General features: G+C 38.6%; 2 protein-coding genes and 1 long non-coding RNA gene across 6 annotated transcripts; 2 read left to right on the plus strand and 1 right to left on the minus strand.

Annotated features, from left to right (window-relative positions):
- The first annotated feature begins 16175 nt into the window (after positions 1–16175).
- tcea3 (transcription elongation factor A (SII), 3) lies at positions 16176–26750 on the plus strand. 4 transcript variants are annotated; one of them, XM_032519108.1, is made up of 22 exons: positions 16223–16446; positions 16650–16735; positions 17128–17190; positions 17321–17426; positions 17546–17636; positions 18821–19354; positions 19434–19547; positions 19798–19890; positions 19986–20054; positions 20165–20269; positions 20411–20479; positions 20913–20972; positions 21133–21204; positions 21307–21375; positions 21458–21520; positions 21594–21668; positions 22478–22638; positions 22833–22889; positions 23021–23175; positions 23287–23433; positions 25981–26052; positions 26377–26750. In XM_032519108.1, the coding sequence occupies exons 3-22, from the start codon at positions 17137–17139 to the stop codon at positions 26383–26385; spliced, it is 2175 nt and encodes a 724-aa protein (XP_032374999.1). In that variant the 5' UTR covers positions 16223–16446; positions 16650–16735; positions 17128–17136; the 3' UTR covers positions 26386–26750. The 4 variants fall into 4 exon arrangements, with proteins under 4 accessions (XP_032374998.1, XP_032375000.1, XP_032375001.1 ...); XM_032519107.1 differs by lacking the exon at positions 16650–16735 and having other exon boundaries at positions 16176–16446; XM_032519109.1 differs by lacking the exons at positions 16650–16735; positions 18821–19354; positions 19434–19547 and having other exon boundaries at positions 16176–16446.
- A 2948-nt stretch (positions 26751–29698) lies between these two features.
- LOC116691469 (uncharacterized) lies at positions 29699–31034 on the minus strand. Its single transcript, XR_004332482.1, has 4 exons — positions 30897–31034; positions 30585–30693; positions 30132–30219; positions 29699–29729 (listed from the first exon to the last, which is right to left on the minus strand). It is a non-coding gene; the product is annotated as an uncharacterized LOC116691469 (long non-coding RNA).
- An 18631-nt stretch (positions 31035–49665) lies between these two features.
- On the plus strand, positions 49666–52779 carry oprd1b (opioid receptor, delta 1b). The gene is made up of 3 exons (XM_032519116.1): positions 49666–50040; positions 51342–51697; positions 51917–52779. Exons 1-3 carry the CDS (start codon positions 49802–49804, stop codon positions 52444–52446), a joined length of 1125 nt encoding a protein of 374 aa, XP_032375007.1. The 5' UTR covers positions 49666–49801; the 3' UTR covers positions 52447–52779.
- Positions 52780–61791: the final 9012 nt, after the last annotated feature.

The raw sequence follows: 61791 nt of genomic DNA on the forward strand, positions 1-61791 counted from the left end.
AAAAACATTTTTGCCAAATGTGACTTGACTAAAACAATCCTGTGCTGCTGTACATCTGATTGAGCCGACGCATACATTTTTTCTCACTTGTATTCTCTTGCAAAACATCTGTAAGATTGCTGGTCATTTCTGAGATGTCGTAGTATTAAAGTCTTTATTAAGCTTTATATACAGTATGTCAAAAATACATTTTTATGGAAACAAACATTGAAAGTTGTGTTACTTTCATACTCTATTTTTTTTCTTTTAATACATACTGGACCAAAGATGTATTTGTTGTTCATAAAGGGAATGTTGTTATGATTCCAAGTGCCTAAAATGAACCATAAAAAACATCTGTAAAATGAGAACTGTGCATTCAGTGTTTTCTAGATTACTCTGTCTCTCTTTTCAGGAACAGAAGCATTCATTTTTGTGAGATTAAAAAAAGGAAAAACTACTTTTTTTTTTGTATGGTGGTTATTTTAACTGTTGCCTACAATGATTGGTGATATTTTAATCTTCAGTTCTAAGGGCTGCAGTTAGTTTAAATCAGTAATTATTGGAACTGTTTCCCCATTCACACAGTCAACTTGTATATTCACAAACGGCAGGTTTTTTTGTAGCTTTGACTCAAACTTTTGTCCTATCTTGCTATGGATGAGAGGTAGTATATCCTACCCTTGATAAGCTGACGACAACAAGGCCATTGAAATGCATGTACTGACGACTGGAGTGAGTTGCATTTGTTAAACTGGGGCTGAGGATCCATTACAATCTGAGGACATGAACCATAAGGAGGCTTTTCTAAAGCACAATGGCTTCTCTCTCTTCTGTGATACTAAAGCTTTTTAACAAAGACTGGCCTGTTCTCCCACCCATGTTACCACTGGAAACCCAGCCCTGTTTGCTTGACAGATTCCATATCCATGTTATTTTGTCTTGAGTCAAAATCAAAAATCTTTAGAAGCATAGCTAGAATGGTAAAGTTTGTTAAAAGCCCGGGATGGTTGAAACGACACAGTTCAGATTATTAGCAGCCCTCGGATCTTCACAAGCCTCGCAAGTCACATTTGGGCCAATATTTACATCCGCTGTACAATTCGAGAATAAATAAAAAAATCCTCTTCCACATTGAACTCTTTACCAGCTATTTAAGTTAGGTGTGACAGACAGTATTAGAAATGCGGTGTAATTGAAGCCTTCATATAAACTGCGTTATCTTTTGTATAAATCTATTAAATACAGAGTTAGTGGGAACAGTTAGTGCTGCAGCCAATATAATGTAATACTAGTAGTACTTTTTTTAAACTTTTTTTTTAGTGTTATATTATCTTGCACACATGGCCAGAATAACCCAATATCCCATCTAATGCCCTTGTTGCAGTGTCTGTATCTTACAAGTTACCATCAAGTCTGGTGCAACCAGTGCAGCTATGGAATAATACTTTTTTTGTGGTAATGTGATTAAACAAAGCTTTACTTGGAATATGCATAATGTGAATACATGTTCAGCCTTTTTGTATTAGTCTCTCTCTCTCTCTCTCTCTCTCTCTCTCTCTCTCTCTCTCTGCACACCTGCAGGTCATCAAGCCATTACCTCCTCCATACAAGAACATTCACTGGATCGTTGTGCCATTCACGGTTTGTCTGTGTGCCCTGTTTCCAACTCAACTCAGTCACTTTGCTTGCCTGTCTAGTTATAGTTGAGTTTGTCTTGCTTGTTTGCCTGCCTAACACCTGTTCTCCTCACCTCCAGGATTACCGGCCTGCTTGGCTGCCTCACAAGTCCGCCAAACCCGCCAGCCACCTCGGCATTCCTTCTCCAAGCCTACTCCCGGATTACTTCCCCGCTGCTAGCCAACATCTCACCTGCTTAACACACTAAAAGACTTGTTTTTTCCCTTACCTGCTTGTCCAGTGTCTGCATTTAGGTTTAGCCTAGATTTGTGAAGAATTAAAGGGGCACTCCACCAATTGTTACATACATCTGCGGTTATACCTGAACATTATTACTTCCACTATATGGAATAAGAGGATGTTGCTTCAACAAATAGTACAAACGTTTTGGAGAACACTGAAATGTCAAGTGAACTATGGGCCACAATTCAGCAGTAACCATACTAGAAATGATTTCTTGCTGGTTTGAGGCCATCATTTTAAATCCCAAATCCTGGTAATCTGTCACCATCCATCTATGGCTCTGCTTGTTTTGGAGCAATAGCCAACTGCTACGTGCCCTTGTTCCTTTTGCGCTTTGTGTATTTTTCAAGTGTTTAGCATCTCAGGGTGTTCTTGTATAGCCTCCTTATGATGAATACACATAAATTGAGCTGGAATATATTTAAAAACACCAGTAAGAATGAAGAAATGTTGCACTTCACTGATAATAGATTTAACGGAAAAACAAGTAAGTGGAAGAGATACAGTTGATTAAAGCAATTATCATCTACTACCATGTCTGGAGGACAGGTAGGAATTGTATCCCTCGGATGATAGTGTAAGATTCCTCAGACATCTAATTTGGGCTTTCATTTGGAGAGTATGTGTGTGGGCTGAGGTTCTGTGCACACGTCTGTGTGAAAACAGGGTGATGACAGGACAGAAACGCAGTAATGACAGAGATTTCAAAATTTCTTGCCACAACACAAATCAAACTCACCCCGGCCTGGTATCTGTGCCATTACCTCTCTTGAAAAAGGGTTTATTCACCGAAGGGAGCGATTATAATGTCCCACTTACCCATTATTCATGGGGAGCTTGTCACTTTGCCCCTTTGTTTGGTGGATACTTTCTATCTAGGTTTGCTCCTAGGGGTGCACGATTCAGAAAATGTCACGATTTTATTCAGTATTGATTTTTAGGCTCCAGATTTGATTCAAAAAGGATTTTCAATTAAAAAAAGGTTCAATGTATGTAAATGTAGTTACTTCTCCCATCTGATAGTATGTACGCCAATACAAAATGAAAAAAAAAATCAACATAAAATCGATTAATGAATGTGAATTTATTTTTTTGCACACCCCTATTGTCTCCCCTGATGCAAGACCAACTTTTAAGACTCAATTCACATCACACTGTTCTGAGTCAGGAAATGGAGATGTCTTAAATTAAGCTGTACTTGGGGAGCACATGACTTTGTGGATGTGACATCATCCTGAGGGTGCAAAGGGAAAACACATGTGTTAGCTGGACTAAATGATTGGAGCAAGCTGACATTGCAGCTACAGCTGGAGGCAATGTGTGTGTCGTCGTCTGTGTGTTCCTGTGTTGCCAGGGTACGGCACTGAGAAATGTCCACACGTTCTTCATGAGGGAAAAGAGTCCAAACAACTGTGGCATTGCTATCTCCTGGTGTGTGGTATATAGAGGAAACTCACACTTATGAGCCATGAAGCCTGAAGCCATGAGGGCTATAAATCACAAGTTGCTGTTGTCAGGTAAAAACCTTCTCCGAAATGTAAACTTTTTGGCTTTTTTAACATAATTTAAAAGGGTTTGAAAGGGTTGTGAGCATACGAGCTTGGATAGATTTCTAATCTCACAGAGAGGCAAGGTTTTCCCATGAGAGTATTGAAACCATGACAGCAACAAAGTAATACATGTTTTTTGGCCTGGCTACACTAAAGCTTTCTTCCATTAAGTAAGAGGTCATACAGTCCATGGAAGGGCTCTTGGTTGGATAAAAAAACAATGTACAGTAGCCTACATTTACCAGTGGTGGAATGTAACAGCAACAAAAAAAAAATACAATCATTCTGGCTTTTTAGACCTCAAATCTGGGAGTTGGGTGCAGCTATGCTGAGTTTTAAATGATGTTGTGTCACCAAGCTCTGAGCTTGATGATGATGGTGATGAATAATTTTGAAAACGGTAAGTATCACGCTGCAGGTACAATAAAACAGCTGAGAAAGAAAAGTCAATCAAGTGCATTTTGTGCACACAAACATGCACAGAGACATGTACACACAGATAGAGGAACAAATACATAAAGACTATGTGCAAGCATGCACACACACACACACACGAACACACCAATTTAATTAGTAATAATAATAATAATAATTATAATAACAGTAAGGATGATTTGTTATGACCTCTTTTAAACAGAACAGCATAACCAGGGACCGTCTTATCTATAAATTATACAGTATGTTCAACTTATAGTTGTTATAATTTTTATTGGTATTTTGTTGATTTTGTTGTCTTTATACTGTCTTTTTATCTATTTTTTATTTCTTTGTTCTTGCTAAAAACTGCTGCTGGAACTTTCAATTTCCTGCGGGAGTCATCCCAAAGGATCAATAAAGAGAAGTCTAAGTCTAAGTCTAACTGCCAACCCACTATTTAATTTTTTGAGAGTAAATCGCATTTTAATGAGCAATACATTTCTTAAGATGAAACATCATTTCAACCCCAAACAGCAGACTTGAGTTGAGCAGAGAGTTAAGCAGAACAGAGGACACTAGTTGACTCAAGCTGTGAATCACCAGACCAATGAGTGTGTGTGTGTGTGTGTTGTTTGTTTGTTCACATCCATGTGTCTGCTCATTTAGAAAGTGATGTCATGATGGCCGAATGGAACATGCTAGAAAATGCCAGCGCAAAGTATGGACAGGACTATCTCTACTGGGGCAGTGGAGGCAACGGGTGGGGTAATTTGAGGTGGTGGATGGGTATGTGTGTATTTTTGTGTGTGTGTGCGTTTCTGTCTGTGTGTGTGTATGTGTGTGTGTGTGTCTGTGTGTGTGTGTTTGTGTCGGGATACCAAAATAGCCTGTAGGAGAGAAATAGAATCTGTTATTTTACTTCAGGGAGCGTGGGGGTGTTACCACAGATCCAAACTGCTGCTGGAGAGGCAACATAAAGTGTGAGAGACACACACGCGCACGTGCACACGTACCACAACACACCACCACACACACACACACACACACACACACACAAACACACAGGGGGAGCCAGCACTGAGCATTCCTGGCATTACAGCCCCCTGACAAACAATCCTAACTTTATCCAGTCAGCCTTGCCAACTGAATGGCTGCAGTGTGTAGAGTTTATCCACTGAGGGGGGAGTGCCCAGCCCGATCCTCCACTCTGTCCCCATCCAAACACTGTACTGTCTGAGGTGCAACTGTCAACTCAGTGTCTGCAATCCTACATTCTTTAGTGTTTGCAAGTACAAAAGTGGCCTAATTATTTTTGTACTTTTCCTTTGATAGTTATTCTTATTATTAAAGTACCAGATGGCCTTTTCATGGTCCTTAGATTTACACATCAAAACATGTTCATAAATTCTACCAGATACATACGCACACATGTCTGCTTTTATAAAGGAAAAATGTTCAGTCAGCTGGGATTAGAAAGATTCAAAAGCAGAAAATAACATCCGCCTTGTTCGACTATAAAGATTTTATGGGAAAACTACAGCTCAACACCCTCCACTCTGTGGCAACTATGGTTACTAACTAACTAACTATTGCCTGTTTTTTACTATTACACAATTACACACTCACACACACACACACACACACACACACACGCATGTTTAAACTTTGCATTAGGCTACAGCCATGCCACAAAATTAAAAAAGTAATATTTATTATTACTAACATCATTATTACTTGTATATCTTATTTATTAAACCACTAGGGCAAAAGTGTTTAAATTAATTGTAGATGGCCCTGACACACTCCTTGCAGTATCAACACAGGAACTAAACACAGCTGAATTAGCTCAACTTTCATGCATTTCTGTCACATCTACAGCAGTCAGATTCACTGTGTTCCCTCGGAAGGAATCACTTCACATGGGTAGGCACTTTAATGGCATTTTGAACATGTTTATAGGCTAAAAACACTTTTAAAACGTGCCCTGTTCAAGCCTGTGGGGTGCTAACTCTAGCAGGAGAATAACACGGTGTAGGCAGCACTGATGACAGCACTCCAAATTTACAAACAACAGATCTACATGTTGAAATTGCCCGGAATTCTCCTTTAAACAGTATGTTTATGTTTAATGCAAGCTGCAATCATTAGCGTGTTCAACTAACTAGCTTACTGCACCACAGTAGTAACAATGCATTTTTTCCTATGTCAAGGAGCGTGTTATTAGCTAACTTGATAATTTTGTGGGATTACAGGTGATGTGAGAAGCCAAGACGCTAGTATTTCAGAGTTTGGAGCAAGGGCGTGACTTTGGGTTCAACATCAGGGGAGTTGAGATCTCCACTTACAACCAAATTTTCATTTTGAGCATATCAAAGACTTCATTGTGCCTTAATTGTAAAGGAAATTATAATAGGGTTGTTGTTTTTTGGGGGTTTACTGGCCAGTTTCAATTATTGAGGGGGTTATAACCCCCCCATCTCTCTGTTAATTACACCTATGGTTTGGAGTAATGAAAGCGGCCCTCATTCTCAAATTATTTTCTGTTGTTAATAGGAAAGTCATACTATCTGAAAGTACAAACATTGACTCATACATCTAATCACTGGGTATTGTCAGTGAAGGCTGAAAATTAAAAGATTGCTTTTCTTTACTTCTGTGTGAAATTTAAGATCCATTGTTTAAAAAATCCTTTGAATTTGGCATTGTACATCTGCCACTGTTATGATTGTAAACTGTATTGTTTGCTGTGCCAGATGAGAAAGAACGACAGTGATGACTAAGAGGGTTTATGTAGAACAGGTTAGCTTTTTCTGAGCTTTATAAGGACTTCTTGTTTGTGTTGACTTAAAAGCAGAGATTAGTGGATTCTTGATTCTCTGTTTTCAAGACCAAGAATTATTCACATGACAATTTCATCTTTTACATGCCAATAAATAGACCTGGTGACAATGATTTTGTCAATAATTTTTCTGAGGCGCACTTAAGTTATGGATGTCATGTGAAATCCTCCTCTGGATCCTTTCTCACCAATGTGGATCACATCACCAAGGCCCTTTTCACTGACTGCCCCCTTCCTGCATTCCTGGAGCTAGTCAGGAAGTGTAATGTTGAGAGAAGAGCTTAATTGTGCTCTTCATCAACACTGCTGAGAGGATTGTTGAAGATCTCCATTTGGGGTTTTAAAGAGATGGGTGATGGCGTTGAGTCAAGTTTGAGGACTTAGATCCAATCTGATGTGGGTTTATTTACTCAGGGCCCAGTAAAAATCTTTGTTCCACATTTTGAGCTTTTCACGTTTTAGAGCTGCTCTTCACCCCCGCCCCTGCTGCTGTCAGCTGGCCCCCACAATCACCTCCTGCTGTGAGTGACTGGGGTTGTTGGCTACCAACTCACTGAACTAGCTGAATCTGGTTATAAGAACTCTATGGCTTTGTGTTGATATTAATCCTAGCTAAATCATTAAACCCTCTATGTCTTGATGTTGCTCCAAGGTAATTGGAGCACTTTTGAGAATGGCAATTTCCCCACTCAAAACCAACAACTTCTGTCAAACTGCATTTTTTCTCCATCTGCAACTGAGATCAGATGGAAAATGAGGCCTCATCAACACACATAAATCAATGATTTGTTTTGCCAGTGTAAATTTCACTTTCAGCTATCAGAGAACTGTCAAAAAGATCATGGCATCCTCTACAAATAATTTGTGACTTTTTCCCCTCCATTTCAGATGTAAACAAAAGATCAGTGCTGTTATGAAATTCAAAGTCACACAGCCCTCCCTGCTAACAGATTTTGACACATTATTGTATACACTGCTGTCAAACTATCTTTTGCGTTGGAATTCAGCAGCATTTTTTAAATTAGAATATACAAATACATCCATGTTCACTTCAGGCCAAACATTTTACAAATGAGTGAACTTCAAGAGAATAATTGATTCCAGGTGCTTTTTAACAATCATATAATTCACTTGAAGCACAGTTAAAACAAACAACAATATAAGTGAACCAAACCAAATGTTTAACCTGGGTAAAATATATACTGAATGGCATACAATAATCCAACTCCCAAGATAAAAACCTTTCTGGTCCCTAGCATGAACACAATGGGTTTTCCTATTATTTACTTGAATGCATTTCAAAGCATTACACCATGCTTGTTAAACAGACAGAGGGATGGAAATACAAGCATTTGTTCCAGCTGTTTTGTGGATCATTTTTATTCTTGTAGAGTCAGTCAGCTTTTATGATAAGATATGAAACTGAGCAGCTTCCTTTTCTCATGAAATATTTGTTTCCTTCTACCAAAAAATTTAAAGTTTATTGTTAATAGATGTGGCGTAGGCAGTATGACCCCAGGAATAATATTCAAAAGAACTATTTTCCTTCATGTGATAGGCCCCGTAACTTATGATTAACTTTTTTTTGAAATACCCAGCTGGGGCGGTATTTTCTTAATAATAAAACAATTATATATTTCATATCTTCAGCGTGGCGTGTTTCCTTTGGTCAGTCTGCTGTATGCTTTAGGCTCTATATTTTCCAGTCATTGGTTTTATCCTGACCGGCTGGAAGTGTAGCACCAGAATGTGCGGATTTGGAACAACCAGCTTGGGTCAACACTTGTGTCAACCGCAACATCAAAGATTTCCTTTCCTTTCCCTGAGAATAAAAATTGTCAAATTTGGGCATCTTACAGTAAGACACAGAGCACTTGAGGCTTTAATGTGTTTCAGTCTAGTCAGCCTGTTTCCACTGAGCTTTCTAATTATATAAAGAATTAGTATTACATTTTTAAGTTTTATCTGTCAGTTGCTCTCAAAGAGAAGTGATCTCGCTAATAGTATCTACCTGCTACTGTATCCTGTGGTGTTCCCCAAGTACCCATCTTAGGCCCCATTTTGCTTGGACAATTTGCTTCCACTGGCCTATTTGAATTTTAGTTTTTTAGAAAATACAACATTCCTTACTGTACAATGACAACACATGGCTGAACTTGACCTTCATTCTGTTTTCAGTTTTGTTGAGGTTGTTAAAATACATCCTCTCTGTGACAAAACAACAAAAAGGTTGAGCCAGTGGAGAAGAAAAGGGAGCTTTGGGGCAACTGTGGCTCAATGGTAGAGCAGTCGCCTGCAAATTGGAAGGTTGGCGGTTTGATACGTGGCCCTGCAGTCCCATGTCGAAGTGTCCTTGGGCAAGACACTGAATGTCAAGTTGCCCCAATTGCTACGCATCGGAGTGTAAATGTGTACGTGTGTGAACCTTGTACGGCAGCCTCGGCCACAGTGTGTGAAGGGTGAATGGTTCCTGCACTACTACTAAAAGTTCTTTGAGTAGTTGTTAAGACTACTGCTATATACTGTAAATACAGTCCAGATTCAGCACCTTTTCCTCAAGACTGAATAACGCATCAGCAGTCAAAGATAAAATAAAATGAGATACATAGAACATTACTTTGATGTCGTAATGTCGCACAAATGGAAAATGCGACGTATACATTGTTATCATGTGATCTGCTGGCTGTAAGTCAGCACAGATGAATGAAGGCATCCTGTCCTCAACTGAGACAGCTCCTCTGCTCTGAGACTTTTAACTTCCTGGACCCCACATAGACAGAGAGTATCTGTGTGCTGACAGTCAAATGAACCAGAAACAAATACACACAGCATCCTTTTCCCATCTCCTCCACAAGGCACATTAAACACACCCACAACATGCACAATGCATTAGTATACTTATATCCTGACATCATCACTGGAGCCCTCTTGGTGATGACATCACCCATGAATTAACAAGTCTGCTTGTCTTGACCTTGGTGCGACCTCCAAGGCCATCAGGAGGCCTTTTTTTCAATGCAGCTCTTGGACAGAATTCCCCGTTTCCTTTGGGCTGTTGCAGTCTCATGTGGTAGTAATAAATTCTCCACAAACTTAAAACGGACTCTGCAGAAAGATGTTTGGATAGATGTTTGAAGACTTCTTTTTATTTTTAGTTTCCCATAAGCTGTGCTTTCTCTTTTGGATGTTTATTTTTTGTTTTTGTGCTCGATCTCACATTTGTTTCAGACACTCCCATGGATCCAGTCAGGGAAAGAAATGTACAGTACATCAGTAAATGGACAATGTAGAGAAAATATACCTTGATTTTTCTTTTTTTGGCCAGAGCCCAAAGCTATAAAGACAAATAGTAAAATGCTACCCAAATTGTTTTATTCACCACTGTTGTGCAACATTTCAATCAAATAAACCTTCATCAGGCACACAAAACAACAAAAATGAAATCTGCAACAGGTGACCAGACATACAGTTAAGGCCATTATCTGCAGCTCAAGGAAACCATGTATGCTTATTCAGTAAAAGTAAATTATCAGTCAGGTGACAACATCTGGAGCACAAAGCAATATGTGAGTCAGACAAACTCTCAAGAGAGATGAAAGATCAATAACTGGAGCTACACATAAGCTGTCTAGTCTTCAGCATATTGCACATAAACACTTAAGCCCAAAGCTACATCTGAAGGCAGAATCCCAGAGCTTCAATTACATCTAGTAACTTTTTTTTCATATTCTGCTACAGAAAACATGGTTTAGTTATTCTCAGAGGCCGGCATTGGTTTCTATGTTTAATCAGATTAATCAAAAAATATGTATGCTGTTGTCCTCTTTAATATATGGCTTTTTAAAATGCATTATTTGTAATGAAATACATTTTTAAAACCTCTCAAAATACATGTTTAGTCCTTTTAAGCAGTTCACATCTTGTTTGGTTGGTAGACTAAGCAGCAGAGCATTTGAATAGTGCTAAAATATTGGCCAGTGGGATTAAGGCCTTAGACCCGTGAGAGCTGACCCTGATGACAGCACTAGGGTTATTTACCCAGACTTAAGAAAGCTCCCTGTGAGCAACAAAAGACATTATACAGCTGTTTTGAGTATAAGTACGCATGCTCCGTAAAATGATTTTAAAGAAAAATAACAAAAAAGGCACATATGCATTTATTGACACAACCCAATAAGTCATAAAGTCATATGGATTACACCAAACCTTTAATAGAGCTAATGAACAAGACATGAGACATCATATTTTCTTTTCACAGGTCTGTTAACTTACTATTACTTTAGACTGTCAGTTTAACATAAAAGGTCAGAGGAATTGTTATGGTCCCAACAGCAGTGAATTCTCCCAGGTTATTGCTGAGGAACGTCAGATTTTTGTCCAGCCATGTGGATCAGGTGGGAAAGCTGTATACTCTCACAAGACATATGTGAATATGCTGCTTTATGGATGTTCGAAACCTGTAAAAGTGCATCTGTGCATGCCAGAAAAGGGTACTATAAATCAAATTTTCCATGTACTGGTGTGTTGTTGTCCTTAAATTGCAGATAAAACATACTGGTGACTGATATTTCAGAGCTCACTAGTATTGAGGGACACACATTTCCAACAGAGCCCAAACAAAGTTAATTTAATCTAAAACTAAGCTTACAAGTGTGGTACTTCTGTGGATTTAGATTCAGCTTTTTGCAAAATGTCTATAACTAACTGAGTCATTTAGCATTGAGTGCAATTCCTACTTCTCTTAAAACACTCTAGTCCCTGTACATAAACATCTCACCTGTGCAGAATCAAATTCAACAGAAAGCAGTACAAAAGCTGCTATTACAGACAGGAAAGGTAGATGTTGCGGGTTTTGAGCTCTAATTGGATTGCTGGGCAGTTGAAACGGAAATGAGAGTAAGAGGGGATTTACACACTAACACTAACTGGGCTGCTGGCATTGGAACTTGTCTTTATCAATAAGCACAGCTTGATCTAAAGACCTTGTGCAATGTGATGTTTGTAAACAGCTAGATTTATATGGCAATGAGTACAATTGTTGAATTCTATTTATTTTTTCAGTTGTCAGTTATTTTTTCAGTTGTCAGTTATTTATCAGTTGTCTGGCTCTATCAAAGAACAAAACAGTCTCATTCAGATCTTCTTTTTAAAGGATTTTTTGTCCTTTTCAGTCTCAAGCCAAAAGTGTTATGCGCTTGTTTGTCAGCATAAAGCTGAAGCTCAAGCACAAACGAAGAGAGCTCAAAGATCAAATCGCAGCTTTGGGAAGAACCACAGGATCTTTCTGCAGACGTACTACACAAATGACTCAGTGCCTGTCCAGAGTGCCAATGTGCAATTGTGGATAAGTTATAATACATATTTTACATATCACTTTCCAGCTATATTCTGCCTTTACATGCATTGATGTGCTATTCACTGTAAAGCTATAGGGTGAATAATTTTCCTCGTAAACTGCAGTTCAGCTGACTAGACACTAAATGTACCTTTTGTAGTCAGGAATGGGGTTAAACATCTCTTGCTCAAGGCATAATTCAGATTTAGTTTGGTTAGTCATTTAGTTATTTTGGTTAGATTATGTCTAACGGTGGCACCACCAGTTATTTTGGTCAAAGGTAGCCTAAAATAGTGGCACCACCAAAACAGTTTTGGATATGGCAAATTTAGTGTGTGTATGTGTGGCAGTAAATAAAGACTTACAGTAGAGACAGCTGAAGACACAAGGATGTTCTTAAAGTCTTTGGGTGGTCCAACCTCTCTGGGAGATTCACCCTACTTTTTGCGAGTGCCAACACCAAACAGTGGTCATTATTAGCACACAAACCAACCCCACCAGGCTGGGATTACCTTGCAGCCAACTGCAGATGTGAACGTCTAAACAATTCTCCCACTCTGTTTTGACATGCTCTATTACAGGCTCTGCATTCTGCACCGGATCCAGGAAAAAAGATTGACAGCAAAATGAAATCATTCATTTTCTGGTCTGATGTCTTCCAAAATTTGCCATAATTGCCCAGGCCTGGCGTCTCTGGTCTGTGACTGGCAGGGACACCAGTGCTGGGCGAGGTGCATGGAGAGGAAAGTAGACCAGTGGATGTTCCCTGTTGGATCTGTGTTAACTCTGTGTCTGTCAAAGCATGTGGGAAGTACAGTTCAGTACTGTAAGGGGTGTGGGACTACTTTCTTCTGTCTGCTTGGAAAGCTCGACCAACACAGTCAGCCTTTAACTTTCTACAGCACTCACAATCAAATACAAGATATGAATTGATGTGGTCAGACCCCAGAGACTAATGACAGACTCTCAAACCCAGCAGCAGAGGCTCAGGGTACTTCAGTGCTGTATGTGGGAATGCACACAGATGCAGTTGTGTAACCACGTAGAGCCTGAGTGCCACCAGGAATTCAGAGAGGGAAGATCCATTGACGGCACAAAACATCAGGGGGCCTATTCCTTTCAGCTGTCTCAAGGAATAACACTTTTTCTTTTATGTGTTTGGTTTTCTAATATACCGTATGTACATCCCTTTAAATGTAGCACAGCCAAAATGCAAAAAAAACTTGGTTACAAGTAAAAGTCCTGCATTCACAATTTAAAAAAGTAAAGGTACATTCTTATTAGTAGAAAAACTATATTTAAAGCTGCACTAAACAATATTTTACTATCAACAATGTATTAAATGTCTGTGTGCAGCATAAAGGGAGAAGAATCGTTTGTAGTGACGAACCCACATATATAATTATCAGCTACCGTTGCTCTCCTAGTCCTTAGTACTAGTGTTTTAGTGTCTTTCAGCTCCTTGTTTTGGCTCCAATATACCTACCCACTGTACACCACCCGCTCAGCACCAAACAGCAGCCAGCCGTCACAGATAGGGATGGGCTGGTGAACATCTATAGAGCAAAAACAGAGCTAAAAGAGAGGGAATATTAGATTTACAGTCATCAGGTTTACATTAATCTCAATAAACAGATATCTGATTATGCAGGCAACTGTACAACAGTTTGGGGTAAGTGTTCTGGTTTTGTTTGTAGTCCCTTTGTAGTCCGAGTAGGACTGACCAATCATGTTTGAGCCGGCTTTGGTTGCATGCAGGTAAACGTCTGTGTGAAGACTAAAAGAGGTGGAACGCATCGGCTTTCATCTGACGTCGCTTTAGCTTTTTATTAGATTGTGATATATTTATCTGCATTCATGTGTAGACAGGTGTTTATATAAGATGTTGTCTTTCACCTCCATCCTCGCGTCTCAAGTTGCTAATTGGACCCGGCGCATTGAAGAGGAAGTCTTGGCCTGGATTTCCGCTGGCTACACTGGAAACACCCTAAATATTGTCCATTGCCCCAGAGGTTAATTTGTTGTCAGATCAATAGCCGATGGGTTCCAAGATTGGGTGGACACAAACACGACACCAAATCCCAGCTAATCTTGCTCCCAGCTGCTGAGTGTGTAAATAAGCAACTGTTTGCTCACAAGTGTCAAGTCAATAAATATAGTTCACTGTATGAAGTGTACTGTTTATGTCCATGTTGTAATTGCAGCTTGTGTCTGCTGTTTTATAAAAGGTCAGAAGATGCAGAAGGGGACGCATCTGTTTTTTTTCATCTTTTGCTTCTTCTGTTCACTGCCCCAAACCCGAAGGTTTAGTACACAACATTTTAAGGATCTCGCGGGTTGATCTTGATCACTGGTTCTTCCTCTTGGCCTGCTTCCTCTCTTACCTCACGGGTAGTTTTTCCACTTCTCTAGTTGGCCGGCTCTAGCTCTACCAGCTAGACACTCTGCCGCACTCAGGCGGAGGCGGCGGAGGGGGTTATAACCTCAGCCTGTTGTGTAAGAGCGTTGTAAAGAGATAATACTCTTTGCTCAAGACAAGCTTTCAGAGTGTACTTTCACCTGCCATCATGAACAAAGCTATCTTCAAATCCATGCACCACAAACAAGAGCGTCACAGTTTGCTGTTAGATTAATAGGACGTGCTTCATATTTTAGGGTTTTAACTGTTGTGTAAAAAAATCCACACACTTACACTTTACCTTTAGGGCAGACTTTTAAGTTCTCCAGCCAATATTGTTCTGTAATGATATACAATTATGTTAGAGAGCATTTCTGTCTACATAAACGATCCATTTAAATGGTTGCTGTATGTGTAAGTTTCTAGACAGAGAAATCCAAACCAATTAAATCCTCAAACCTTTCATCCCACTGATATTTGATCTAACTTCAAAAACAGACTGTTGTGACTGGCATCTCTCATGTCCTTCACTTCCCACAGCTGGGGAGACATCCCACAGTAGAGATGTCTTTGAGATCTGAATTGTAGTGGGGCTCCGTTCCCAGTTGACTGTGGGAGTAAGCCTTCATGCCTTTCAGGAGCGGGAGTGTGTTTCCCCTGGAAGATATGAAAATGTCTGCAAGTAGTTGCTTCCAAGAAGTTGTCAGAGACTATAGATAAACAATTTTTTTTTTTTACAAGGACACAAAGGACCTTGTAGAAAGCACTTGCTCGAGTAATCTCAAGTAATTTCATCCTCTGAATGTTTGTTTAACTGACCTCAACTAACTCACTGTGTACACTACGAGACTCAAAGGAAGACCGTGAGCCGCACAGACTTGTGCAATTACAGGCTCAAGTTATTTTAAATAATATCATTCCAGTTCAATAAGATCATTTGGTATCACTTCAAATGCTGGGTGTCTCTGCATTCTTTTGTAAAACAGCTCCTACAGTCTAAACAGTCATACTTTAAAAATAAAATGTTTCAGAAAAAAGTATTTCTTGAAAAGAAGAAGACAAAATACCACTGAAAAAGCTCAATCTTTATACAATCTCAATGTGAGGACAGCTAGCCTGCATTGAGAGAGAGTGAGAGAGAGTGAGAGAGAGAGAGAGAGAGAGAGAGAGAGAGAGAGAGAGGTGAATGGAAGCAAATAGAAACAAATGGTTGGTGCAGGAATCTTAAAAGTGAATTCTCATGAGAGGATCTGATCAATTGGGCTGTGAAGTTGTGTGAAGTTATAAACTTATATCACAGCACCCTCTGGTGGCAAACACGCATTGACAAATATAAGAACCCTTTTTTTCACACAAATAAAAGTGAAAATGCTGCCTGACGTTTTCATCCATACACAGACTACAAACTTCAATGGCTTAAAAAAAAGGTTTGATACATCTTTGTCATATAGAGCTGCAGCTGTGAGTGAAGTACTAAACATGTAGTTAGGCATATACTGTGATCCAGTGTCAGGCTGAACTTTGGCACAGCTACAACTGGCACTGGTGTGCAAATAACTGCTGATATGATGCAGCCAAAACAGAGAGCATTACATTCGACAGAATATAGAACCTATAGGAATTATGAGTACAAACGAGGAAGTATTCAAATAGTCCGCCACTATGATATAACTTTAAACGAATCACCTTGAGAATCAGATATTGGTTTTGTGCCATGTGTCCACTTCACCCCCTATATTTAGTTGTTGTCAATGTCATGTGTCGTGCAGGTCAGCTGGGATCCTGCAGCAGGACACGCCTCTGGGCTGAATGGAACACGCGCCGTGCGAAACGTCCGACTTTGCAGCGGATCCAAAATTGTTTTGACCAGATTTTAGGGATTTTAACAAGTATCTAATCGCTGTTATTGAGTCTTTAGAGTCGAGTAAATGCAGCGATGACGCGGGAGGAAGATCTCATTCGGATTGCAAAAAAACTGGACAAGATGGTGTCTCGAAATAACACGGTGAGACCGTATTTTGACACCGACAGGTGGCGTGTTGTCCTGCCACCTCGTGCAGTGTGTGCAGAAGGCCCGTAAATGCTCTTCTTAAAAAGATCCTCCAGATTTACGATGGCAATAAGTTTGATTTCGTCTGAATCGGTGTATTGGAAAAGTGTGCACGTTTGTAACATGAGCATGACTGTACTGTAACAAATGGTCAACAGGTGTTTGGCGTGGGTTTCCAGCCAATTCGCTCGCAGTCGACCCAGAGTGTGCAGCGCTATTTGGGTCAACTTTAGTCAACTCGTTGGCAAGTTTTTTGCTGCTTTTGTTATTGAACGGGAACTCATGCAACAGAAAGTAAACAACTCTGTGTGTGTGTGTGTGTGTGTGTGTAGTATCGTAGTCAATAAAAACGGGAAAACTATGATTTCTAGAATAAAGCAAACAATCAGAGAACTTTGTATGCAATGCCTGTTCTGAGATATTTATGGAATCAATAGTTGTCTAAAATAATGACGGAAATTTAAAAATACAGAAGTGAAACTGTAACTTTTCACTTATCAGTTTGTGGTTTCTTTGTTAGAAATATTTTCATTTGCGATCCAATCTGCATTTGTCGTTACATTTCTAAACAAATATTCAAGATTTTTAAGTTGAAAGTCTAAATGAAGTTGGGCGTTGACTCTGTTGTGTGTGCAGGAGGGCGCCATGGACCTGCTGAGGGAACTGAAAGGTTTCAATATGACACTCAAACTTCTCCAGGTAGGTATTCTCCAGTGTATAGTTCATACTGGAGTACAATGAACTCATTCATAGTCATACACCAACATGACAAATGATACAACAGCATGGTTTTTAAAGCTCACAGTGTACATTCTTTTGATTGTTTAAGGAAACAAGGATCGGCATGTCTGTGAACGGTATCAGGAAGCACTGCACAGACGAGGAAGTCATTGCCTTGGCAAAGATCCTCATTAAAGACTGGAAAAGACTTCTGGGTACTTGATTTTAATACATGATTCACTGAGCAGTTAAATAGTTGTCTGTGCAATAAATACATCCATGAAGTGAATAATTTGTTGATATGATTCCCCCTTCCACGCAAACACTCACACAGACTCTGAGAAACCATCTGAAGTGAAGAATGATTTGGATTCCAGTAAAACAGTCGTGTCTCCAAACCGCTCCCCCTCTGAGACACAAAGCAGGTCAGTACTTTAACAGCTGCTCCACAGAAACTCCACAGCTGACATGATGCTTAACACAGAAGCAGAGGCAATCTTAAACAGAGTGGTGAATGTGACCTAACTGCTTTAATTTAATCGGAAGTTACATGGAATTGGGATGGAAATGCAGTTATTCAGTGAAATGGTGAGATGTTTGTCATATACACATAACATTGCACTACACCAGACCTATAGTTTTTTTGTACGTGTTTTTGTATTATGACCGTTGTCCAAACTACTGCATGTGTATAAATATGACGAGCCTTGAAAAGTAGCTCAGCCTCAGCAGCTCTATTAAAAAGCAGCTATGTAACGACATTTTTTTTTGCCATGTAAGCTTTTAAATTCTTCTATTTTTCCAGTAGTTTTCTACCCACGGACAGCTGTAAATTTACGTCATTTAAGTGTCCAAACAAAGACAGTGTTCAGCACCAGGGACAGTGCTTTAGAATTGCAATTCAAAAGAACACAAATAAAACGATGAAATAAGCCTTATTTCATGTCAGATTTTCTAGCAACACACCATAAAATGTATCTGTTCTAACAGGTAAGGGATAATGTAGAGCGAGCCAGTCAGTCATTGTTGTGAATCGAAGGGGTTCAATTTGCAATATGACCGGCCTGTTCTGCTCCTTAGTACATGGCTACTTACTAAAGATATCAATAATTTGACACAAAAGTGTTAATTTAAAAATGATTTTATCGATTTAAAAATGGTCATTCAAAAAACTGTGTCCATAACAGTGGTCTGTTATTTATAGCCACTGGATATAAAGCACTAGATTCTCTTCTAATGCCCCATTCTGACTGGAATATTTTCTGTAGGGTAGGTAAGGGCGGGGATTGCAACATTACCTGTACTGGTCAGAGATTTTAATACTGCATATTTTTTGACAGCCCAAAGTACTTGCTGTTCGCTTATCCTGTGATTTAAGTTATTTCTGTTGAGGCAGTAGAATTTTTACACACAAAGTTTTTGTGCATTAACTTTGGTCAGCTCAGCGAACAGTGTGACAAGAAAGAAGTAAAGATTAACTTTATAAGACACAAAATCCTGTCTGAATGCAGCCTAAATTGCATTACAACAACAAACCTAACGTAAGTAAAACTGGTAAATGCTGGCTCTTGAACAGAGGTAAAGATGATACTTGCTTTGTTTCTGTTAGTCACAGGAGACTTGATGTCAACCCGAAACACGACTCCGATCCTGACAAAAAACACCCCGATAAACACAGGAAAGAAAAACATAATGCTGAACACTTAAACAAAAAGACACACACAGATGATTCAAGTGATGAAAAGCACCTGGAGGAGCCCCAAAATGAGAAACATCCCAAAGAAATCAGAAAAGAGGAGCATGTAGAAGAACCAAAAAAACAGTGCAACGTGGAGGACGCCCAAGTGGAATTGAACAAGAAGAAACCCAAGCATTTACAAGACCTGCAGAGTGAGAAACACAGGCCAGAACCGAGAAAAGAGAGACCGTTCGGAGAGCCAAAGAAGATGAGACACATGGAAGAAGTCAAAAAGGAAAAACACCCGGAGGAGCCCAAGAAGCACAGCTACACAGATGACATGAAGAAGGATAAACAAAAAGAAGAAAGCAGTCATGAGAGGCCGATAAAATCACCGCAACAAGAGAGGCCGCCGACTGAACCCCAGAGAGGGAAACCTGCTTTTCACAAATCAATATTTGAAAGGTGAGACGGAGGTGGCTCAAACCTGATTACTAATCGTCAAAACATGCCACAGAGCTTCAGATTGAATTATTTATTTCAGGAAAGGAGTGATGGACAGCAATGTTCTGTATCCCACCCGGTTCCCCTCTCCTCCTCGACCTGCTCGGCCTCCTCTCGTGGTCAAACGCCCCTCTGTGGACGTGAAAAAAGACAGGTCAGGACCGTTAACTTGCCTGAGCTGAAGAGCATGATGGACTGAAATATTACTGCATGACCTAATCGTTTGTTCCTACAGTTTTATAAGCAGACTCATGGCCTTAGAGGATCCCCACTGTGCATGGTGCATGCTGTGATGGGTCAGTCAGGTGTGGCCTTATTAAAAAGATTTTGTATTTAGCTCAAACAGCTATGGGGACTCTTGAGTCGCACCGCTCTGACCTGTACTGTTGTTGACATTTGTTCAGAAAGGACAGTAAAGACTCTTCCTCCCGACATCCTCTTCCTCATGCTTCTCGACCGACCTCTCCGCCGGCTAGGCTGGAAGTAAAGAAAGAGAGGTCAGACGTGCTTCGGTGCATGTTTGAGTGTGTTTCGTGAAGAGAAGTGTGAGACTTTTGTGGAAACTGAAAACAAATGTTCATTTTTATATTAGGAAACTTACACTGGACCCAAATGCTCCATTTGCTCCTCTTCCTCTTCACCTTCATCCTCCTCCACCCAGGTCAGGGTCTGCATGCCCACTGCATTGCTTTACATCCATATTCACTGATGGTAATCCTCTCTCATCATAAAGTGACTCAGATCAGCTCAAAAGGCCTTTTTTTCATTTAGAAAAGAGCCTCCTGACCCCAACGCCCCTCTTCCTCCACTTCCTCTTCACATGCATCCCCCACCTGCTCAACCGAAGCGTCCCTCCCTGGACGGGAAAAAAGAGAGGTCTGAATCCGATGAGTTCTCATTACAGGCTGCATGTAGTCACTGCCTTGAAGTATCTGGGTGGATTGTTTTGAAGAAATAACCTGTGATTTCATTTGGAGTTTTCTTCCCTGCATTAAATCCTTGTGTTGTTTGCCACAGCAAAAAGGAGTTGTCAGACTATAAACCTCTTCCGCAGAAGAAGACGTCAGATCAAGTGAAGAAAGACAGGTCTGGGATCTGGGAATTATTCCATGTCTCATTCATCCTTGAAAAAAAACTTTGCTGTTGTATCTGGAGAAGCAGTAACCTCAAACTTCTTTGTTTTTTGTTAGTTTTAGACAAATTATTGACACAATATAGTACATGATGGTAATGCAGTGTGTAGTGCTGTAATGAGAGTTGTATTGGTGATAAAGCCTTTTTCTTTTTACGTGGCTACAAAGGAAATACAGACTAATAACATTTGGGAAGTTAATTGAACACTTAAGTCCATATAACAGGTAGATAGATGACATTTCAAAGGATAAACTGTCTCTCATCCTGACATATTAGGAAAGCATTCACATCTTTAATTAAAGCTGGTGTACAGTAATGTACTGTAAAAAGAACAGAGTCTAGAAGGAGATATTTTGTTGGTACAAAGACTGTTTTCTTTTTGCAGGAAAGACTCATCGGATAGCAAAGTGCCTAAAAAACACTCGGATGAAGCCAAGAGAGAGAGGTTGGCCAGTGATGAATGTGGAAATGTGTGTTAAGCTGTGAAACATGGGGGTTGTGTGTTTTGACTCAAGCTTCTTTGAACAGTTTTTTTTTCTGTTGCATACTTTTACGGTCTGCAAGTGAATTTGTTCGAGAGTCAAACAAATGTTTTCTTTTGTCAGGAAAGATTCATCTGACTCTAAACCACCACTTCCCAAAAATCCCAGTTTGGATGTGAAAAAGGAAAAACACAGGTGTGCAGGAGCAGGAAAAAAATTCCCCTGTTTATTGCATCTGAATTTATGATGCTTCCAACATAATGTGAAATTGATTGGCTCTTTCTCTTTTGTTTTCAGGAAAGACTCCTCCGACTCAAAGCCTAGCCAACCTGTTAAACGTCAATCAGGTGACTTCAAACCTGACAGGTAGGACTGGTATCCACTTCTAAAGAGAACTAAACATTCCATAAATCCAAATTTACTGAAACTGTCTCATTGCTCACTGTAGGCGGGAATCCGTTGATTCAAAGAAAAGCAGCCCACCCCCAGCAAAGAAGCTAACAATTGAAAGGTAAATTATTTGTTTAGTTTCACGAGTTTGTTTCAATGGAAAGCATGAAGATGATGATGACTTTATATTACAGAAGAGAGTCTCACGGCTCTAAGACTTCCCAGCCTGGACCTCCACAGAGGAAGCCCTCTACTGACAGTATTGAAAGGTATTTCTTTATTTAAACAATATTCAAGTCATTGTAGTTTGAGTATTATTATATATTCAATCTAGCTTAAGTACACTCGTTTTAAGTAAGGATGGCCATTTTATGAAATATAAGATCAATGATAATGAACTGGATGTTGCTATTTGGCACAGAGAATTACCACATCAATCTCCAGGTTTCCCTCAGCTTGGCTAAGGAACGTTTTAGCATTTCTGTTATTCTTTTGGTTTCACAGCCTGCAACTGTAGTGTTTGGTTTAGTCTCAAGGCTCTCATCAGCCTGGCTTCCAGCAGCATCCAGATGTTTTTGCTGATAAACTCACCAAAAGATTCACAGTTTGCTACAATATTTTTTAGGAGAGGAAAACAGAGCTAAACAGAGGGAATATTGCCCTCACATTCTGCAGGTACAGATGGCCAAAGGCACAAAATCCAAATCAGTGCTTTTGTTAGTCCTGCTGGATGTGTAAATCAGCAATTGTTTGCTTATATGTTAGCCATGTCCTCTTTATAAGCTAATAATATGTCAGTGTGTTTCGCTTTCCCCAAATGGACAAAAATACTAATTATGGCTGCTTGCCGGTGATGAATGGGATTCAGTTGACATGTGGAACGGGCCTCAGTTTTGTCCTTTATATCTATTTAGTAAGATGTAATGTCACAAAAGGTTTAAAATAATGCAATGCTTCCAAAACAAAATCACTCGTTCAAATCCCAGGCTCAGTTTGAGCGCCTCTCTTTCCATTCTAATCAGGCCAAATGCACCCGATGTGACGCTTCACACACTTTGCTTTGTGTCCTTTTCTGCAGGAAGGGCAAAATTGATACCCCTAAAACTCCCACCACTCCGACCAGCCCCATGTCACCCAGCTTCAGTTCTACCGGGGGTCCGCTGTCCCCTCACCTCGCTACTGGAGACTCCGTCAGGGACAAGTGCATTGAGATGCTGGCAGCTGCCCTGCGCACAAACGGTGAGGCTGACAGTACACTTAACCACAGAGAGTGCACACTACAGCAGCTCATGTGCTCTAAATATGCTGACAAAGTAACATACAAAAACAACTCTGGTGAAACTTAGTCGCCATATTCTGCACAAGGAACACACACAAATCTCACTATAGTGTGCAGTTTATTAACATGACTTCTTTTTTACTGGTCTTCACAGACGACTTCAAAGATTTTGGAACTAACTGTGACAGCATGGCTGCAGAAATCGAAGATCATATCCTTCAATTTAGCTGATTGTTTGCTGTTGTGATTGGTTTGACTAATTAACAGTTCATTCACTGATTATCCAAATAGAAGGTATCCCATTTGACATCCTTACTATGTCCCTTGACTGCACGTTTGCACATATCTACCAGGAGACAAAGGCCACTGATATGAAATACAAAAACAGAGTCCGCAGTCGCATCAGCAACCTGAAGGACCCGAAGAACCCTGGGCTACGCAGAAACGTCCTCGCAGGAAGCATTGACTTGAGCCGTATCGCCAGCATGTCTGCCGAGGTACCAAACGCTGCAACGGCGCCCTGAACCATTGATGAACTCCTTTCATGGTGAATAGATTTGATTTTATGTCCCTCTGCTCCGTTTTGTCACACATCTGTCTTTTTGCAGGAGATGGCCAGTGACGAGTTGAGAAACCTGAGGAACGTTCTCACCCAGGAGGCCATCAGGGAGCACCAAATGGCCAAAACTGGTGGCACCACCACCGACCTGCTGCAGTGCGGCAAGTGCAGGAAGAAGAACTGCACATACAACCAGGTAAACAAACAATAACAAACCTATTTATTTCACATGCACAACCTCTCGCTATGTTGTTACAGTAAACCTTCTCACTTTAAAGGAACACGGCGACTTATTGGGACTTTAGCTTATTCACCGTACCCCCCAGAGTTAGATAAGTTCATACATACTCTTCTCATCTCCGTGCGTGTCGTTTCTCCGTCTGACCCACCGCTAGCCTAGCTCAGCACAGATCCTGGAGGTAACTGGCTCAGAATCAGAAAGACTTTATTGATCCCGAAGGGAAATTCTGTGTTACAGTTGCAAGAGTACATAAATATCAGAGTAGAAATATCAATAAAGAAATATAATGAGTGTGGATATGTATGGTATTTACATAGTTAAAAGATTTTTTATGATAGAATATTTACATATTTAAGGAGTTTTAATGGTGAACAGTAGTAATGAATAAATAGTAGCAGCAGAGTATTGCACAAATTTTAAGCAGTGTTATGGCACAAAACAAAGTTTCAAACTCACTAAGTGTCTGTGTGTCAGACACTTGAGGGGCTCCTAATAAAAGCTTTTATCGCCTCCCACAATATCCTGGGTTCTTCTACGGAGCCAACATTAATTTCTGCAAATATCTGGAATTCTGCTATGAACTGAGTGATATAGGATTCATTTTTCAATAAAGAAGTATTGAAGCGCCATCTAACTGCACGTTGAGACAATTGGCAAATTGTGGTGACGCAAAGGACCTCTTTATGGTCAGATAAAGCCATTGGAAGTAACAGCACTTTATAAATTGAATGAAATAATTGAGGGGATGCAAAAAGAAAATCTATCCTGGAAAAGGATTTGTGTCTACCTGAGAAAAAGGAATTGTCCTTACAGGTGGGATTAACTGTACGCGTATTGTAGAAATTGCCATCAAAAACATTAGGGGCATAAGCTGACACAAATGCAATTTTTCTGGGACCAAATTCTGTTGTGGAGATCACAATCCTGCCTGTGTCATCTGACCAAAAAGACAACACAGGGGGGAATCCGTTTGACAACAACAGCCACGCCTTTTGTTTTTGAGCTCGCTGATGAGGATGCAATTGTGTAATAGAATCTATTGACTAAAGGGCCGGTGTCCAACTGCAAAAAGTTAGTCTCCTGTAATAATGCAATGTCAACATTTTTGTTTTTCTTAGTAAGCCCAGAGTGCTGGCTCGTTTCATGAGGAGCATTCAATCTGCCACAATTCCAAACTAAAAATTAAAGATTATCAAAAAATCTGTGTTCTAAATGAAAGTACATGTGGATATTGCTACTGCCTTTCACCTTGCCAAATCCTAACAACAGTGCATCCAAAATTAAGTCCCTCAATACACAAAACATGTAAAACACATAACAACAACAGACAAGTAATTGATACAGAAGGGAGAGAAAGGAGACTAACATTCAAATTGGGTCCGTCATCAAGATTGGATACGGGGCAGCAAAAATGGAACACTAGCCCATAAATACCTGGTTGCAACAGCAACTGGTTCCACACAATGTTAACATTAGAATAAACAAATTTTTCGTCAACAGAAACAAGAAAGTGAATGCTCTGTACTGGGCGCCGTCTCTGGTCTTCAGAGTTGCCGGATAAAGCAGGAAAAAGACCCTTGACTCGCGCTGAATCCATGGTTTGATAGAAGGCTTGCCGCCACTTGACCGTGTAGTTGCTGTAATCTGGGGAGAAGCGAATTTTCCCACCCTGAATGACGAGCGTAGATCTCTGCCCAGCCTGTAGCTGAGCATGGATAGCAGTTAGCATGTTGTCATTGTCAATCCCCATCTGTTGAATCTGAGAAAACCGTGGCTCGAGGTAGCTTTTCTGTTTCTCCAGCAATGCTTCTGCAATGGCGTCCGTATCGCCACGTTGGAATTTTTGTTCTTATTTGCTATTCTGCTTCAAGTAACTCTAACAAGCACAACGTGGTAAAATATCTAGACTAGCGGTGGACGCGCCAGACAGAGTAACCACACACGGAGATGAGAATAGTATGTATGAACTTATCTAACTCTGAAAAGTAGAATAATAAATCATTAGTGAAAGAAAAAGTATCTTTAAAGTATTTAATATTACATGAAGGGTTGTGGACAGAAGTCAATGAAGGGGGAGGAAAACCAATGGAAGCTTATATTCTGGGGTGTATGAAAAAAATGTGTACTTGTTTTAAATTTCCGTTGTAAAACAGTATGATTCCCTGACCTTTTCATAGAGAGCGCGGGCTATATTCTAGAGGTATTTTTTTCTCAGTGATATTTTGTGTGCATATTCAGTTATGAGAAGCAGGTTGATGCAGTAATTGTCTCTTTGTCTGAGTTCAAAAGCTGTTTTTATATATGTTTTAGTACCAGATATCAAAGGAATGGATGTCTGGTAACCTGTCTGTAATGTTGTTGTGTGTGTCTGTAATGATATGTACACAAACATAAATTGTGTGTGTGTGTGTGTGTGTGTGTGTGTGTGTGTGTGTGTGTGTGTGTGTGTGTGTGTGTGTGTGTGTGTGTGTGTGTGTGTGTGTGTGTGTGTGTGTGTTTTAGGTGCAAACACGCAGTGCTGATGAGCCAATGACCACATTTGTGCTGTGTAATGAGTGTGGTAACCGATGGAAGGTACGTTTTTTTTCCCTGACCTTTGTTTTAATTACTCATATCTTTTGTACTAATTGATTAATAATACAGGCTAAAGGTTTGGACACACCTTTTCATTCAATGCGTTTCCTTTATTTTCATGACTATTTACATTGTAGTTTCTCACTGAAGGCATCAAAACTATCACTGAACACTGGAATTATGTACTTAACAAATAAGTGTGGAATAACTGAAAACATGTCTTATATTCTCGTATATGTATGTGTATATATATATGTATGTATATGTGTTTATATATAAAATTATATTATGTTATATTATATATTTTCTTCTTCTAAATTTCAGTTCTGCTGATGTCTTCCAGATGAGACCAGTTTTTTTGTCCCGGCATAATGTACTGCATTTTTTTCTATAATTGCAGCTAATAAGGTTAACAGATAATAGTGTTCTTACAATTATTACTTGACAGTTTGAGATTTGTAAGCATGAGCTACTAATCAGAGTTTGCTTTATGTGGAATTGAATACTGAGCAAAACTGTCAGTCTGATGACTGTTAACACATCAATACTGATTAGGGTGCGGTCATGATGGAAAGACCATCCAGTTAATATGCTTTGCATACTACAGCAATTCACTTTGTATATATCTAATAAACTGCATAAATCATTAGTACGATGGCTTTTTAAACTCCCGTTTTAATAAAGAATTTTGACAATCAGTCTTACTCAGATTCACTTCCCCCATCATCATCATTGTCATCATCATCATCATCAATGTCTTTTGGCACAGAATATACTGTTTACCTTCATGTATGGTTTAGATTTCTTTTGACATACTACCTGAGATTTCCTACAGTTCTTTACATTTTTATCAGTATCTAGTTTTTTTAATCAGTTTAATAAACTCGTAGAGACCGACTAAACTGAAGAAATAAATAAAAACTTAGCTTTGGAATTACAATTTGCATTACACAGTACATTACTAATATTCCAAGAGACCCAAGTTTAAACATACAATCAACATGCTAATAATTATAATTAATAATAAACAATCCATGAATCATTGCACTGATAAATATTCTGTCAAAGAAAGATGTTATTAATGAAAAAGGTGTAATTGCATTTGTAAGTTGCACCACTGAAAACATACAGTAGATGGCAACAAGACATAACTTAAAACACAGGCAGCATCAATTATATTGAATCTTTTCTTTCAGGTTACTGATCACAAGTAAATTAGATGCTCGTTTGTTACTGCCAGTTCAGCAGGCTGGTACAGCCAGAGGAAAGTGCTGCTGAAGATTAACAGGACAATATTAAAGTAAAAAAACAAAAACAAAATCCTAAAAATTACTGAATTTCACATGCTTGATGAGAAATATGTTTGTGCCTTGAACTATGTGCAAATTATACTCCATCAATTCTGTGTTTCTGAAGATATTGGACTGCATGAAGTACATTTGGTATATAAATAATATAAAATGTGGTGGTAATGTGAGAAATATGGTCTGTAGAAATTCTAGAAAGGAAAAGCTTCTCGGCCACCCTCTGGCTAAGTATCCGCCATCTGGTTTCCTGTGAGATGAAACCACATTCATTTATTTCTTCTGCATCATTTCACCATTTTAAATCCTGTGCTGTTTTGCAAACAGCTCAGAAAGCATCAAGATTGACTCTGTAATTCTACACTGGTGCACTGGTGTTATAATCATCATCATCCCTCTTTTATCCTGGAATCGATAAGTAAGCGGAAAAGTATTACCTGAAATTCATCTTCAAAGGGACACATAAACAGCAGTGTAAAAAAACTAAATTTGATTAACTGGGACTTCTAATTGATCATTTCACACGAGCAAGTATAAAGGAATATATCACTCCCTGTAACAATCTGTTCATGGATCCTGCAATATAATTCACCACATTCCTCACTTAGTGGCAGCTGCTCTGCTCTGTGACAGCTGTGTCCCCCCCAAAAAAATAAATAGCTGTAACAATAACACTTCATACTATACTCAAGGTAATGCTCTCAAATAATGGCAAAATGCAAATTAAAAATAATGTATGCGATCATAGCAAATTGTCTTCAAAGGTCCCATGGCATGGTGCTCTTTGGATGCTTTGTATAACACTGAAAAATAACATGTTGGATTAACTTAATTCAATAGTGGACATTGGTTGCACACAGTTGTTTTGCTTTGGCAGCAGATTAAACAATTGAGTTAAATTAACACAAGGTATTCATGTTCAATTCACCTGTGTATTTTGTGTTGATACAGAGTGACTGAAACATGTTTTGATAAAGTAATTTGAGCTCTTGGAACATTTTAATCCTTCACAATTTCATCACGTTATTTCAACACTATTCAATAATTTTTACTCCAATACTATTTGGTCACTTAAATACTACAAATTTTTTTCATAATATATAGTAGTATATTCTAGTGTCAATTACACTATTTTTTTGGCACTAAAACAGATTGTATTGTTCTCTAAAGATGGTCGCCTGTAACCACTAGTAACCTTTCAAAAGAAAATGTCTAATTTCACTGCATTGACATAGGTAAAGATTGAACTGACATTACTGTTTTACTGTAAAACATTCAACAGTGAACAAGTAACGTCAGTTTTAGTGTTTCAACCAATCACAGTCACAATGAAATTGGACATTTTTCTTTTGAAAAAGGTTTCTGCAAACCATCTTTGAGAAGAACATACAAACATAATTTTCAAGGTCTCTATTGTCGAGATTAATTAAGTAACATTGTAATTTAACACTTCAATGTAACTATAAAACAGATTAAAATGCAAACATAGTTCCATTCCAGCAATCATTTATTTTAATGTCTAATACCTTTTCATAACGCTCTTTATCATTAAAATGACCCATTTTTACCAGTTGCATTTGCGTTGCAAAACCTTATTCAAGAGCCCAACTTCCAACACTCACAAAGAATCTGGTCATTAACTGACATTCAAGGTTTAAGTGTCACTTACAACACAGGTAAATATTTCAAAAATGTTACGCTGCCTTCAGTCGCGCCATGAATTCATCCTGTACATACATTGGCTTGCATAAGCATAAACCATCTCTGGTCCCACGGTAGGGGCTGCACACAAAGAAAAAATGTTCCCTAAAGAGCCAGTCTGAGTTGTATCTTAGAAGTATTAAAACTCTTTACTGCAACTTAATTAACCTAAAGATCCGGTTTCACACGGCCCTGATGGCAGTATTCAGACTGTGTACAGTTTCTCAATCCCTTCACCTGTAAGACAGATAGAAACTAAGACTGAAGATGGCTGCCAACAGAGTCTTGTAGAGGGGAAAATAACTGGCCCGTCCACATGGGCCGTAAAGGAACGAACACTTGCCCTCACTCACAACAACAGGGACCTCTCCTTACTGGACCAGTCTGTCTTTAAGCTCTGGGCTTTCCTTGAGAGTTAAGTCACATCCAACTCCATTAAAACCTTTTGAATCCCTTCAAAAGTGTAGCGGAGCTGTAACGGATCCCCATCTTCAAAGAGTAACAAGTCCAAACAGCAAGGCTTGTTGATGGGCCATGCTGTCCAAATCTTGAAGAACCACCACACCCTCGATGATGATCCAACATCAGAAAAGTCATTGCCTGGCGTCTGTTGGTGACGTAAACCCACTGTCTTTTTCATATGGCACTCAGCGCAGTGGCCTCAGTCATGTCCTGGTTAAAGATAAAACATTTCTTGGCTTAAAATAATAAAAAAATAACTGATTGCATTTGAATGCAGCATTGCTAGGAGCCTTCAATCTTTACAAACTAATGTAAAGATTGAATTTTCATCTACATTTTTTCTGGAACTTGTTTTCATGTTCTTGGATTTTTATCATTAACCTGGATTTATCCAAGTCCCAATTCTGCCCTTGTCAGATGAGGGTCAGTGTAGTGTAGAAAGATGGTGGAATTTTCCTTCTTTCAATAAATTTGAATTGTTTGTCACACTGCCTTATTCCCTAATGTAAGAGACAATGTGTCAGAGGGGTCAAAATAGGTTGTTTTTCACTTTCATAATGGGGGACTTTGGAGAAAAAAGTGGACTGTTTTGACCATTTGTTATAATCTCACCGTGTACTCCCGCTCCAAGACGTTGGGATTCTCATTCAGATAGATGCAGTCCTTTAATGTGGGACTCCCTTCTGGCATCAATGTCATCCTTAAGAAATAAAACAAAGAAAATAAAGATTATTGAACTCAAATTTTCAGTAGCACAGAAGAAAGTGATCATAGACTGACTTCAGTCAGCATGTACACCAGTACCTATAAAAACAAGGACTACCTGTTTGGACTGGACTTTAATCATCTCCAGGGATGAGATGTATATACATATATGTTTTTTTATATTTGAAGAAAAAAAATTCTCACAGTGGGACAGTGAATGCATGATTAAAATGTATCAGTAATCAGTACTCACAGGTAAAGGGAGTTGCGCTCAGCAATGCCTGCATATACATCTTATACTGACCTAATGCAATGCAGATCCACTTTATAGTTAAACAATGTAGAGTTGAAGGTTCTTACTGTCATCATGGCAGATATGACTTTCAGCTTTTTTCCCTGCTCCCCGGCCGCTTTGCAAACACTTTGATTGTAGAGGCATGGCTGGGATGCTCTTAAACTCTGCGTTTATCTGAAACATGAAAATATTTTCACAGAATTTAGAAGACATTTCTAACATCAAATCTATACCTGCCCGCCATATCATGGCGTGTACTGTGCATGGTTAATCATCTGGGCTCTGCTATGGAATATTTGAAACACATCCTAATAAAGTCAAGCATTACTTTCACACATTTCATTACACAACTAGTCAAGGCAGAAATTTTTTATTACCTCCGTTGCATCAAAAAGGGCGGTTGTTTGAAATTTGCAATCCGAGAACACTCACGTTACAACCTCATTAAACTTCTAGCCCTATTCATTGTGAAAGTGGAAACAACGAAGGATTCAAAATTAGGGTAAACACGGTTCAAGCAGGCCACATTTTAATATTTAAAATGTATATTTAATACAAAATTAGAGCAAATACACATCTGTCTCACCCACAAAACTTAGCCCACGATCCATCAACTGACTCCAGGTGAAATGCAAGTTGAGTTTGTCTGTCAATCTGCAGCAAACAGGAAAAAATAATCTAGTCATTACAAAACTATATTTCAAGAAACATACATTAGGTGTACACTCACTGGCAACTTTATTTAGGTACACTGCATACAACATTGAAAATATCAAATAATGAATGTGATTATTGCCTTCTCTAATGTGAGAGACTAACCATGTTCCATGTTCAACACCTGGCTGACCGTGCAAAGCCAGCAGCTTGTGTCCCAAAAAGAGTTGTGTAGGCTACGTCAGTAGTGGCAGGCCACCACTACGTGTTTTTAGGCTCCTACCACTGCGTTACACAGACAGACCGTTAATGTGTTTTTTTGAATTTCCTCTCCGTCTGCTCTTGGTCCCATTGCACGGTGTGTGTGTGTGTGGTGTGTTGTGGGTGTGTGTGTGTGTTGTGTGTGTGGTGTGTGTGTCGTCGCTAACTTAATGTCGCTGATAACGTTAGCTAAGGCTGCTCGACGGCCAAATCTTACTAACACTACGGTCACGTGCCAATTTACACACAATGTACTGACAGTCAGTTGGCAAACCAATACTAACAGAAACAGACTAATGAACACGCAAAGTTAAATGTAAGATGAACGCTCCGCGCAAAAAACTAGCTAGCTAATTCAAATAAAACATGGTGATAAATAGCGCGAGCAAAGAAACTCCCGGTGCCTATTTAACGTTACTTAGTAACTCTCAAGACATTAAACTACATTTTGCTGAGCTTTATCAACAGTATTATAAAAAAATCCATATACTTACCGACCGAATAGTGGCGTGGAGTACAGTACGACGAGCCCTTTGATGTCCGTTGCCTGCTTCTTCTGGCAACAATGTAAAGCCGCCAGACAGATCACGTGCGGTATCACGAGATTACATCGCTTCTTTATTGCCTCACTTCATGCCAACATGATCTGAACAAATTCACGTGCCCTCTTTGCATATTATGTAGTTTCTACACTATAGAGTTACGTTTAACTTTAAAACTGAGTTAATTGTGTTAAATGCATCCAAGACATTTACATAAATCCAAGAGTAGGCCGTCTCTTTTTTTTCATGTATATATATATGTATATAAATACATAACGCATACTAAATATATATGTATTATGTATATATATATAATATAATATATATATATATATAGATATATATATATATCATATAACGCATACTAAATTATGAGGTCATGTACAGCTACACCAGAAGTGTTAATTTAGCTTTAAATTGATGTGTTGGATTTGCAAGGTATGTCTGCATTAGGTCTGGGTCATGGATGGTTTGCTTTCTGTTTTTTTGACAAGAGCTATAAATCTATACAGTAAATATGCGGCTTGACATGCCATGTCAAGTTGATCAAAGACACACTGTGATGTGAACTCAGTATAGATGTTACAGTCTCTCTCTTGAGAACATGTGTGCCAGCCCATCACCGACAGCCACATACAGGCACCGTCCAATCACGTAACTCCATCTGCTTCAATACAAACAGACCTCAGGAGTTAAAGTGACTGTCAGTATGAATTCCTTTCACTGCACGGCAGAACATTTGGACATAATTACATCTCGGTCAGGCATTGCTGGAATCTTTCCATTAAGTTCACACTGCACTTGGTAGTGTGTTAATGGCAGGTTAAATGCTGCTATAATTCTGTCCACTTTGTCTTGAAAACTTAAAAAATTGAAAGTGTTAACAGGCTAGACTCTTTGAATATAGTAATACCTCTTGTGGCTTCCACAGCTCATACTGTTGGTATCCATAAAGCTTATTGCATTGTTGACTTGTGGAAGTCTTCTGTCTAAAGTGTTTCTCTGCAGTGTTATGATAGGTTTGTACCCTCGCAGTCTCCTGTTTTTGTTGCTGCTGCATACAGCCTCTCTATAAATGGAAATGAATCAGACTTGCATACAGTGTCCCCAACATACAGTATAATCAGTCAGGTGATTAAAACTACAAAATGCTTTAACTATTAATGAATAGCTGAATGTGCTTTGAACATTACACAGGTGTATTGCTGAATATATTTTCTATAATAAACAAACTTTATGAACATTGGTGAGATTGTTTATCTGATACTTAGCGTTAATTCAATCCCACCCATGTTTTACAATTTGATAGCTGTGCTGGATGCATGTATCTCCATTTCCTTCTGCTTTCTTGTGTTGGAATTTTAAACTCTGGTGGCTTTATGAGGACTAAGGTTAACTGCTCCTCAGATCTCTGCAGGATAAATTGAGAGAGCTAGCTTGTCTATCTATCCAATTTGAGTTTTCTATTGCACTACTATTTTACAGTGCCTCCATGTGGAGCTTAGCGCCGCCCATGACGATTTTGATTGGTTTAAAGAAATGACAATAAACGAGGGCACATTTTTCTCCCATCCCGGAATGCCATATGGACTAGCCAGACTCTCCTCCGCTCTGAGTGTGTGGATGGGCTGGCAAAGTGAGACTAACATGCTAACGTGATGGCAATGACCAATTTGAACACACCGACGTAAAACAGGTATAATATTTACCATTTGTTTTAGCGTGTTAGCATGCTAACATTCACTAATTATAATTTTACACAAAGGGAATCTTGACCAACATAATTGAATACCATCATAACATATCTGTCCTGACAGCTCAGCATGTCCCAGAGACTTTCACTGTGAGCTCACATGAACCAATGAGGGTGCTCCCTGTGTCTGTAAACAATATTTAGTTACCGTTTGTTCCTGTGTGTGCAACTGTTGGTGATCAGTAAAGATTAGCCTGCTACATACTTTTGAAAGGAAATTAAGACTTTCTTCCAGTTTGTATAAATGACTGACTATAGCAAAGTGCTCACAGCTGCAAATGCTTGGAGTATGAGCCCTGTAATCTTAGTTATGTGATTTTTTTCTGCCTCTGTCCAAAAAACAAACAAACAGTATTGCCAAGCCAACCTGCTGCAAGGAAACATTATCTCCCCATGAAACCCTGCAGCCCCAAAGCATTCAAACTGTCTTCTCCCTTGGTAATCGTGCACTCTAGCAACCGGCTGTCTTTTAACCTCTGCGAATATCTCGTCATCTGAAAAGCTCTGAAATCTAACTTTTAAGAACTTTGTCACTGCATCAATTAATCTATCTCCATAGCGCTGTGGCGTAAGGTCTGGCTACACCACACATGCATTCAAGTATAAAAGAGCATTTGTTTAAACCAATCACAATCGTCTTGGGCGGTGCTAAAATATGGAAGGAGCGAAGGTGGCAACTTGTTTTGGTGGAAAACGCCACATACAATATTAAATGAAGTTATCAATTCACACAATATATAAATACATACGTAATTTGCTCTTACCATTGTAACGCCATTTGTACTTCGTCCATAGCAATCCCCCCAATCGGTCCAAAAATGTCCCAGTTAGATAGAAAATTCCATAAACATCTTTGTAAATCTTTATAGTCATTCATCAAAAGAACCAAGCAGTACTGCTAAGTTTGTTGTTGTTTCCAGAAGTATAGATATCGAGAGAACAGCAACACACAGAATGGAGAAATGGAAGGACAGTAGGGAAAGAAAACTGGAAATGTACTTCCATTGATCCAGCCTGAGTGCAGGCCAATATTGACATTGAATCACTCGCATCCTCAGCTTTGCTCTTTTGAAAAGAAAGACCAAACTGCTCTTGGTTTGTTCAATCCATATTTCATTGTAGCAGCAGAAGCAAGACCATCTCAATCATTTTAATGCTTAATGTCTTGAGACCTATTCAATAACCTGGTGCGTTAATGTGAAATGTTAAATGTTAAACCTTTACTGCTGCCGTGTCTGATGAAAGCGTCTTTTTTGAAAATTGCGAGGAAAATGCACTGAGGAAGAGAAGGTGATGGATGATCTTTAACTGCTTTGTCTCCTGACTTTCCCTTTCAAAGAAGTAAAAGCCATTTCACCACTTTCACTCAAGAGTGGGATGAAATGCATTTAATGTTGAGAGCTGTCAGGCTGTGGAGGAATATTTACATCCTGGATACACACCTGTCTCCGCTTCAAAATGTATTCACTTAGGGAATGCAAATACCTCAAACTGAGCAAATTCCTCTTGATCGGCTGTATAGAGGATAAAGAATCATGTAGAGAGGGAAAACATTAGTGGTTATTAGCCAGGAGCTGTGGCAGCTCCTAAATCTGTTGATGACTATCTGGCTGAGAACTATCTATGTCGTACCCTACCTCCTTTCCACCTGCTGCTGTTTCTGCTCAATTGTTTTATGTTTAATGGTGTATTTGGTGTGCTGTATGTTTAATGTTTGATAACATCCAATGTCATGGTTGTTTTTTAATGTTTTGGAGAAGCCAAAGACAAATTTCCACCAAGGTGGACAATAACATCTAATCTAAAAAAATCTATCCTCCTCAGGGCTGTGGAAGATGTTCTGGCAATGCGAGGCTAGTTGAGATCTGACTTTTGAATATGCTATGACAGCTGTTTGTTTGATCCTCACACTCACTTTTGGAGATCTTGACTCAAGACAAACAGTTAGTGGACTGAAGATGTCTGACTAGCAGGAAAATTGTGAGGACCTGCAATTTGTCAGATGTTTGGAACAAATCTTGTTTGTCAGGAGCCAGGGGAGAAATAGTACAATAAATCATATGTATGGTTGCGTAATGCCGGGTGAAATGACCTGGACTAGAGAAGGGTGCAGTGGTGTACCATAGAGCATGGGAGGACAAGCTGCAGGACTCCATTCGGTCCTGTAGAGACTCACTTCGTAGTATTGTTAAACAATTGATAATGCCATCATGTGCGGCAGCACACATTCTGCTTTATATTGGTAGTTTTACACACTAAACCCACAGAGACACTCAAGTTAAAATTAGATATCTTTGAAGCTTACAGAACTCATTAGTTTCCCCTCTGCTTTCTCGACTGTGCCGGTAGGATGTGGGAAAAACTAATTTCCACCTCATCAAAAAGATCCAAGCCTTCAAGCACACTTTCTGTAGTCATGGAAATCATGGAAAATGTGCAGAGCTTAAAGTTGTTAATACATGAACAACAAGAGTCTTGCCTCTGTGTCTCTGAAAGGCCAAATTAAAAAAATATTAAATCAAATTAAGACAGGTGCAGCTGTTTGTGTCAAAATTTAAATATGACCAAATAATAAAAACAACCTTTTTAAGCAATATGCAAATGCTCCTGATTGATGCCCAAAATGTCATGTCCATTTCATAGTCCTTATCAACACCGTTATCATGTGTAATGAGGCTGAAGCCATTCTCATGGAAATTCTGCTCAGCTCTCATTATCTGCTGGAAATTAGTCAATGAGCCTTGTGGAGACTTGAGAGGGTGACCAACTGAGACCTGTCTTCACTGTAGGAAGGATGCAATGTCATTAAAAAAATGATATTATTATTATTACTATTATTTAAAGGTTTGTGAAAGTACGTAGTAGTGCACTTCACACAACTTGCTTGTACCTCAGGACATTTTATTACAATTATTTTTTCTATTGTTGTTCTCTCCTTTTATCATAAATTCACAAATGTACTTTTCTATCTCCATCCTTACAAGTCATATTCATCAAAAACCTTGGGAAATCCTTGTCTCAGCACACTTTCACAGCCCACTGAGGACAAGAGGATCTCTAAAGGTCAAGTGCTTTCTAATGATACAAGATATCCCCAGGTGTGTGTAGTTGATGCAAGAATTTATCAGAGAATTTACCTTGGCTAAACAATTAGTGATACAACCGTTTAAGGCTCCATCTCCATTATCAGGTTTTGCTTCTCGCCCGCACTGAGCCAACCAAGATGTTATCTGTTTGGAGTTTGATTCCCAGTGGGTACCTGGAAAAAAAACCTGTTCCTCACTGTTCATTGTTGTTGTAGGAACCAGCAGAGAAACCACCGTCAGGGTGAAAAAGAGGCAGCTGTAGTGTCCATCCTCACCTCTGGTTTCTTGGCTGACTGATTTCACTGCAGTCTCTCTCTGTCTCTCAAAGAGGATCTTATGAGGGCCTTGGTTTGCAGACGGCCTTCTCCCACTGAACGTTTTGTCTCCAACATTAGTGTTTGAATGAAAACAGGAAGCTCAGATTGCAATCCGCCTCTCTTTAAAATCTTGCTTCAGAGTGCCTCATGTAACAGTTTATGAGCCTGAAGTCCATTCAGTCATAATCCAACAGGCTCTCTAAATGAGAGACAGATGGCTCTTGAACAAGGACTATTCTTCACAAAGTGATCTAAAAAAGTGGTTAAATTATTGAAAAGGGCTAATATAATATTGGTGCCGAGCACTAAAGATGGAGACAGTATGTGAGCAGCGGACAAACCTGTGCATCACCTGTCATTAACGTGTTAGTGCATGGGTATTAAGCCAAGCTATTGCCTGCTCAGTCTTAATAGAGAGAATTCAATGTTGAATGGCGCCATGGCATTTAGACAGCCACAAATGTCAGTGGCCATCAGAAGCTCGAATGCTATCATGCAATGACAATCATAGACACAGAGGAATGGAGCTTTCTGCATTATTAGCGAAGGCCTGAATGGCATTTGCTCTCAATGAGCAATCTGAAAATAGATTTAATTTGTAATGCATGGGCTTCAGACTCCACTGTCTTCTTCACCTTTATCTTTTTCTACTCTCCAGCTTTCTAGCCCTCACCTTCAGCCGCCCTCCTGACTGCTTAAGGTCAATGATTCCACTTCAGTTCATTAGCTTGTTTTTTGTTGAAGTGGTCACTTTGCTTTCGATCTGTCCTCCTCTTTTTTACAGCTATGAATTAACACATACACATAGAAGCTGCTGTAACACCCTTTTGGATCATCAGTAATCAATAAAATAGCCTTCATCAATGCTACAGTGCCTTTCTGACATCTTTTATTTTTTATTGAATCCTCTGAAACTCAGTAAACTTTTTTATCACACAAATAATAGACAGTGGGGCCACATCATCATCAATATGATGATGTTAGAAATGTACTGCATGTAATCATTTCTCCTCGAGACACCAACAATAAACTAACATTGTCTGCCAATTCAGTGCTTTTAAGCATCTATTTAGACACTACAGAATTGGGTACCACTTTCTAATAAGGCACAGAAAACCCTTTCTGCAATTACACTAAAACTTTCCCAAAGATTTCACAGAGAACAGGTGACTGTATAAAATTGGGAATGTAATGTTTTATATGTAATCTTATTTTGCACAGAGAACTGAACACCAGGTACAAATAAATAATACAGCTGCCATTCAATATTGATAATTTAAATGCAGTCTGCATGATACTCTGCAGCTTCTCCTTCACCACAGAAGGGATTAAATTGCCTTTCACCTAACTAAAATGAAGGGTTAACAGTTTGGCTGGAGAGGAGCCCAGTGGTCGTAACTGTAAGACAAACCAGCATCTATCCCCTCACACATTAGCTTCTCCTGCTGACAGACTGACATCCTCCTGGGCCACAGACAACTTTTATTCTCTTTCATCATTTGGTTAAGAAGGCGCTCATGTGGGTTCCTGCTAAAGTGCAGTTTCCCTCGTATTCATCATGTGGTGTGCTGTAATGTAAACATGTCAGTACAGTATGTGTCGTAGTCCTGTAGGTGTCAAGGGAGGGAAGCAGACCTTCCAGAGGATGGGAAATAGCAGAATTACAGGAGTGATCTCCTCTGTTCTTTCAGGGAGAATTCATGTAGAGATTAGGCGGCTGTTTCCTTGACAACCACATTTTACCAACTTATCAACGATTCTTTTTTGTCCCACTGATGTCCTCTCAACTCACCATCTTCTGTTCTCTCTTATCCAGCAAGTGCAAATGCACTTTTGTCTCAATCTTCTTTAAACGTCTTCTCTCATTTCTCTCATTTCTGTATTTCATCTCTTCAAACCAATGCTTTTCTTCTCTCAGGTTTTTGTCATCCTGTCACTCACTCAGTTCATCTTTCTGATAGTAAATTGGCTCAGTCGTTCATTTTCCTTTGCTGCCTCCGTATTTCACTCTATTCTCAGCTCTTGGATTTGAAATCGTCACATTGATCGCCATAGACATTTAAAAACCTACATGCACAGTATTAGCAGATACTTGTAGACCTTGACCTTTTAAACATTGGCCGCAGGTTTTATTTTTATTAATAAAAAAAAATGAAAGTAAAAATGTTTTTACTTTTTTAGCAGGTTTTACAGGGAACGCTGATGATCCTCTGCCACTCCAGCGGTCATGTGTAAAATTAGATGTAATCTGTGCCTCTTTACAATGTTACATAAGCCTTTCTCCCAACACCCTCCCCCCTTGTTTTCTCATGCAACTGTCTGTTTAGGTAATAAACAGGTTTCGTGTCTCTCCTCTCTGTTACGTTTCACTCTCTTCCATGACATTTCACACCTTTCTGACACCCGCCCCCACATTACACCTTCACTGCGCTTTAGTATTTGGACCCTGAAGAAGATTGTGCAGTGACAGTAAAAATAATAAGGACAGTTTCTGCGTCAGTGAGGTGTGTGTGTGTGTGTGTGTATGTGGAGCTAGCATGTCGAGGACGCCCATGCTGTAAAAACCTTTGGTTTAGGTAAAGACGAAAGCTCGGATATATATTATTTTTAGAAACATTTTTAATTTTCTCTGTCAATCTGGATTCCTGTAGCTGCACAACAGGCCTAAGTGTATTGCAGACTGATTCCCTGCAATTGGTGGGGAAAAAAATATGTACAGTCAATTTATGAATACTATAAGCAATACCCTTAAGTTTAGGGTAATGATTTAGGGCCTAAACAGTCAACCAATTAGACAACCAGTTCAAACCAGTGCTATTCTGTTGACAGTCCAATAGTACTGTTTCTGCTTCAGTTTGAGTTCTCCACCTCCTCTTCTGCAAAACGTCAAAACCCTAATTCTTCTGACACCCACTCTTTTTCATTGTTTCCTCCTCAAACATCATCAAATCAATAATACAAACAGATTGAATATGAATATTGGCTTGCTGCATCACCACTTGGTTTGGATGTGCAATTCTTTTCAAAAGGCAACAGTATGACAGTACATGAATTGGCTTTGTTTGGGTCAAGGACAGCAGCTCTGCCATCGCACACAACCCACAGTGGATGACGGCGATGACTAACTCTGCTTTTTCAAAAGTGGAGCTGCCTCATACTTTGATGTGAAGGAGAACCTTTAAAAACTAATTTTAAAAAGTAGACTTTCCACACTGAGAGCTGTGGACCTCCTCTGCCTTTTCTATGCTTAGTTTTAATGCCTTCGTTCAGTCACATTCAAGACATCATTGCCACTTGAACAGAAACAATGAATCAGCCTCACATCTAAAGGCACTCTGGAATTGTCTGCAGAAGTAACTCTGTGTTTAATCAATGACACACACATTTTTAATTAGTACGTCCTGTCTCTCTCTTGTCATGTCTAAAATGTGCTGGCTGCCTCTGCCAGACGGAAATCAAATCAAGTCCTAGACCCAGACAAATTACTGTTGCGTAACTAATTGTCAGGAAAAAGAGGAAACAAAACAAAACAGATGAAATAACATCTTGGGAGAGAGACCGTGAGATTTTCATTTTGCAGCTCTGACCACTGAGTGTAAACATCTGTCAGTCACAGCTATCATGCATGAGGAGGTCTAATGTTTTTAAATGATTATCATTGTATTCAGGTAGAACTCTTCACAGTTTACATTAGGAATAATTCATAACCTTGCTAATGATGTTAAGAAAGAAAACACTTTTTGGCAAGCATCAGTAACTTTGCAATCAGAGGCACTCATGCTATGAGTATTGTTTGAAGTGATAGTGTGACTAATTCATTTCCTTTTATAAGGTATTATTTTTGATTTATTTCATGAGGTGTTGTAGTCTGTGTGCAGTTATCAAGAAAATATCCCAAAGTGCAGTGACTACATGGATGCTACAGCACTACACAAATAACACTGTTCCAATTGCCCAGATGTGCAGATAACTCAATAGTTTACAGACTCATAAAAGCCAAAGTACCTAATTTTCCCAGTTTCCAATTTCCAATTTTACACTCTTTATCCAACCCTTCGACTGTGACATTGGAATCGCAAACACATACAGTGGAAAAGGTAGAATATAACAAAAAAAGAAGTTTATCCTCAAATAAGAGACTGTATGAAAATGATTGTGGTGGGAAGGGGGGTTGAATCATATTATTTTATTTGAAAAACAAAACACAATCCTGTCTCTTAAAAATATATTTTTGTACATAAACATATTTGCAACAGACAATGTATTTTGAAGGAAACGTAAAGCCGAATGGATTAGATTTCCATCAACATAATGAGGAAATGTTAATTATTGTGGCTGTCAAGTTGCAAAATGATAATACCAACATATCAGTAAAATGTTCATTCACAATATATTCCATTTGTTTTTCACCAAACAAACAATCCTGTAATTCTGATCGTGGTGATGACAGCATGTAAACATGTTTATGGTCATATTTAGGAACTGCATAAAAACTATTTTTCTAGCACCCTTTGCACTATGCTCCATAATTAAAATAATAATAACTATCATAATATAATTTACTCTTGGATACTTTGCACTCTTCATTGCACTATTACTACTGCACTACTTCATTGCCCTAACCCTAACCATAACTTGTCATGGCAAAACCAAATGACACTAAATTCTTTTAGTGTCAAACTTGTTTATAATGTTTATGACACTTTTATGTAGATACCTTCAAGTAAAGTGTAACCAAAAAATCTAATTGTGGGATGAGAAAAAGTTGAAACATCCTCGCCTTATCTCCAAGCAAACATAAACCACCATTAAAAAAATACATAAACTTCCACATTTTCTGAACTCTCTCCCTGATCATAATTTTCATTCAGTCCCTAAATCCTAAAATGTATACATACCTATGCATGCATAAACTGTATTTATTATTATTACCAATGTTGTACACATGCTACATGCCATATGTTTCTTGAGCTTGAAGATTCTTCTACAAGAGAGCAAATATTTTGGGAGTGCCACAGATCTACAGACCACAGCATGGCTCGTTCTGTACTGCATGATACCAAGGCATCTGTGACTTTGCCACATATAGATCACACATAAACATATTTTACAAAGGAAAATATTGTTTTTTTACTGACAAATGTAAAAATAAACAAAAGTGCATTCTTGTTCATCTCATTGTGCCTCTGTCACCTCTGACACCCCATTAAGTTTCACACAAGTTTGACTTTAACACATTGTCTAAAATTAATCAGGTTGCTGGCTGCACAATCGCTCCATGCTGTGTAGGACAGAAAGCCTGCTGTTTTCTTCTGCTCCAGTCTTTTTCCTGTAGTGACTGACTTAGTCTGACCTACTGGTTCATTTTGCTGTTCATTCAGCCACAGGCATACCTACGGAAATTAGCTATTCTGCAGCTATGACATACATGCATATATGAAGAATGTGACCTTTAAATAATACAGGTTTCCACTGAGTAGTACTGGTGAAAGGTGGTGTCAGGTTGTCAGATTTTATTTTATGGTTTCATAGTGTGCCACAGTGACAGGTGACTTGTTTTGTGACCTTTTGTGTTTTAGTCCATGTAAATCCTAGAAGAGCATAAATTGCTATGGTGAAATGATAACGTGTTAAATGTGTGATGGCAAAATGACATGACCACATCAAAATTGTTCTACTTTTTAGTGTCTATATAGACACAATAATAGTCTAGGAGTCAGAACACGAGTTTACACTTAAAGGTTGAACAGGCCAGACAAATGACTCGGTGTGTGATTGTAAGACAGCAACGCAATGCGACAGCCAGCAGAAGCTCAGTCCTTCACTGTGCTTCTGCTCTGAAAGCTGCAAAACAAACGCGTGAATTTAAACCTTGGTAAATCCTCAGCTCATGTATTTCTTTCCTATTTAATATTGCATCCACAGAAAAATACCAGCTATGTGGAAAAATAAAATGAAAATAAATAATAAGGTATGTATTGCTTTTCCCCTGACCTTTCAGAAGTATACAAGCTAATATCAGAACCACTGTTGTGCACAAGATATTGTAACCCAATAGCAGAAAAAAACCCACATCCGCTCACAACAACAGCAACACGTAAAATGCGAAATGACCGCGAGTGCAACAAGTATCACAGCTCAATCGATACAACATGATGGGTATGTGAATCAAGCAGCTGATAGGAGACTTTTTCTCTGGTCTTTTTTTATTTTTTTTAATCAGACATGCATCATCATCGCTCCATCTTAATGCAAAAACCCAACATGAAGCCCACTTTAAATTGTCTGCACTCTGTTTTCCCTGCTATGAATGTGATGGGTTCAGAGAGGCAGCATAATGCTTCCAGAGGTTTCCATTGGGCTGAGTGATGCAAGTAATCATACTGCCTGTACACAAGAATCATGAGTGATTGTGTCCCAGGGGAGAACATGAACACCACAAAAACAGCATTTTGTTTGTGTCATCTGCAACCCATCTCTCTCTCTTTTATAACACATTTCAACCACATCTCTAAATTGTGTACAGAAAAATATATGGCTCATCAGATGCACTCAGTCTGCTGCTGTTTACAAAGAGCACCTACCCTGCACTCATACATTAGAGTATTTTTAGCCCTCTTTGATAGCCCTCTAATCTAACCCTGCATGTCATCATAGCTCCTGCAGCAGTAGCAGGTGGCATATACCCTCTTCCCCCACACAGCTGTAACTGAACTTAATGATTTACTTCCTGAACTGCTGTGTAAGTCATTTCATGCCGCCGAGGTGGGCCGTGGTCCCACTTGGACTATTGTTGTTGAAATTAAGCTTGTGATCAGGGCTTCAGTGTCAGAGTTGTGTAATGGTTGAGACCAGAATGTACTGCTGAGCCCTCTGTAGGTGCAATGGACTGAATTCAATAAAACATATGTAAAGGGAGGTGTCTGTGGGAAAACCCATGCAACCTCTCCACCCCCACTCTCTCCCTCCCCTCACACTCAACGTTTTTTTTTGTAAACATCTCTTAGACTTTGTTTCACCGAATAGCCTCTAGCTCTACATTTTAAAGTCCAACCATAGACTGTAACAACAATGAAACCTAGTGACGTCCCCCATTGATTTATGGACTACCATTTTGAAGCCAGGAGTTTGCATTTTGGCCGTCACCATCTTGGTATTTTGGAGCCCGAAGTGACACTATTTGGACTAGAGGACATCATCTAGCGAAGTTTTGGGGAACTCCAGCAACTAGCGCTGTTCATTGGCACACAGCAGTACACAGAGCTGGTTTCTACCAGCTAACGCTAGCACTAGCTTTGGTTGGCAAGGTGCTATTAAACACTGAACAAGACATTTTTAAGTGACCAAAGTGTTCAAATAACTTTCATGAAGTGACAAAAGTTTACACAGTGCCATGGATACACACCTCTAAGGCATGTCCTGCATTATTGTCTATTTTAAAATAAATGGGACCGTAATTAACTAAATTAACAGCATACTTAGCCTACTAAAGAATAGTTTAAACTATTTAGACCATGAACTCATTATTAAAATGTAGAATGAGGTTAGAAATTAAGTGAGAAGTAAGGTCATTTTCTCATAGACTTCTATGGAAAAAGACTTCTTTTTGGAGCCGTGGAGTCACCCACTGCTGTAAATTAGATAGAAGGCAGGTTTAAGGCACTTAGGCCTCATTCACACTGCCTGTGTCGGCTGTAAGTGGGAGGCCAACTTTTGGAGAAACACAACCCTGTGCACATTGCGGTGGCCAATCATGTAACCTTGGTGCATTTTGAACTATGGTTTGAGGTGGTGTGAGAATCCCGTAGAGTAAACAGGAAACATCATTGCCTTTATCGCTGCCACAAGAAAGTTTAAAAACACTATTCTTCTCTCTCTCCTGTGAAATTAAACTGCCTTCAATGGCGGTCGGAAACATGGAGATATATAAATGATCTGAAGGAAAACAGTAATTGTGAAATACACAGTCTACATGTGCTACATTGGGGGGGGTTAAATACATAACAGGGCATCACACAAATGGGCCAGTTTTGACACTTCCACACTGCCGGACTACTCTCCGGCAAATTGCTTGATCGCTGTTTCCCTTTCTGAACACAGTTGTATGTTGAAAAAAGTCATAGTTTCTCATGTCGAAAAAGTCATGAAAGAAAAAAAGTGATAAGAAAGTCATGTTATAGTTTATTGATTAAATTAATAAAAACTCATAGTATAGTATTTCCAAAAAATCATGACAATGTCATGGTAAAGTATAATAAAAAAAGTCATAGTAAAAATTTCCAAAATACAGTAAATCATGTTATAGTATGAAAACCAAAAGTGATTAAGAAGTAACAGTATAGTATACTGAACAGAATTGATTAAAAAGTCATAGTATACAGTAGTATGTAAAAAAATGACATAGTTCAGTATGTCAAAAAAAGTGACACTACTGCATAGTACTGTCTGTCCAAAAAAAAGTCATAGTACAGTATGTCAAAATTGTCATAGTATAGTTTGTTGAAAATAAATAAATAACAAAGTCACAGTGTAGTATGTCGAAAAATGTGATAAGAAAGTCACGGTATAGCATGTTGGAAAAAGTCATAAAAAAGTAATATTATAGTATGGTGAATAAAGTATTAAAAAGTCATAGTATAGTATGTCGATAAATCATAAAAACATCATGGAAAAGTATGATGAAAAAGGTCATAGTGTGATATGTCCAATAAAAAGTCATGATATAGCAAGATGAAAAAGTGAAAACAAGCTCATGGTATAGTATGTCAAAAAATCATAAAAAAGTCTTAGTATAGCATTTCAAAAAAAGTGATAAAAAGTCATTATATAGTTTGTCGAAATAAGTGATAAAAAGGTTAAAGTTAAAAGTACTAGTATGGAATGTCAAAAAATTCATTGTTTAGCATGTTAAAATAAGTGATAAAAAATCATAGCACAGTCCAAAATTCTCATAGTATAAAACTCATGTCATGAAAAAAAAGTCATGGTTTAGTATTTCAAAAAAGGGATAATAAAGTCATGGTACATAGGAAAAAACTCAGAATACAACATTGTGAATGAAGTGATAAAAAAGTCATAGTATAGTATATAAAAAAAAGAATAAAAAAGTCACAGTATAGTATGTCAAATAAAGTTGTAAAAAATCATGGTTAGCATGTCAAAAAAAGTAATAAAAAGTCATAGTATAGTATGTCAAAATGATCATAGTATAGTTTGTTGAAAAATAAATAAATAAAATTGTCAAAGAACAGTATGTCGAAAAAAAATCCTAATTGTATGTCAAAAAAGTGATATAAAAGTCATGGTATAGCATGTTGGAAAAAAACTATAGTGTGTCAAAAAAAGTAATTAAAAAAGTCAAAGCATAGTATGTACAAAATAGTCATAGTACAGTATAAAAAAGGTGTGATAAAAAAGTCATGGTATAGTTTGTCAAAAAAAGGGATAAAAAAGTTATAGCTAAGCAAGTCACATAAAGTTGTAGTTTAGTATGTCAAAAAAAGTGATAAAAAGTTATTGTATAGTTTGTTGAAAAAAGGGATAAAAAGTCATAGTATGTCAAAAAGTGATTAAAAAAACGTCATAGTATAGTATGTCTAAAAAAGTCAGAAAAGTCCTAGTATAGCAAAAAGTCACAGTTCAACATAGTATAGTATGTCAAAAAAAGAGATACAAAGTCACAGTTTAGTATGTCTAAAAAATCATGAAAAGTCATAGTATAGTATTTCATAACAGTGATAAAAAAAGTCATAGCACAGTATGTCAGAAATAGTCATAGTATGTCAAAAAAGTGATAAAAAAACTCATAGTTTCTTACGTTGAAAAAGTCAAAGTACAGTATGACAAAAAAAGTCATAGTACAATATGTCAAATAAAGGGATAAAAAAGTCATAGTTAAGCTTGTTGAAAAAAGTTATGGTTTAGTATGTTAATAAAAGTGATGAAAAGTCATGTTATAGCATGTTGGAAAAAAGTAATGAAAAAGTATGGCATGTCGAATAAAGTGATAAAAAGGTCATAGTTTATTATGTCCAAAAAGTAATAAAAAAGTCAAAGCATTGCATGTAAAAAAAATACTCATGACGATAAAAGTGATAAAAAGGTCATTGTGTAGTTTGTCAAAAAAAGGGATAGTTTCTTATGTCGAAAAAGTCATGGTTTGGTAAGTTGAGAAAAAGTGATAATAAAGTCATAGTATAGTATGTCGAATGAATCATAAAAAGTCATAGTATATTATGACAACAACAGTCATCATATAATATGTCAAAAAAGTGATAATACAGCATAGTTTAGTTTGTCAAAAAATAAATAAATAAATAAAGTCCTAGTTTAGTACAAAAGTGATATAAATGTCATGATACAGCATGTTGAATGAAGTGATAAAAAAAAGTCATGGTATAGTATATTAAAAAAGTAATTAAAAAAAATCAAAGCATAATATGTCAAAAATAGTCATATGACGAAAAAGTGAAAAGAAAGTCACAGTCAAAAAAGTCAGAGTATAGTATGGTAAAAAGGTCATAGTATAGTATGCTGCAAAAAGTGATAAAAAAAATTCATAGTATAGTGAGTCAAACTATGACTTTTTTATCAAAGCGTGTCTAAAAAAGTGATGAAAAAGTCATAGTATAGCATGTCAGAAAAGTGATAAACAGTCATAGAATATGGAAAATGTGACAAAAAAGTCACAGTATAGTATGTCAAAAAAGTGATAAAAATGTCAAAGTAAAGCATGATAACAAAAGGGATAAAAAAGTCATAGTTTAGTATGTCGGAAAAACTGATAAAAAGTCATAGTATGTCAAAAAAGTCATAAAAAAGGCTTTGTATTGGCAAGTCTAAAAAGTGATAAAAAGGCAAAGCCTAATATGTCAAAATAGTCATAGTGTAGTATGATGAAAAAATTATAAGAAAGTCACGGTATAGCATGTTGGAAAAAAGTCATAATATAGTATGGTGAATAAAAAATATAATAAAACGTCATGGTATGGTATGCAAAAAAATAATTCAAAGTCATAGAAGATAAAGTATGAAATGCCATCAATCCACACAGAAGCTGCAAAGAAACATCCCTCCTCATTTCTGAAAAACAAATGAGCTTGCTGAACTTCCAAAATGAGCCATATCATTTTCAATAACAGCTCTTCATCTTAAGAAGACATGTGTGATCTATGTTTTAGAGAGGGAGCTTGTCATAGCTTGCCCTATTCCTCTGACTGTCCTTCTGATGGCTGCTGGTTAAAGGCGGTTTGTAAAGGTCATTTAGCAGAGTGTGTGAAGACTGCCACAGTTAGTGTGTGACCACTACAGACAGCCACATGACGATTTTGATCTGTCTGTGTTCAAATAAAAAAGTACTGAGAAACACTCTCTAATACACATGGATGAGCCAATTTCACCAGCCAGTTTGCTCAAGATCACATGCACGTTCCTAATGGTTTTTGATGTTCTCAGTAATGGGCTACACGCTAGCTACAGATCAATGAGTGCTATGATGGAAAAAGACACCCGCCTGGCATATGAGTAATTAAGGATTTACATGACATGATGGCTGAACAGGTCAAGCAAAATGCCCTATGAGAAATAAACATTGACTAATGTCCCCAAAACATGCATGTGTTTTACAAGCCAACAGTGAAACTCTTTTATTCAGGGATAGGACATTTTCCAGATGCATTACAATATCACAGGCAGGAACATCATGTTTTATCCGGTTACACATGAGCAGCATTTGTTAAACATTGACCCAGAGCAAATAAAGAGTTCTCAAATGGATGTGCCTGCATGTTTGCATGCCTGTAATAATGTGTTTGCTTTTATGGATGTAGTTGATACCATCAGGCATCTGCTACACGCTATCAAAACCATCTCAGATATTTAATTACTGACTGGGAATTGCGTCACTCATGTTGTTTGGTAAGGTAATTTTATGGAGGTGACTCTCTGGTGAAAACAGTTAATCTTTTAATGGAGCTCCACCAATACGGGCCACAAGCCATGGAGAGTGGGAGAAGAAGAACCTCGAGGTTGAAGGCAGGCAGCAATAAGAAGGATGGCCCAATAAAGACTGATTGAGCTGCAACGATGAGAGATGTTCGGATTGGGTTAGGCGCACATTGTTTGATGAAGCTGCGGGGCGGCAGGTGCTCTGTTATTTTGGATGACAGCTATTGAGGAGAGTTAAAAATGGAAGTGACAAAGCAACATTGTATGCTAGAGCTAATTAAAGCTCTTTGGTAAATGTGTTTTTTTTGGGGGGGCAGGCTAAGAATTGGACATGAAAACACATGTTGCTTTTTTGCACCAGTGCGCTTTGCAAAGGGAGCGCGCACTCACACGGCTATACACATGGATGAGAGAGAGAGAGAGAGAGAGAGAGAGAAAGAGAGAGAGCAAGAGATAGATAGATAGATAGATAGATAGATAGATAGATAGATAGATAGATAGATAGATAGATAGATAGATAGATAGAGCCTCCGGCTTACCATACATCGCCATCTTGGCCTGTCCCAAAACAAAAAGAAACAGAGAGAGAGAGCGAGAGAGCGAGAGAGAGAGAGAGAGAGAGCATCCTGCTCTGGGCACCTCATTACTAATTTGACTGTCTGTTCTCGTGCGCTCCTGTACCTGCTCTCCATACGCTACAATCTCTCCTGAATTGTTTTAGGAATGGCTTTGCATCCCTACTACGCTTTTGGTGACTTTAACGCCTCGGTCTTCATAACTCCTTTCAATGTAACGGTTACCGAGGATCCGCTGCGCGTGCACTCAACCAACAATGAGACCAGCCAGGCTACAGCCAGGAACACTACAAGTCTCATCATCGCTGTCTGTATCACAGCTCTCTACTCTCTCATCTGTGTGGTTGGACTGCTTGGAAACGTGCTTGTTATGTATGGGGTGGTCAGGTAAGAAATAAACAAAGACCCATAACTATTAAGTAAACACAAAAAAAAAAATGAAAAGGAAGAGACAAACACAAGTTATTCTTGACCAAGTGGAGATTTACAATTATATTTATTGTATCCTTATTATCAATAAAAAAGCAACACACACACAACTATAATAGTCATTTAAAAAAATGGAAGTCTAGAAAGCTGCTATATTACATCATGTATGATGGTCTTAATTGCGCACAGATCCAGTGTGTCTGAGAGCCATTCTCCAAACCGACACACAAACACACTCACGCCTCCTACACACACAAGAGGGAGGGCGGTGTAATCCATAGCTTACTGTTGGAGTGCTTAGTGTTGCTTCAATGCACCAATTACTTTTGTCATGAACAACATAAATGACTGTTAAAAACTCAGATGATTAAAAAACATAACCTGCACATCAGAAGCTATGATTGTGATAATTAATGTAGATTCTGAGGAATCATGGCACCGGATTTGTTGTTGAACTTCAGCTTAAATGAGCAAGCAATGAGGTGACGGCTGGACCTCCGATGGCATCTCCAATGGCACTGAACGGCTTCCTGTGTGGAAGATGAAATATGAGTTTCTGTACTTTTTTTCAATGTCAGAATACTCAAACACAAAAGAGAATCTAAAAGAAATTTTGGCCACTCTCTCCCTGGCAAAGCAAGAGTGTGAGATCAGTGTCTAATGTAATACTTCCCCTAATGAGGGGGGATTGAGATAATGTAAGTCGTCCCTTTTTCTTTCCTTCTCCTTGTAAACCTTGCAATTTAATTAAATTGGATGAACTATTGTCATAAGGTGAACTCATGAATACATATTTTAAACAGCCAGACAGCTGCTCAGCTGCCATTCAGACTAGACTGGTCACTGGGAAAAGAAGAAGAAAAAAACTCCTCTGTGAATCTGAAATTAAGGAGCAGGAATTGACTCATTACATGGCCTATTAGATTAATGGAGGTTTACGGTCACTTGGCTCTCATGCATTTAGTGTTGTGCCATAAAAACGTTGTGTATGTAAAAAGCTCTTTTATTAGTTCAATATTATTCGAGAGGAAATCTGAGCTCATTGTATTGAGGGAGGAAATGGATTAGATCAAACAATAAATTGGTGTCTACCCTTGAAAGATTTAATGGAAATTGTGAGTCATCCCCACTTGACGTCTTCTTTGCAGCACAGCAGTAGGCAGACCTTGAAAAAAAATTCCATCTTCTCCAACTAACAAAAGTCCCTCTCGACTGTGACTCAGAATCAGTAAAAACATGCTTTTCTTCTAACCAACCAGGTACACCAAGATGAAGACCGCCACCAACATCTACATCTTCAACCTGGCTCTCGCTGACGCTCTCGCCACCAGCACCCTCCCCTTCCAGAGCGCCAAGTACCTGATGAGCACATGGCCCTTTGGGGAGGTGTTGTGTAAAGTGGTCATTGCCATCGACTACTACAACATGTTCACCAGCATCTTCACGCTCACCATGATGAGCGTGGACCGCTACATCGCCGTTTGTCATCCGGTGAAGGCCCTGGACTTTCGCACGCCTACCAAAGCCAAGCTCATCAACATCTGCATCTGGATCCTCTCCTCAGCCTTCGGAGTCCCTGTGATGATCATGGCTGTTACCAAGGTGACAGACAAAGGTGGGAGATTTCTATTGTTGAAGAAAAAAATGCTGAAAATTACCATCACTGTCTAAAAACTTCACTTATCAGCGCAAGCTTTTTAATGCCTTTAGTGGCAAGTGTTGATCTCGGGGAGTAATCAGGCCTGTAGAAGAGAACATTTGAGCTGGGTTATTAACCTAAATTAGCTTCTCCACATGGCCCTCTATTAAACATGTAATTGTTTTAACTCCTCAGGAAACACTGCCTGCGAACTCAGATTCCCCAAACCTGAGAAGTACTGGGACACAGTAATGAAAATCTGTGTGTTTGTCTTCGCCTTCGTGGTCCCCATCCTGGTCATCACCGTCTGCTACGGTCTGATGATCCTGCGGCTCAAGAGTGTCCGTCTGCTCTCCGGCTCCAAAGAGAAGGATAGGAACCTGCGACGGATCACCCGCATGGTCCTGGTGATTGTGGCGGCCTTCATCATCTGTTGGACTCCCATCCACATCTTCATCATTGTTAAAACCATGGTGGATATAGACCGCACGAACCTCCTGGTGGTGGCCAGCTGGCATCTGTGCATCGCGCTGGGATACACCAACAGCAGTCTCAATCCTGTGCTGTACGCCTTCTTGGATGAGAACTTCAAAAGGTGCTTTAGGGATTTCTGCCTGCCCTATCGCTCCCGCCTGGAGCAGAACAGCTTCTCCAGAGCACGCAATGGCACAAAGGAGCCCATGTCTGTTTGTGCTCCTGCGACAAAACATAGACCATCGGACTGACTAGGCATGGATCAGTTGGGAGAAAGAACAGATCAGGGGGACCTCCAGACCGAGGTCACACAGATCTCCACCACAGGAGTCTGAGTCTACAGATGTCTGCTTTTGACCTGCCAGTTATGTAAATTTTTGATTGTGTTTTTGGTCTCATATAATGAAACTAGTGAGACACAATTCTTTGACAAACATGCCTGAGTGTGCCTGTGCATAAGGAAATGGAATGCAGATGTTCATCCTTGGAGTGTACAAAGCACATGCATGATGCGAACACATATACAGTGCGGTCACAAAGTATTGGGATAGTGATATGTCTTTTATTGTGTTGGCGCTGCACAATAAAAAAGTGGGTATTTGTAGGTCTTCACATCCATATTAGGTGAACAATGAAGGACTCTGTATATACACAGTCCCACAAAGATCAGATTGTCAAACAGGACATAGATCCTAAACACACAGACAAGTCCACTAAGAAGAGTCTTTTTATGGCCAAGCAGTGGCAGATGTATGATTTGGCCTGTTAGGCATGTGACTTCAAGCCAACAGATAATGTGTTTCACTTGATGAAGACCAGACTGACTATGTAAATCAAAGTACTACAGAAGGTCTCGTGTAACAGCGAGAAGTGACGACGGCTGCAGAACAGAGCTGGCAGGGAAGATACTGCTGGCTGCTGATGACTGTGTGCCACAGACTTCAGCCAATCGTTATTTTCCGCTACATATTACATACAATGATTTAATTCAGATTTTTGTTAGCTTGTAAAATAACTTTTTATTCCTTAAAATTAGGTTAGCATTTATGAAGGACTACAATTTGTTGATGACACTTTTAGACCACATTCCTAACCGCTTGTGGGCAGAGGGAAAAGCTGTAAACACAAAAATCACCTTTGTATATGGATATGACAAACAGCCAATTTACACATCCAGTAGTTACAGACCAACATTATCATTCATTTTAAGTCGTGTTTCTGGCTCTTTAGCTGCTAAAAGCTCACCACCAGGAAGTCAATTAGTTAGTCAACTGTTTCTGTCTGCTTTTCTGTGTTGTGTACAATCGTTTTTAGAGCCTTTCTTCTAAGAGTACAGTGAAAGCAAACCAGAAAAATAAAGTAATAAAGTAAATAGAGCTTACAAACAAAAAACAATAAGCTAAAAGATACTTTAATGCTTTGTAGAGATGAAGGCAACTGCAGAGTCTAGTGATAATTCTCTGTGGGTTTGTCATAATGAGTTCGTTTACATTACACATAATCATTCCACCCATTTTTAATATAAAATGTGCTTTTATAGCGTCTTTAAACCTGACTTTCTATTTAATTTCATGTCCAAATGAGTACAGAGCCAATGCAATGAAAAATGTGCCTCCATCCTTATACTGTCTGAATGCACTGTCCATCCAGACTGGTGGCAGTATTGTCAGTCAACCTCATTAGGAAGATAATGCGAATACAATAGCGTGAATGTTTAGCTGAGACTATATTTGCTTTGTCCGTGTAATATCTAAATTAAAGGATGTATCTAATTTCACGTTTGTTCTTGTGATCGAAAGGAGAAAAACGCTTTTAAAAGAGGTAATTTCATTCTAAATGACCACATATTTCAGTGTCATCCCCCCCTCCCCCCAACATCACATACATCGTGAGAGATCTTTGAAAAAGAAACCTTTAATGACTTGAAAATACGGTCTTCATGATTAAGCAGAGATGACTGACTCTTCCAGTGTACATTCCCCATGAACATCAGTGTTCAGCTGACTTCGCTTCCCCAACTCAGCTGAAAGCTGACTAAGGAGCTAAAAGCAAATGTGTTACCGCTGTTTTAATAGTTGTGACTAAATGACCTCAAACTGGCACAGAGGCAAGTCTGAATTGGATCAAACGCATTAGCAGAGAAGAAGCTTCCCACACATATTACAGCTAATGGACAAGTTTCCACTGAAGATCTTTGTGCACTTGCAGGAAGAGATTAGGGCAATGAGAAGACATTTGATTTGCAGATTTTAGAGAAGAATCAAACAAGATGCCTCTCATCTTGCCAATGCAGCAATGCAGTTTTGTTTAAAAAGGCTTCTATATATCAAGTTTAACGATAATATTGTTCTGTCACAGCATATTAAGTGATACAGTGATTCATTTTGTTTCAATGTGCAGTCAAAGTGTCAAGCTGTTGTACTATTAAGCTTAATTTGAAACCAGTTATTAAAATCAAACATTAAATTACAACGTATTTACACGAAGTGCTATAATTGTAAGTTAAAGCTTTCAAAATCTTATAATAATGATCACCATCACTGAAGAGCATTTGTAAATGTTTTCTGTAGTTGGCAATATGTTCAGCTGATTGAAAATATGTACCGTAATGCCTTATTCAGCATTATGTTCTTTTTGCAAAAAGTGAATTGTTCTGTTGAGAAAAATAGCAGAAACATTCTATAAAGTACCTTATTGTATTGGTGTAATAACCAATTTAGTCAAGTTGTATCTTGTATTTAATTTGAAATGTAGTTGTAAATAACTTTTAAGTTTTTTTTCCAATATTTTGTGTGGTTGTTATCACATATGTTGTTAACATTTATACTCTTTATTAATGCCAGTGAGGCCTCATGGGAGTTAAACATGTGATTTGTTGGTAGAATCAAGAATGACCTGTTGATTGAGGCAATGTTGATGTGACAAATACGACACATCTAAAGTGCATATTTAAATAAAAGCATATGAAATAAGTCAGGGATGATATTGAGGTTTCTGGCCACCAGATACATTGGAGAATTGTCAATGTTTACAATGTATCAATAAAAAAATGAGGGTCTGATATTGTATATATCATATATTTTGTCTGTCTCACAATATTTTCTGACTGCCACACTGCAGCAGGACAGTGTATGTGGCATCAACTCAAAGTTCACTGCAGTGCCCATGATTATTACAGGAAGGAACATGTCACCCAGTGCATCAGTGTGGCTTACTTATTATGTGTTTAAACAGTTTTTGAATAACAATGGAGCTCTATGGCACAGAAGATTAACATTATCAGGATTTAGTAACATTAATTAATTGTTGTCTTTTTGTCTTTTCACAAGATGTGTTGACAATAAGATAAATACAAGAACATCACCTGTAGCATCCTTTTGACTGAATGACAAATTCACAGTACCACTACATCAACGTTTTTGGGGACTTATCTTGGAGGAAAAACAGGATAAAAACAGGATAAAATAAACCACTGTGCTATCTTTTTTTTTTAATAATTCAGATTATCATTAAATGTGGATTGTGTACTCTCAACTGCACGGGTCACACTCTGTTTTACACTGTCTATGGTCACATTGCAGTGCACGTCGAGTTATGATTGGGCAATACTCACTGAGACATTATTACAGAGCCAGTTGACACTTAAATGACACCCGCCAGTGAGGCCCGCAGAAGATGTGTTGAAAAAGACAAATGATGGTGCATATACATGATATATGCATATTTTGCATCACGGTCCATGGATTATATGTTGGACTGTTGTTTAATTTAATTTCTGGCACACATTAAAGGGTTGAAATCATTCTCTGCTGAACGACTGATGATGTCTCAGAGAACAGAAACCTGCATCATTAAACCTCATTTCTCTTTCAGAGGTGTGTGGATGTTGAAAGACAACTGAAATGATTTTAACGAGAAACCTTCAGTCTGAATATCTCCTGTACAAGATGTCATAGTGGCACAGTGGCATTGAAGATTGTATCTATGCTATGTAGCATACAGTATGTTCCCTATAAAATATACATGACTTTGACTATTTGTTCACTGTATAAAAGACAAATGAAACTGGAACAAAATGAATAATTTAGTCAAACACTGTGAGCTGGCTCCAGACTTGGCTAGACTGCAAGCTGGCCTTTAAAAAAAAATGTGAATAACAAAGTCCTTTAGTCATCAGAACAGTTAGATCCACAACACTTAATGTCACAACAAAAACTCAAGTGCAACTGTGATCTTTGCCTCTACAGAAACAGTTTTTTTTCCTCTGTGAGTGCACAGACAACAGGTGTTTGCTATCAAACATGTATATGCTACAGTTACTGTAGAGCAGTTCCACACCGATAATTAAATGCTCTCATCTACTGACCTAATCTAATGGTACACTTGAACAAATTAACAGTTGGAAACGAGAACAGAGAGGTAATCTTGCTGAAGTGTTCATAACAGCTCTCAATGTCGCAGTGCTACAATTTCCTAAAAGCTCAAAGCATTCAACAGGTTGTTTTCTGTTTCATCTGGATAATAGGATCGTACTTGTCTTGTGACTTCCCCTGCTTGCTTGTCTGTGCGAGAGACTTTGTGAGATTTTTTTTGCTTGGCCTGATGGAACACAATTATCTTGTTTGACAGCTTGAGTAAAAAGCATGTCTTGAGTTACATTACATTCACCACAATATTGCACTAAGGGCAACCTGCACAATTGGTTCATTTACATTTTAGCATACATTTAGCATATTATTGAAGCAGTTGCACATTTTGTTTTCCCATCCTGTATATATTTAAATAGTTGTTCTTACATTTTATTCTTCTATTTTATTCCTATCATTATTATTATTATTATTATTATCATTATTATTATTATTATTATTATTATTATTATTATTATTTCATGTATACTGTATGGTTGTATATATTTTCCTAGTATCTCATTTATATTCATATGTTGTGTTGTGTGACTTATGTACTTGTGCTGCTGTGACACCGTAATTTCCCATTTTTTTGGGATCAATAAATATCTATCTATCTATCTATCTATCTATCTATCTATCTATCTATCTATCTATCTATCTATCTATCTATCTATCTATCTACATCACAATATTGCAACCAAAAAATCTATCAATGTAACAGACGTTGAGGGGTCTCATCAGCAGACATCTCTTTCCTCCATACTGTAAGTCAGGGTTTTCAAACAATACAGCATCTTGGCTGACATTGCACAACCTGCCAGTGCTGAGTCAAACCCATACAATCAAAAGAGTAAAGAAAGAAACCCAAAAGGGATTAGCTATGGAGAGGATGATTATGCCGAGATATTGGTAATGGGTTTGGAAAGTTGGCCTTGCTACTTTGTGTGACAGGCGCCTGCTGTAACACAGATAATCAGACCTCCTGGTTGCCTGAGGTGCAAAAAGCTCTGAAGTACTTGAAGTGGATGTTTCACAAATGCTCTGGTATTCCCTGCTGAGGAGCAGAACCAGGGATTGAAACTTGGTGCCATCTGTCAGCTGCCAGCTGAGAGTCCTCGGGACTGGGGTGCTGAGGGAAGCTGAGCCTTCCTCTATATTTCACTCTAAATTGTATTATGTCTTGACTTTGAAGACTTTGAATTTGGTACAACCAATTGAATGTGTTACCCAGTTTAAATCTTAATATTTTGATGTAACTTCAAATGTGCACATTGAAGGGGAACTCAACCAATTTTACACATCAAAGTACAGTTTAGTTTACATGATGAAATCTGATAAAGTGGGGTGTGGAGTTAGAAAGAAGTCAGGTTATCAGACCTCTGTAGCCCGCTCCTCGTCTCTGCTTGAGCTTTCATGAAACGTTTTTCTCTTCTGTTCATTGGGAGTTTGACCATGTTGTCGGACTACAATGCAAAAATCAGTGGAGTACTCTTTTGATAAAACCCTGATGCCGATTTATAAACCACGGCACTAGATAAAACTGCCTTTTGATGTATCTACTGATGCAACATGTATTTACTACTTTGCAAAGCTGAAATAGAATAAATGAAATACATTTAGACTGAATAAAACAAAAGGCCCTCCTCTGCTATACCAAAAACATCATAATAAAAATAACAATTACCTCTCTTTTATCTGACTCCTCTCCTCCACTAATACTTTTCGTACAGTCCCTGTAAGAATCTGGGCTGGTGAACCTAATTTCTCCACAGGATCCATCCCTGTGTATCAGCTGCTTCCCTCAGAGGACCACAATTCTTGTTCTCAGCTCAGCTGTCATCCATAAAGGTAATTTATCTCATCACACTTTAGGTGGTCCTAAAGTAATTAGCAAGGAATCAGTATGACACGCATATGAATACATTACAACACATATCCATTTATGAGTCACACACCAGGGCAATCCTTAGTGGGATTTAATGCTTGTTGTTTTCTGGCCAATGCAACAGAAATATAACCATGCATCAGCTCAAGAGATTGCCACTTCTAATAAACCCTTACACAGCTGTCGGTCCTCTGCTGTGCGGCCCACTAGAAGCCCTCAGCCCACTGGACGAGGAGTCCAATCTATCAAGGCAATCTCAGTAATTACAGATGATGGAGTACCAGCCACTTAACAGCAAGAGAGGTACTCATTTGCTAATAACACCATGTTTGGGTTCCTGTGTTTAAATATCAAAACAACAACTACTCTGCCATGGCAACAGTTAAGTGTTTCATACATGTAGTACTTCATGCATCCCCGATATGGCTCATTATGTGCCATAAACTGTCTTCTGAGCCAAGATCAAATAGTTTTTGAAATGTTAAGTGTTTTGTATTTGAGGCTAGATGCATTTAAAGGTATCCAATTTTTCTGTGTGAGAGAGAAAGCGAGTAAGAATGCAATGATTTGGACTTCAGGTTCCTGATGGGCCATATTCAACAGCTTCCTATAATGATGGACCGCCAAGAGTAAAGCCTCTCTGAAGCATTTAAATAATCACAAAACTTTGGATTTCTTGATTAAGACGTACTTGAGAAACAGCACTCAGTACAATTTGAAGAGTTAATTAAGAAAGCAGCAGGGTGACTCAAGGGCTGCCACGTCCCAATCAAGGCAGAGCTAAATGTCTTCTACTGAGATTATTATTTTGCTAACATGATGCTGCTGTTATTGAATACACCATGCAGCCTGTCGCGAGCCTGTTACACATGTGCACTGTGATGCTTGCATAAAGACAGTGTTACCAAAACAAAAGCGTATGAATGCCTCACATGCAGCTCAGAGTAGAGCAGCCAATTTCTGGATTAAAATGGCTCCCTCCATTATTAGGGGAAATGTGTGGCAATGCAGGTGCCTGAAGCTCATCGGTCCCCTCTGTTATTAGTTAACGAGTTAATTAGTTAATGAGTAACGAGTTTAGAGCCCACATGTGTCAAGAATAATCCTGTTAATCACAGGATGTGATTGCTAAATTCCTTTATGAATGTTTCTCTTTGTGCTAGAAACATTCTAGGTTTCTGGACATTGTCTGACTTCTAATCCTCCAGCTTGTGAAGCTGTTAACAGATGTCAAAGATGAATGCTTTTAACAGCCTCAAAGTTCTCAAAGTTGCAGAATAAATCACTTCCATTTGTCCACGTCTGCACACAGACAGACAAGGACAGACATGCAACAACTGCATTCAAACAGGTTTAAGAAATGTAAAGGTTTGAAGGCTTCCTTAAAAAATGTTAAAAAGTGGGTGAATATTGGGCTTTAGTGTTTGATCTTGTAACCGCTCATTACTGAACAAATTGATGTTATTTAATTTGAAATTAATGCCAATATTAATCATACAGCTTATTACAAAATAGTATGTCAGGTACATTGTAGCAGGTCTTTGACTGAAGCTTACAACAACTTAATACTGCACGTAACCCCTTTGCAAAACTTCTCTCAAACACATTTGTAGTACTCATGTCAGATGTGGTGAAGAAAGCTGCATTTACACCCAGAACTATTTCAAATGTTTTCCACTAAAAAAAGAAGAGCAAACACCCCATGGAAGAACAGGTGCAGTGGAAACAGAAACTATCATCACGCTTGCTTTTAAAAGACAACGATTACTGATGAGCAGTGAACCTTGAAATGTATTCCTGACAAACAGCGATGCAAAACAAACAAGGGAAGAGGTGCACTATGATAAATGAACAGCTTATGTAAATACTTTAGCATTTCAAAGCTTTTTGAGTGGCTTTTTGCTACAAGGACTTTCACAGCACTTCATTATTGGTCCACTTGGTCAGATGAAAGCAAGGTGAGGCGAGCAGACGCTGTGCATTTCCCCCCAGACAACACACAAAAGCATGTAGCCTTGATGTACTGTATGTAGTTGTACCATCATTTGCATCCTTAAGTGTTTCTCATCTACAATACACTCATGACCATATGTGCATGGAATGTGTTGTTTACATACAGAATAAGATGCAACTGTAAGGATGTATTATTAGCATTATAGAATACAGTTTTGCACAATAAGATGTAGTTGTAGCCCCTTCCATGCTACACACACATAAAGCACAGCTCTATGGCAATATAGCAATTTACTATTTTTTGCATCAAATGGATGGTTTATTAGTCAGATTTAATTCACTTCATTAGACAATACATTCCCATCTTTGTGCTTTCTTGATTGGTTTTCTGTTTACCGTTTTACGTCAGCCAATCCTAGACTACCAAACTGTGACAAACAGGAGACTAATAAATCTTTGTTTACAAACAGCGGAAACTTCGTCTTTCACATTTTCTGAAATGAAGTAATAAACTGAAAAATGTGCCCATAGCCTTAAAAATGGGTATATTAAAAATGAGAATGTTCCAAATGTTTTCTATTATAGTCCATTAGTCAGAAAATTATTAAATTCCCCTCACAAATTCCTCAAACCAGAAGTGACATTGTGTTTGGTCTGAACGGTCTAAAAACTAAAAATATATATTCAGAAGAAAAGCATCAGATGCTCACATCCGAGAAGCTCAAACCAGCAACTGTTTGGTATTTTTGCATGGAAATAACTGGCAATTATCAAAATGGTCAAGAATATTTGATGCACTGGATAAGAAAAGGCTTAAAAACTTAAAATTGTATCTTTATTTTTAGACAGACAAAGCAACAAAATGCAGGATACATTATGTTACCAAATGTCCAACCAGTCACAATGGGGTGCCCGAGGTAAACAGTAGTCTCACATATTCAACTCCTTGAGTATAAATGTCCTGTCTAAACCAAGGTCAGTGGAATTATTGCTAAGAAAACCTAACATTAAAAGACTATTGTTTTTGAGAAGTCATTAAAAGGCTTGCACTCTCGTTTCCATTACGTACATGCAGTCACATTCACAAACATCACATATACCATCTTACAGTCATACAAATTACTTTTAATGAAAAGAATTCAAAAGGTAACGTCAAAAACTAGATAAAAAAAATAGTCTCTCATTTGTCACGATCTACTGCACATCCTTGAACAATTTCCCCCCACACTAGGAGAAGAGTTCTCATAAAAAAAAAGGGCCAGGACCTCTTATACTCCATCAGCTCAGCACAAGAAGTCACACATGGATCAACACTCGCCCCAGATTTAGGCATCGTGTAAAAGCCCCCC

Source organism: Etheostoma spectabile, chromosome 6 (genome assembly GCF_008692095.1).
Source record: "Etheostoma spectabile isolate EspeVRDwgs_2016 chromosome 6, UIUC_Espe_1.0, whole genome shotgun sequence".
Taxonomy (NCBI): Eukaryota; Metazoa; Chordata; class Actinopteri; order Perciformes; family Percidae; genus Etheostoma; species Etheostoma spectabile.

Coding starts and splice junctions, on each gene's coding strand:
- tcea3 (XM_032519107.1), top strand. CDS start 16,378: ATGACGCGGGAGGAAGATCTCATTCGGATTGCAAAAAAACTGGACAAG. Junction 17,191..17,320: donor TGACACTCAAACTTCTCCAG/GTAGGTATTCTC, acceptor TGATTGTTTAAG/GAAACAAGGATCGGCATGTC. Junction 21,376..21,457: donor GGTGACTTCAAACCTGACAG/GTAGGACTGGTA, acceptor TGCTCACTGTAG/GCGGGAATCCGTTGATTCAA.
- oprd1b (XM_032519116.1), top strand. CDS start 49,802: ATGGCTTTGCATCCCTACTACGCTTTTGGTGACTTTAACGCCTCGGTC. Junction 50,041..51,341: donor GTTATGTATGGGGTGGTCAG/GTAAGAAATAAA, acceptor CTAACCAACCAG/GTACACCAAGATGAAGACCG. Junction 51,698..51,916: donor TACCAAGGTGACAGACAAAG/GTGGGAGATTTC, acceptor TTAACTCCTCAG/GAAACACTGCCTGCGAACTC.